Here is a 72,089-nt window from a genome sequence, read left to right as displayed (position 1 = left end):
TATTAAATACACTTTCTTAGAACTAAATTATCAAACTCATTGATATTTAAAAATACTTTAAACAATACTAGGCAGCTATGCCCCCTGCTCACTGTAGTCACCAACCCCCCCATCACTGGCCACTTTTGTGGCCAGAGACCCTGTTAATATTGCACTACGCACAGCTGCGCTCTCCATGGCCCAAAGTCACTCCTCTACCGCCCACCATAACCTTAGATGGGCCCCCTCTATCTGAACACTCTTGGCCCATCCTGCCCACTTGTGCTCTTCAATCACCAGCCATCCCCCCTTCCCACTAATGGTCCACCCACCAATAAAATAGCTTGTTCATGTGCAGAATTCACTGCCTCTCCTGGCAGCTAGCATGTGGCTACGGAGAAGTAACCTATCAGGAAGGGCTATGTTCTGCAGGCTTGTGGGCCTCACATGTAAACGAAAACCAAACTAGTGATATAATTGACTAGTCCCTCACTGTTCCCCCTATCAGAGGCAGCAAGGGAGGGGGGAGCAGGAGCTGGTGCTGGGGGGAGCCAGCTTGAAAGCTGGTTCCCCCAGCACCATCTCTGTAGGGGCAGGGGAATAACAGGGACCAGGCACGAGCCAGAAACCAGCTAATTCCCGGCTTACCCCCAGTCCCAGATGTTGCACCTCTGCTTTTTAAATATATCAAGAGCCTGCCAGTGCAAGCCGAGACAGCCCTAGCTGTGCTCCAGCCTTTTTACATTTAAGGCTATTGTGCAGTACAAGACCCAGTGTGGGCTGGGAATCAACTGCCCCAGGTTGTGCTGAATCCCCCCTGCTGTTCTTCAGCCTTTTAAATGTATTAAGAGGTGTGGCTCCCCCATTTATTAATCGACTAGTGGATGGAAATTTGATTATACTAAACTAGTCAACATAAATTTAACATCCCTAAACCACATGCAATCAGTAAAATGCAGCCCAACTCTAAATTAAGCCCCTTCATTCCAGGTGCTTCTGGGCATCTGGCTTGCTAGTGAGGAGTAGGAGCTGGATTATGTGCGAGCAGCCAGGTACAGAGAATTCCCTGCTCTGTGCCCAGTTACAGCCCATCTTTGCAGGGTGCCAATGCTCCAGATATGCCCTTCCAGCTGACAAGTGAGCTCCTGCTGTGGATGTGGGACATGCTCCATGCAGACAGGGTACAATGGAGACACATGAAACCATAAAGCAGCTTCCCGCTTTACGCGCCCATGCCCTACTGAGAACCAGATTTGGGTCACATGGGAAGAGAGCCCAGTGGGGTAATCTGGGCCACTAATCCTTATCTCAGAGCTCCATAACTTCACTGTCCACCCTGCTCCTGACATCCCCAGCCCCACCTCCCTCCTCCAGTCTTACACCCCCACCTCCATCCTTCACTTCTACATCTACCCATCCTCCTTAACCCCTCCCGCTACTTCTACTTCCGCCTCCTTCCTCCATCGTGCCTTAACTCCTTCCCTTCTGCCCCCCACACTGCTCATCCTCCTGCCTCCATTCCTATATCCTCTTCACCCACACCATCACCCCTACCACACCACCCATACACCCTTATCCCCTTTCCTCCCTCCCTATGCACACTCTGCCCCCTCCCATGAACAGGCAACCTAACCAGCAAAAAGAAACAGTACCAGGCCCATATGCAGGAATTTCTGGGGGAGGAGGGTTACAGCAGGTGTTGACACAACAGGATCTGGCAGTTGCCTGGAGAGAAAGGGCAGAAAAAGTGGCATTGCTGGGTTGCTGTGAAGCATAAAAGGGGGATGTCTATGGGCAGAGGAAATGGAAAGGAGGCGGAGGAGGCTGGAGGGAGGGACAGAGAGTGGGGACGCTTGGAAGGTGGAATTTTCCCAGGCTGGGCTGCCTGGTGGTTTTGCATCACACTTACAAAGTAGCAAAGTCAAAAAGTTGTAGTTTAGCAAATCTCTTACATTTGGACAACTTGAAAGGAATATTTATATAATAAAATGTGCTTGGACTAGGGATGTAATAGTGTAATTGATTAACCAAAAAACAAAAGCTTATAGGTTAATTTTATAGAGTACACACATCTCTCCTCCCCCCCCCCCCCCCCCATTGCCAGTAATTTTTTTAGTAGGCTGGCCAGCCTGGCTCAGTCCTGGTTCACACTGAGTTCAGGACCTACCCCCACTGAGGCTCTACATTTAAAGTGTATTAGGAGTATATGGGCAAGCTCAGACCCAGCTTGCGGTGGGTCCAGGAGCTCAGCCCTTACTCCATCTGCCTACTGGACAGGGGTTGTTGCCACCCTGCACTGCTGCCTTTGTATCAGAGGCAGCAGCACAGGGCAACAGGCAGCTGGTAAGCTAACTGACTGATGTTAAAAAAACAACAAATGGTCTGGTAGCACTTTAAAGACTAACAAAACATGTAGCTGGTATCATGAGCTTTCATGGGCACAGCCCACTTCTTCAGATAACTAATAAATAATTCATGAGGTTAATATTCTATTAATTGATATTTAACATCTCTAGCTTGGACTGCAATATTCATTGTCAAGTTCTGCTGGCTTATAGTGGAAAAGTTCTCAGACGGTTTGCACTATGGGTGACATCTTCATAGGGGAATTCTGTGTTTGGATTGTCACCCATTTGTAAACATATAATGACCAGTGCACAACAATTTGTTAAGTAGAAAATTAGAGAAGATTTTTGGTTTTTTCTAATAGATACCTTTGAATGTGATTTAGCACATTCCTGCCAGTTCTCAAAGGACCATTAATTACTTTTACAGATGATGCAATTTGTAATCACACTCCATGTGGTGTTCTGTCCATAGTTATACATGTGCAAGCACACTAATTTTTACAAAACTGTTCTGAGGTTTCACTTCGTCTAAGATGTAATGTTATGTTTTGCTCAGATCTGGTTCAGACTATCAGGTTAATGGGAATTATTCTCACCGTACTGTGAGCATGAGAGGAGCTCAAGTTGGGAAGGCCACTAGCAAGAGGGCACAACTATTCATGCATTCCCTCCACATCATCAGAGGAGTGAGCGAGATAAACAAGTGTCTTCTGGAGAAGTTTAATCGGTCATCCAAAACTGTCGCTGATATTTATTTAGAATCATAGCTGGCCCAAACTATGGTGTGACTGGGCAGTTGCCCAGGATGCCCGACTGTAAGGGGCGCCGCGCGGTGCTGCCGGGTGGAGCAGGGATAGGGGAATTTATGCGCCACGCACCCAGGGCGCTAGAATGAGTCGTGCACCCAGGGGCAGGTCTGTGCACTCAGGGCACAAGAATGGCTGGGGCCAGCTCTGTTTAGAATGCATCAATCCCAATAGTATATAAGCACAAATCTTATTTAAACAAACTGTCATTCATGCTAAAATTCGACACTCTACATCTGAGTTTAAACAAAGGATCTAGTTATCTTACCCATTACAAAGATAGCTTCCCCAATTATCACCTCTAATATCATTAGCCCACAGACATTCACCTCCCCCCCCTCATCCGCTTCTGTTCTGAAATGTGATTTGTCCTTTTCATATGTGTTCATTTTTTTAAATTGTATCCTTTGGTATATATTGCTGTGACTATTTTCTTCCACTATTTGATCTGAGGAAGTGGGTCTGGCCCACGAAAGCTCATCATCTAATAAACCATCTAGTTAGTCCTGTATTTTGCTAGTAGACACTCATTCACATTATTGCCACCTATCCCCAGCTCATGTCATACCGCCAGCATTAGCAACTATTGCTGTTTGCTGCCCACTCTGCACCGGGCTAAAGCTTCAGAATTCTTAGATACTTCAACTATCTAGTCTCTCATCTGAGCTGCTTCTCAGCACCTCTCAAGCAGAGTCTGTGCTAAGCATCAGCAGACTAAGCACCTCAATGGACCCTATTTTTTTTCTTTTTAGTGTGTGTAGTTGAGCATATTCCTGCTTAGGGCTCCCAATCGGCTAGCACCGTCTCTGCTCCCAAGTTTGCATCTACAGTGAGTAAGCTGGTGTTGAGGGTACAACTGAATGACTACATTGGTGGGGTCCTTAGAAAGTCTGAGACACCCCTGAACTCTCCCTGCAACACAGCATAATGCCTGTAGGGACTGGATTGCTATAATTTTAAATGCAACAACATAAATAGATATCTTTGTAAAGCTTTTGGCCCTCAACCGAAGACCTGAGAAAATTAAATGAACTTAAGAAAAGGCGGGAGCAACAGGTGATTCAAAAGTCATCATGGAAAGATACATTTGGACATGTATACTTTTCATTCCTTCCACCTTCACGTTTACTCAAGTATCAGGGGAGACCTACCATCACAATAAACAAGCTGAGCTTCGTCATTCTTTTTAACATTACACTCCATAAATAACTATCTATTATAAGAAAACAGATTTTATAACATTATTTTTATGTTTTGTTGTTAAACATTTTCATGTCAACAAATAAACAGCTGTAAATGCAACTGTTGTGATTCACCATCTGCTAAATGGACCCATGAATTAGACTGTTCCTGGTACACTGCCATATAAAGGAATTGGCACATCTTTGTTTAAATGCTCTGTTGTACTGGTTACACATTCCATATTGTTGTGTGTGTTGCTTTCAACTGGGTGTTGGTAACACAAAGAGATAATTTACAGTGATATTCAGAAAGGCTGATCTCCTTCACTAGTTTAATAAGGGCAATGAATTTATCTTCCAATGTGCTTTAAGTAAACGGCATATTTAGTCGTGTTCTGAGGACAAGAGTTCTACAAGGAACCAACTTTGATGAAATAAAGAATGTTATACTAAATAATTAGCAAAGCTCTCAGAGACATTGGCATGACAGGTAAAAATCAGTGTCTTGCCGAAAGTGTAAAACATATATCATATAAGATCAAATGAAATACAGGAGACACATTTAACAGAGCTGAAGCATATAGTTGATTTGTTCATCGCAAAAAGGAAAAACAAACAAAAAAAATACAGCATCAGTGTAGATGCCACTGAAGAGAGCAAACAGGACAATTAAAATCTATTGAAGTTAGCTATTATATTGAGGCGGGGACCGTTGACCCACAGAAAAAAAATCAGTGAGGGGTCACACACAAGTGAGGAAAAAAAACATCCAAACTGAGTGGCTCCTGACTGAGGAGAATGCACCCCACATTCCCCGAACACACCAGAGCCCTGAGGGGCTCAGCCTAGTTAATTGTGTGTGCTCCAGCCCACTGTGGGACAGAAGCGAGGCTGAAGTGCCACCATGGGCTCTCCAATTCTGGGGAAAGGGACATGAGCCTTGGGGGCCGGATCCAGGCAAGCTGAAAGCCGCATCTGGCCCTTGGGCCTGAGGTACCTCACCCCAGAATTAGGCTTCTTATTCAGTTCTTGCTATCTATGTTTGTATAACAATAAAAGCTTTTGGCTATGATACACTTTAAAAAACAAAAGAAAAGCAAACCAAACAAATTTGTTCACAGGCAGAATCCCATCCAGTGTTGTTTTTTCTCCATCCTCTACGGCACTCTCCTTTTCTCTTCCATCTCTGTTTTTGATGGTTTATTTGGCTGCGGGAAAGGTAAGTCAAACAAGAGATTTTGTTCTTTCCTCTGGTCATTCTAATCTCCTCTGCTTTGAATTCCAAACCTAGGACTGATTTAAGAGAAAACAGTCTCCTGAGCTGCCCCTTAAGTTGATAGATTCACAATTTCTCAGAAACACAGTAGTCTAGGAAAGTAATAATTATGAAAAAAAAACACTCCATGGAAGTGATCTAAAATCCCTCATAGGAGAAGCTGCAGATACTAAAATTCACAGTACCAAAGTACAAATTCATCACCATAATGAAACAAACTCCTAGTTCAACTTTTTATCTTTCAAATCATATTCCTGAGTCCCCTAGCTAATCCAATTTTATTTTAACCCATAAATATGGAGTCTGGTATTTTGTTCTCCTTTTGTGGCTAGACCTTATAAATAATTTCATAAGTCTGTTAAACAGCTAAAAGCATGTGCCTACACCTAGGGCTATCAGATATGGTCATTTGGCTCAAGCAATAAGAACAGACCTTAGATCCACAGACAAAACACACACAGGGGTCCAACACACAAATTGACCACTTGTGCTAATAGTAAACTATCTACTAATTAGCCAAAAGATCCTTAGCTTCCTATGTAAACTAATTACTAAGATAAAGAGCCACACTGATACTGAACCTCAATCCACGTAATCCTCAGGTATCGGGAAAAGAATTAAGCTTTCCACAAGATGGGTAAAAAGCATTAGCAATATTGCTCTGGAAGTACTTACTCTTAAACTTATAACTGACAGTGTGTGATCCAGTATTGCTAAGAATTATTCAAGTATTATAATACAAATACAAATATAGTATATACAAATATAGCATTTATTTCAAAACACTAACCTGAATGATGATTATCACTGCACCATCTTTAATAAAAGATAGCAAAGGAAAGTAACTAGATAAGAAGAAACTAAGGAAAGTTAAATTGTAGTTATTTGCGGGAGTACTGGCAGATTAATAATTAGCTATATTGGTTAACAGAAGTTATCTCACACAAGTAATTTCAAATTTTTTTCAGACCTCTATTTACAATTCCCCCACTAATTATAAAATCTCTATACACCGGCATTTATACTGCCTTTTTGCACTCTTGTCCCACTTTTAATTAACACACTATACTCAAAAAGCTTTTTCCTGGAAAACCATTCACAAATCTATCCCCTCGATTGTCTCTATTCTATTCCATTTGGTGTCTCTTTTTTGCATTAGTGGAAACAGATATGCTAAAATTTCTGTCTACTTTTGCTGCCCTATTTCACAGGAGCAGAGAAAATAAGTGAAACAATCTATAACTGGATCAATTAGATTTTTTGACTTTTCCAATGGAAAAAAAAATCAAGCAGACATTTTTTGCAGCATTTTTTTTTCTGGAGGGAGAATATACAGCTCTGCTAAAGATGAAAAAGGTATGCAAGGCCTTTGAAAGTTTCCTTGCATACTATGTGGAAGTGCTGTACCATACTTTAAATAAATAGCTTGAAGTTTTCTGTAAGATCCTTCAAACGGTATGGATTAAATTTTCAGGGCACAATATATTTTCTGCTCAAAGTAGACTGGGAAGAATACGTATAGAAACAATGTGAACTGTGGATATTTTACCTACATTACTGATAGATGTGTAAAATCCTACCGCACTCTGTGGAATGGTTTGCTTCGATAGCCGACATGAAATGAAAACTAATAGAGAAGTGAGGCAGGACTTGGTACTCTCTCACACCTTATATTGAATGCTTTTTATAGACAGAAAACAATACAGAGCAAGCCCATTGCATTCCCCTGGATACTTATGAGAGATTTCAGAAATTCTTTCCCCTAAATAATCAAGTTCCTGAAAATTATGTACCAGGTCTTATGCAGCCTTATGGGAAAAGATGCACAACATTCATCTCTACAGGTATAAAAATAATTGTCTTATTCTTCTAGCATCAACTGAATGATAGGTACTTTACAGCCAAAAATAAAAGTAGCTCCTTTCCTCAAGAAAGCAATATTCTAAATCTATAAGAATATTTAACACTAAATGCTTATACAGAATATTCCAAGTGCTTAAGAACCCCCTGCAGTCGTTATGTAACTCAGCCAGATATGTGCCTTTAAGGCATAGCTACCCATTGAGGAAAACATGGATGTGCTCCAACTACCAGGAGTTCATGAATGTGGTGTGCCTCAGAAAAGCACAATGTCTTCACTAGCTCCATGAGAGCAAGGCCATCCTCTTTGCCACACCTGAAGATGCCACAAGTACTTCCCCTGCAGGCTGATACACAGCCATTTGAGTCCATGGCTCTATGCCTCTTTGGATGGTGCCAACTAAGGCCATTACCCAGGAACACCTACTACAAACAAAGACTGAACTGTGCACGCTGCCTAGAAAATACATGGAATCTTTGGGCACTCATGCAGGGACCAAACACAGTTTGCTCAATACTGTTTAAATGCCCCATAGTGGAGTGCAGGTGGAGTATAGTATCTAGAACTGTAGCAGAGACACTTGTCTGTCTGTGTATACACATAGGAGGATGTTTATCTCCAACATGACCACTGAGAGGAAGTTCCTCACTAATAGGAAGGCTTGGGTGAGGGAATCTATTGCTCCACTGGACATCAGGGAATGGGTTGACCTGCTTCCTATGAGCTTGTATGGAAGGATCAGATTAGGATTGCCAGGTGTCCGGTTTTTTTTACCAGGCAGTCCGGTTTTTGGGCCCTCTGTCCTGTAAAAAAAATCCAAAAAGTACCAGACATGTGCAATGTCTGGGATTTCCTGGTTTTCTGGCTGGGCGCCGGACAGAAGCCTGACAGGGGAGGAGGGAGTGACTGGGAGGCAAGGCGCGATCGGCACTGGGAGCCCTGGCTGCATGTGAAGAGGAAGGGCAGACGGGTACATGCTCCTGAGCGCTGGTCAAGCGCGTGTTGGAGCTGCAGGTGAACTGACTGGTGCGGGACAGGAGTGCCCTAGGATCTGCACAGCCCGGGTCAGTCCTGCTCCCTGCCAGTTGATTCGCTCCCCTGTCCCCTCCGCCAGGTCTGCATCCCTGTAGGGTAAACTGAGGCAGCCCTAAATGTGCTAGTAGGCCTCTAAACAGCATGACTCCATTCTAGGATTAAGGCCTGGGAACACCACAGTTAGGATAAGAGCTGCAGGCAGTGAAATGACCCTGGGCACCATAGCAACCACATTCTAAGACACTCGGACAGGACTCCAGTTAGTAACGGAACACGTTACACTGTCTTGCTTCACTCCTAGATAATGAGCCTGAGAACCAAGCACTGCACCAACTCAAGGCCATACCCGCCTGCTATAGAAACATCATCATCAATGCAGACTAAAATGTTATTGCTGTTTTGCTGACATGTTTTGGCATTTGAATAACCACCTGTATATTAATTAATGAGTTAATATCTCCGCCCATTGCAAAGTAACATGTAATCTTTAGTAGTTCTATTGGCTTACGTGCTCATTTCGTCTCGCTGCTAGACCTATCAAATCATTTTTCCTCCGTCCACCTGCTGACTATATAACCTATTGTGTTGTGTTAATTAACCAGTGTTCACTAGGGTAACTCCTGCGTGTCACTCCATCAGCTGGTGTATAATGAATCCTCTGCTTGTTTTCACATGCATCCAGAGTGTCCTGGATTATTTCCAACAGTCCCACTGTCTGCTTCCTGCTCCGGATCTTCCCCAGCCAGTCCCTCCCGCCCGCTCACCGCCACCAGCTCTGTGTCCCGCTGCCCGGTTCCTGCTCCAGATCTTCCCCAGCCAGTCACTCTCCCTCACCCCCCACCTGTCAGCTCTGCATTCTGCTGGCTGGTTCCTGCTCCACATCTTCCCCGGCCAGTCCCTCTTCCCTGACCCCCAACCACCAGCTCTGCATCCTGCTGGCCAGTTCCTGCTCCAGATCTTCCTCAGCCAGCCCCGCTGCACTCCCCACCAGCCCTGCTTCTGGCCGCCAGTTTTCCCCTCCTCCTGGCTGCCTCCCCCCCCCATCGATATCCCATGACCAGCCTCATTCCACCCAACCCCGCCCCCCCCCGACCAGCCCTGCTTCCCGTCGGCCCCCCCATCTCCCAAGCCAGCCCCATTGCCCCCATTAGCTCTGTTTTTTGCCCCCCCCTTCCCAGCCAGCACCTCTCCCCTCCTGGCTGGTCCTTCCCCCCCCCCCCCCCATCCTCCCATGAAGTGTGTCCAGTATTTTTTTTAATGACTACCTGGTAACCTTAGCAGTGATCCTATCCCTGTGATTATCACAGAGATTTAAACTGAGAAGCAACTTGTCTCACCCCCGCCTCCAAAGGCCCCCCTTGGCTCCCAACTCCAGACCCCATGCTTACCTGGTTCTGCAAGGCTGCCAGCACAAAATGGTCTTGGAGTCTTTTTTTGCTCAACAACTTTGGTCCCCCCCCCCTTTTTTCCTTCAACAGAATTTTTTCTCGGTGTGGTTTTTTTGGGGGGGAGGCGGGGGGGTTCAGTATTTTTGTTTCAATCACCCTAGCTCAGATAGCTGTTGAATGTCAAAATATTCCCATTAGATCAAGGAGACAGTCATTAAATATGGCATGCTGGTGTGAAGGAGTGAGGGTGAAGAGCCAGCCAGCACCTCACTGAAGAACCTGGAAGGGATGAGACGTCTATAGGCTTTCCAGTGAAAAGGAAAGTTTAGAAGGGCTGGGCCTCAGTTTGAGGGCTTCATTGTGAATAATTTCTATTTGCAAAAGACAGGAACGATCCCAACTAGACATAAATCACAGAAGATCTGATCTAGACTAGAATTCCCTCTAAGCTTCTTCCCGGGTGATTAATCAGCCCTACCCCATCAGTGAGCCCCATGCAGGGACCCCAGAGCCTCTGACTAAGCAGGATTGATTAATCGCCTGGGCAGCTGTGCTGCCACGCAGTTTAGAGGGAACACTGATCAAGACCCTATGTTCTGGATCTAAATATCCACAAAATCAGAGTTATTCAGACCTTGACTTTCAAATTTAGTGTTTCATATTCAGCCCATGGTTCTGCTTTATGATGTTTCAAGAAAGACAAAAAGAGACTGCTATTTTTTCATAGCATTACATCACACTTGATTAAGATGAAAGCTCCATCAGGGAGGTGATGCTCCCAGTTTGAAAATTGTGTGATCTATTTATTGTGTGATTTTATGCTGTTGAGTACAACTATTAGGCTGTTTCTAGACTGCAGGGTTTTTTTGAAAAAACGTCACCTGCATCTAGACTACAGCCGCGTTCTTTCAAAATTAAATCGAAAGAACGTGGCTTTTCTTTCGACGGCGGTACCCCTCATTTCACAAGGAAGAATGCCTTTTTTCGAAAGTGCTCTTTCGAAAAAAGGCATTCTTGAATGCAAACAGGGCTTTTTCGAAAGAGAGCATCCAGACTGCCTGGGTGCGCTCTTTCGAAAAAGCAGCTTGCTTTTTTGAAAATACTGGTTGCAGTCTAGACGCTCTTTCAAAAGAGGCTTTTTCAAAAGATACTTTCAAAAAAGCCTCTTTCGAAAGAGGCTTGCAGTCTAGACGTAGCCTTATTTGAAACTGGAAGACATCTTGTACTCTCGTGATGTGTGTTAAATGCAGTACAAAACAGCTATTGTACATATCTTGCTTCAAAGGACAACAAAATTCAGGGAAAAACAGAAACACAAAAATCTGGGTGTCTGGTATAAAAGTAAATTCTAGAAAACTCCTAAACATCAAAGGGCATGAGACCTGAAAAACACATTAAAGATGGGAGTGGATAGAAAGAAAGAACTCAGATGCAGATGGGAGAAAATGTCTCAGACATATTGACAGTTCATGACAATGTGAGAGGGACAATGTTGGTGATGTAATATCTTTTACTGGAACAACTTCTATGGTGAGAGAGACAAGCTTCCTAGCTTATACAGAACTCTTCTTGAGGTTAAGAATGGATTGATTTCAAGTGATGAAATATTTGATTTTTGTCGCTATAATTAAGTTTAGAGCAGGACTACTCAACTTTGAAAGCCCCGGGGGCCACGATACTCTCAGCACATACTGACTGCTGAAACTTAAGTGTGGTTGCATATACATTCAAATATATGCAAATAGCTTCTTTCACACAATGCCCCAGCACTCCCGGCACCTCCTCTCTGAGGGCTAGAAATGCTGACACACTGTATCTGTCTGTTCCAGCTAGCCCATCGGCTTGCATCTTTCAATGCTCACCCTGCCTGGGAGATGTCTTTCTGTTGTGGAGCATGTTCCCAGTGGAGGCCATGGTCAAAGGATCCCACCTGCAGGCCGCGTGTTGAGCCCCATGTAAACCCAAACCGCACTGTGGGCTGCAAACAAATCAGGCCACAGGCCATATGTTGAGTAGCCCTGGTTTAGAGTGTCTTCTTTCGTTTAACTAATGAACACTTACAAAATTTTGCAAATCAAATGGTTTTTGCTACCAATTTCTCTCTTTACTTTTACTAAATATTAATTTTAAAATAAGTATGTGAACTGTGCAATAATTTTATGCAGACTGCCCCCAAAACAGCAAGTCCCCTCATCCCTCAGAAGGGCTAGTGAAGGATCACAAGGTCTGGAGCCTTAATCACCACTGAAGCTCTCACTCTTAAAACAAGAGGAAAACCCGAAATGCCAAGGAGGAGGAAGACGTGTTGGAATGGGTAAAATATAGTTAAGTTTCAACAAGGGAAGCGGAATGGTTTGCAGCAATGTGTGTCAAAGTTTTGCATCTTCTTGAAAGGAATATACTACAGTTACATAGCCATGGATTCTCTCAAATAAAATAACATCAATAAACATTTTCCATCCAAATATTCCATGCATTTGCAAATCTAAATTCAGGTTGTAATTTTTCTTATCTATGGTGTTCCAAAACAGTTAAATAAAAGGAAGAAAATTGTACTTTCTTCAGATTATACTTTGGCTATTTGATGAATCAATATATTATCCATACTACAATACCAATAAAGAAAACACAGTATAAGGACTGGTTTATTGTGGACACAAGTCTTCCAGTCTATTAGAATGTGACACAAATCCTAGTGCAGTTCTAGTCCTATATCTTTCATTTTCATCTCTAAATTAAAGCTACATAAAATCACATTTTTAATTATTTCACATATTTGGAAGCTCATCTATTATATTTATTAAAAATGCACATGGAATAATTTAGTTATATTAAGTGGTCGTTGAAACAAGACTAACGTCAAGCTTTTCCATAGTTGGTCATTTCTAAAGACTCATTATGAGATGTTCATTTCCCCCAGTTTTGTTCTTAGCTGACTTTGCTCAGATGTTTCTTAAGCCATTAAACGAATTTAAGTTTCCACAAAGAAGTTGGCAGTGTTTTAACTGTGCATAAACCAAACCTCATATTGTATCTGTGACTAAATGTAGGCACTATTCTAAGTCCACAGTGTTACCTGCAATAGCAACTATTACCTAGAGACTTTCTCCAGCATTGACATTTTAATGATGTTAGCAGAGCCCAAATATTAGACAGACATCTCATAAATTTATTGAATAATAAATCATCATATTGAATTGTGCCAGATCATAACATGTTTTTTAAGTAAACAAATATCCAATTAGGGATTAAATTGTGGCTGCTAAAGTCCATTTTTGAAAATAAACAATTGAAACATGCTAATCAGCTAGAGTCTAACAAAAATATGTTTAAAAGATGAGTCCTTTAACCACAGGAAAAAATAATTACTGTACATAATGTTCTTTTTCTTACTCTGTGCTCAGAGTTCCACTAATTAAACAATTCATAGCTTGGTACTTTGAATATTTGGTTCTGTTGGCTTATAAACAGCATTAAGACCGCTTGCATTCTTGGGGGTTTTTTGAGATGGGAAGGAGTGCGTCTCAGAGATCATGAAAGAGCAACACTTTATATTTCAGATTCCAAGCCAGAGGCAGGTGCAATTAGTGCTAGGCAAGCTCTGCATCTACTTCAGAAACAAAACAATTGAAATGTATCCTGGAAAAAAAAAATCTAAAAATACAAAAAGGATTTTTTCAGAAAATCCAAGTCAACAAATCCATAGTCCAAAACTTGTCTCTCCTCCCAAAAAGGACGATGGAAGAAATCTAGTGAAAAACAAAGCAAACTCTTCTCTACTCGCCCCAAACAAAAAAATCAAAACCGAAATGAAAGCTGACCCCCCAAAACAAAGAAAGGAAAAAAAATAAGTGATTATGTTAAACATGTGCACCATTTTGTGACACAAAATCACTAAGGGCCCAAACAGAAAAACACATCAGTTCATGTTTAACTTTGGTGGGAACTTAAATGGAAGATGACGTCAGTGGGAATTATGCATGCATTTAAATATTTTGTTGAACTGGGGTCTGAATAAGAATACCAAAGAATGCCCTATTCTTTGAATGACCCAAATGACCGTACAAATTATATTTAAATAAGCAGGGCTCGACAAATAATGCAATCTACTTGCCTGTGACGAGTAGATTGCAACCCGGAAGAGCTGGGTTTGGGCGATCTGTGCATGCGCAGAACTATCTGTGCATGCGCAGATCGCTGGACAGCGCAGCTGGTGAGCGGGTCTTACTGAGGTTCAGCGAGCCCTGTAAATAAGTATATACAAGTCTGGATGTTTCATAGGAACCTGAGTACATTTATGCACAGAAGGACATGTGTGTGACTAGGAGGCACAATGCTATTCTGAAGGGACCAGCTCAGTGGTATTCCTCATAAAAAATCCAATTCTGTAATCTTTATTCACATCTAAGAGGTATTTCTGCCCCTTGGAGTTATTTGCGGAAGAATTGTGTACATGCCAAGTACAGGGATGGTGTGGCATGCATTCCCCCCTTCTCCTCTATCTGATGAGCCAAAAGCAAGCCGCTAGGAACATGCACCATTTAAGATAAACAATGGTGTCAGTGTAGCAAAAACAAGTTATAGATAGCATAAAAATCTTGTTTACCCAGATGTACTGATCATGTAAACAAGGTCAAAGGACAAGCAGTACCAAATAGATAGTTAACAGCTAAGCCATACATCAGCAAGTAATGAGTAACCCCTGGAAATTTCCAAATTGCAAAATAATGTAGAGACATTGTATTTAAAGCTGCACCACAGCATAGCAATTTAGACCTCACTGATGGACTCTGGTACCAGTGCCTCGGAAGCCTAGACAACCTTTCGCTCATCCGCAGCTGAGATGGGGTTCCCAGCTTGCAGAGGGATGCAAGACGCCGCTTTTCCTATCATGTTGTTCTTCTAGTTAAGGGGCACAATTGAAAACTGTCAGAAAATAAACTGCTTGTGTTTGATAGATACTTATGCGGCATGTTTTGTACTTAGAGAACCCAGTGTCGGACCTGAGACTTGCCGGCAACACCCCTATAGAAGTCAATGGGAGTTCTGCCAGAAAAAAAGAACTCAATTTTGTGGCAAGAGTTGAGTACCAGAAAATACAATCAAACATCAGGGCTGGAATATCAGATGAGAGATTTTGTTATTTATACTTAAGAAAGCACAAAACCTGGATTTAGGTGTCAAACCTGCAGGGTGCTGAGCAACTCCTGGATGTGCAGAGCACATTCAGCTACAAACTGAGGGCTTTCACTGAAGGCAGACAGTACTCAGCAAATCAAGTCCTTCATGAGCCCACATCAGGTAAAATTTGTGATATATGCTCCAATGCTACAAACAGAAGCACTTGCTTAATTCCAACCAACTATAAAAGTGTCCATCCTGTGCTTAAGATTAAGCTCCTCTGTAAGTGTTAAGGCTTGTAGTGCTAGGAATGTACGGGATATTAAAAGTAAGACTTCCCTTATCAATAGCTAATTTTGTGGATACAATCACATGTGTTGCAAAATGTACCTGTATGTTTCCTAGGCATAGGGTGAAAACAAAAGGAGCTAAAGGACAGAATTTGGGTCATGAAAGTAGAGGTGTTTATACATTGTGTTTTGGTCTCAGTCATCCACTACTCATATCTTTAGTACTTTTGGCCTTATTTGTTTAAAAGAGTGCTATTTGCACGAAGCAGAGGAAAATAGTTCCCTACAGACTTAGGTTTTCCCTTCTACATTTGCATCAGATCAACATTTCCTTCAGGCAAAACATTTTCTTGAATTTCCACACAAGCCTAAGAGAACACTAATTAAAAATAGTATGCCATAATATTTTACATCTTGTTCTTAAACAAATACAGACTTGTCCATGGTAGATGGAGTAATAAAAATGTGGTAATGGTATTACAGAATATATTCAAAGTGACAATTCAGACTAAGAATTGGCTAGAAGAGGCCAAATAGTTATTTATGAATTCTTGTTCTCTAATACAGAACCTAGATTTTATAGAGAAATTAAGAAATTAAGTGGATAACTAATGTACAAATATTGCTGGTGCATATCCACCTCACCACTAGTTATGAATGGAAGCACTTACTGTTCAAATTCGTTTTTACTGTTTACTAAGGAGCACTTTTGAAAAAAAGTTGTCTACAAAGGTATTAGAAAAACTTTTAAATAGGAATTTTAATATCCATTCCTGTATATAAAGTGTAGTAAAGTTATTAGCATCTTAAAAAAAATCAAGGGTGGTTAGCAGAGGATGGGGAAAAAAAAGAGATACTGCATGACAATAGAGGAAGACTTCATAGCTCAGTGATTGTTAAATTATAGAGTATTTCCCTTTTAGGACACTGTTCAAATCCTTCCCAAGTCGGTAATAAGCATTTGTGTTGTTCTTTATAGTGGATTATATGAAAGGAGACTGTTCATTCTGATCCAATTTTAGTGGGCAAGTATCCACATGCTTAAAACTAACACTATCACAGATGTCCCAGCTGTAAAGGGGTGGCACTCACCTCCCTTGAGCAGCCCTGTCTGGTCAAGTGGGTGTACCCGCACTCGCTCTGTTCTTCAGACTATCCAGACAAGTCACATAGCCTGGTGTGAGTCACTCAAAACCTCTTCTGAGGCACCCATTTACCAGGGCCCATCTTGGTGCCCTCTCTATGGGGTATCTGTCTATTTCCTGCTCCAATGGAGAGTGGTGTCTCCAGAGCTCTGTCTCCTGGAGACAGTGTCCTTGTCCTTACCTCAGGACTCTATCAGAGTCATAGATTTCACAATAGCTCCCCATGTGGAGCTCTCTTTGTTGCTGCCACTTAGCCAGCCAATCACCCATGGGTTTCTCTCCTTGACATCTCCAGCAGCACTGAGCTGACTGGTCCTGCAGCTCCTTTTATTGACCTTGCCAGCCCCTCATTGGCTGGTTCCTCCATAGCTGCTCTAGGCTCATTGTAGGACTTCTCGAAGAAATTCTCTGGCCTCAAGGCCTGGTCTGCCCCATCACACCAACCTTTGCAGCATACTTCATTGAGAGCCATGGAGGCTAACCTACCCTTGCTCACTTTTTTAGGGTATTATAAAAAGTTTACGCTGAGGATTTGTGTTAGAGTTAGCTAGTGTTTTTGTTACTTTTGAGTTTGTAATCTACTTTGTTCTGCCTGTTCTCACCTATTATCACTTAAATCCTACCGTAATAAAATCACTTTTTTAAAAAATCAAAACCAGTGTAAATAATTGTTACTTGGAGGGGCAACCAATGTGTACATTCTCCTTTCATTGTTAAAGGGAGCTTACCCAGGTAATTCATTCAGGATGGGGGGGTTCTTCCCATTTGGGGAGTAGTATCCCAGGAAGCTGGGCCCAAAACTGTACTATTCTTGGACCTGAAGAGGCTTAGTGTCCATACTGCTTCTCAGGGGGCAGGGATCTCAGCTTGGAGCTTCGGCTGCGGGAGACCAGCAGAGCTGGCCCATCAGGAGTGGCCGGTGAGAAGCCCCAGAGAGTGGGAAGGCAAGTGGCAGGGACCATGTCAGTTTTGCCAGTGATCTCTCTGTATTAATGTTGACAGCAAGTGTTGCCTTTTCTTCATATGGTGGATCTACTTGTCGACTGGCTGCTACAAATGCTTCAATTTTTAGATATAATTGTATCTCTAAGGTACCTTGCATTGATGCAATGTGAAGGGAGTAGCCTGCTGATACACCACTATGCAGACCTACAGACCTAAAGCATTCAAACACACCCACCCCATAGGTGCATAAGGAGGAGTAGCACCAACTTGAAAACATGGGTGTGACGAGGTGCCACAAACATGCTCAGAAGTTTTTTCTTTTGTTTTTTAAACAGTCTCAATTAAAAATGTCCCTCTAAGCTGTGCAGCAGCTTCACAAGTGATTCATCAGCCCCACCCATTCAGAGGTTCAGGGCTCCATGCATGGAGCTGACTGACTAGGTGGGGCTGATGAATCACCTGTGAAGCTGGGCTGCCATGCAGCTTAGAAGGAACACTGTTGGCTAATGTCAAATTTTTAAAAATTCCAGCCATCCCTAGCAACAATGGAAAGGAGTCCCACATACCCATGGTTTGAGGATAGAAATGCCTACCTGTAGATCAGGGAATACAGGGTAGGCGACAGAAAACATTTCCCCGTTACCATCAGAGCTCCGGATAGAGTTGTCACAAAGACTTAGTGAGAGGCTAAGTTATCCAGGAAGTCCAGACTGAAGTAGCATTAGCAATAGCCACCCACGATTCCCTGATTAGCTTGAAGTTTCCATATAAATCAGGACATCATTTCTGGGAATTGTCTGGGCAAAGCAGTCCACCAATGTACTTCTGCCATCAGACCCCATTCTGCATTTTGCTGTTACCAGGCAGGAACCCAGACTGTCAGCCTTAGCTTTGCTCCTGACCCCTGATCAGGGTTCATTATTTTAGGCTTTGGAGCATTGTTGAACCTCCACACAAGATGTTGGCTTAACCTGAATCTGATCCTTGGAACACTGACTCTGGTTTTGACATGGCCTGGCACTGGACTGGTCTTTGACTCTACATTCCTAGAGCAAGGAGCTAACCACAAGGTGCCCACCAGTCACCCTGACACTACCCACCAAACATTCATATTTCACAAAGCATGTTTACTCAGGATTTACACAAGGAAAGGGACAATATTTATCCCAAAGGAAAGGTACAGCAATTGATGGTAACTCAAGAGAGAAAACTATATATAATTATTAAAAGAACACATTTAGTTTGGAAAAACCATTAAAATGTATCTATAAATACTCAGTTCTCCTTACCTAATCCTCTAAAATAAATATATATTGCAGAAATTAAAACAGTCTTGCTGATAACCTAAGCTAGCTTCCTTTTGGACTTGGATGAATGGATCAGCTCCCATTAATCACCTGTCTTTCTATCAAATCATGTTGGGGAAGAGCTGTGCACCAGTTTCTATCAAAAAGCCTGATTTACTTTTGTATTGTAAATTAAGGCTTCATGTCCTTGTCTGGTACATAGATCATGACAAGTTTTGTGTGTGTTTAAAACTTTATACATTGCGAAAGAGAGAAAATCATCTCTCTTTCTGTGTATGGAAACACAAGCAACGTCTGATTTATAGTGAAAGTCTTAAACAAAAAACCAGGTAGCTGGAAAAGTTTCATGCTCCTTAGTACATTCTTTAATAAAGTTGTACTTTATTTACGTAATTAGCATTAAATCTACTGTTACATTCATGCATTTTATTAGATTCTTTTCTCCCCTCCCTGAAAGTGTAATTCACATTTCCTTGAGGAAATACCACGAAACACAAAATTCAATTAACATGTCATTACTTCTGCAGGCCCAAACTTCTGAAGGTGGGAACTTCTTAAGACAATGTGCATCTTCCTAAAAGAAAAAAAAAATCTATCCCTTATCTTCTGCTGGAAAACACTTTTGAATCCCATTTTCACTTCAGATGACAGGAATCATTGTCTTTACCACTTGAGTTTGTTCTATTATTTCTGTCAAATTCAATAGTGAATGTAAAAAACTGGTGCTGAATTTGAATCGTGTTTAACCTTTGTTTCATGAGACTGTTAATTAGTGACTCAAGGCCCATGTGGAAGATTTATCACTGGCAATATTGGTAAAGGCTACTTTACAAAACATGGCTTGGATAGTTAATTTGAATAGTCACAACACTATATCACAATATCTAACCATCTCGTGCTACACTTATGTGTTAAAATTGTATAGTAGACAAATAAGATTGTGGCAACACTGCAAAACTAAATATACACACATAGCAAGGGAGTGATTTCTCAAATAATGTATAATCTATATAAAAGCAGGCAAAAAAGTTATCTATATTTTTCTCATGAGAAACACACACAGAGACATTAAATGCATTACTTAAGTTTCATAGGAAATCTGGAACTAAGCCAGGAATTACACTGTAGTCCGCCCAGGCCTTTTACCATGAACTTCATACATGTATTTGTAATCTCTGTTTATTTGCCTTGCTTTTATAAATATCTAACATTTATATAGAATCCTAGAGCTGGAAGAGATCTCTAAAGATGTTGAACAAAATCCTAGAACTGATCCTTGGAGCACTCCACTTGAAACCGCCATTGATCACTACCCATTGAGCCCAACAATCTAACCAGCTTTGCAGCCACCTTAAAGTCCATTTATACAATCCATACATCCTTAACTTGCTGGCAAGAATATTGTGGGAGACCGTATCAAAAGCTTTGCTAAAGTCAAGGTTTATCACATTCACCAATTTCCCCATGTCCAAGAGCCAGTTACCGTATCATAAAAGCGAAACAGGTTGGTCAGGCATGACTTGTCCTTGATGAATCCATGTTGACTTTTCTTGATCACTTTCCCCTCTTCCGAGTGGATATATGGATATTCCTCATAATTTTTTCTTATTATTTTTGTTTTAATGTCCCCTTCCTTCATCTTTCCTACTGGAAAAAAACCGTGACTAAATTTAAAGAAAAAAGGAGTGCTTCAAAATTTTTAATCAAACATTAAAATGTTATTGTACAAGTTTTGAACAGGAAAAAATATTTTCCCAAATATTGTTAATGGGAAAAGACCAGCGTAGGCTGTGGTGCTAGTGGCCTTGGAATATATGAGAGATTAGACTATAAGATCTATTTTTCCCTTCTGGTTTTGTGCTCTATGACACTAAATTTGTGAGACAGTTTGGATTCATCCATTCATACACACGCACGAAATGACAAGAGCACACACCTTGCACCTCTACAAAAATGGTTTTCACAATCCTCTTTGGAAAAACAGAATATGCTCCATGAAAACCCATCTTTGAGTCCATACTGAAAGCAGGGAAAGGGTGTAGAGGAAGCAGGCAGAGTACAGAAGGTAATGCATGCAGCTTTTATCAGGTGGTGCCTCCTAGACAGAATTATGGTAGCATCAGTTAAGTCATAACTTCTCCAAATAGGTCCCTCTATATCTCCAAACTCTTTCTAAGAGGAGTCATGGCACAAAAATCACAGTATAGCCTTTTGTGGCTCTTCAGTATGCATGGCTATCTTCTGTGCCATTAGGACCCTGTACTATACAAGACATGGTACCTCTCTTGGCTATTTATCTTTTAGCAGTGATGCCTTATCTCTGAATAAACTTTCTTGTATTCATCATGTCCTTTCTCTGGGCTCAGCCATTGCTCTCTTTTGGCTTTCTGTTTTGCTCGATGGCAGGGAGATCTGCAATATATTTTTTTCTGATCTGAATGCCTTCCATTAAATTACTGTTGCATCCAAAGCCTGGATAAAGTGAGCTAAGGAATACTTTTTTTAAATGCCTACAGAGTTGAATTTGTTAAGTTCTAATGTGTAGCAAATATTACACTGCTACTCTAATGATCTGCATAACGGAATGCATGAAAATGAGTAATGTGTAGAACAACCCAGTTTTAAATTAGTTTATAAATCAGGGAATAAAATCACATTACTTTTTAAATATGCATAATCACCTTTCCTTTTAGATCTTCCCAGTTGTACAGAAGGTAAGTCCAAAGAAACAACTACAAATCCATATTCATAGGGGTTATCTGCAGGGTTCCTGTGACTTGCTCCCCCAACATGAAAGAGATACCCATTTTCTTCTTCCTCCAAAAATAAACCTGAAAAAGCCACAAGGCATTATGAAATATAATGAAAGCCTTCTGTTGCTTTATTAAATGAAAATATGATTTACTTCATAAACATGTATTCTTCAAAAATAAAAGTACACATTGTCTAGAAGCAAAAGCTTACAATTTTTGTAAACACCACACAGGAACAATAACTGATATCCACCAGTCTATTAACAAGTAAGGTCCATAACTATTTTGCTATACATTGTTATCAACTTCTTTCCTCTTCTGGCACATTGAATTCTGAGTGTTAAATAAATCAGTCCTACTGGGCTTGAACACACTGTATTCACACTAAACTGGATGCACAAAAAGGGAGGGTCCCCTCCCTTTTATTGTTTTTAAATGAAAATATTCTGGATAAAACTTTTGAACCCCATGATTTTATTTCCTATGATTTGTCCTCCACATTTCCCCATCATGTTGTAATGAAGTGAGTAACACAAACAACTTTTCTAATTATGCATTTGGGGGACAAATCTAGTTTTGATTTCAAATTCTAGAAGAGAAGGAATGAAACAGATTTTATATTCAAGAACAGTTGCTTTGCCTAAGTAAAAAGGTGCTTATAGAAACACTTATATGGCATGGTGGGATGTTAATATACCTTGTAATAGAAGTTCCCTATTGTGCTTTAATTTACATGCATTTCAAGGCAGGCTAAATCAAAATGTATTCATGAAATTTTAGTGTTTGAAAACAGAGTCCACACATATTAGCATGTGGCAGGCTAGCGCAAGGAGAATTTACACAAGAGCATTGGGCAAACCAAGTGTTCATATAGACAAGCATACAGGGAAAGGTTCTGTATATTTTTAAATCTTGTTTTTATTTTCTCTTTGTGTCACTCTCCTTAAATACATAAAGCCAGATTTCCTCAGAGACTGTGGCAGCAGTGTCACTATCCTGAGGTCAAGTTCTTTGGAAACTCCTTCCATCACTTTATTTTAAAAATAAACATCCCAGCATTTTCTTCTAACCCATTGTTTTCACAGTCCTACTTACTTTCTCCTCTTGTTTGATATCTTTACTTGATATTTGAGGTGTTGGGTGCATTGAAGCATGTTTCAACATAGCAGATGTATCTCATGGCACTTTGTTCCCAATACCTCCATTTGCCTTTCAGAGATATTTCATATAAAACAAGAAAACTTCCATTCTAAAGATTATTTTGCCTTTGACCCTGACTTCACATCCACGCACTTCTGATAATGGGATAGGCTCTGAGACCTTGTCAAGATTGCCTCTACCTCACTAGATATCTACCTAGGTACTCTACTCCAATAGCTTCTACCTGTAATAGGACAACTTCACCTACTAGAGAAGTAACAACTGTATCAATACCTTCTGCCTCTTTCCTTCTCGGAAAGAGATGATTTTCATGAGATCTTTGTTTATTCATGTCACCTCATCCTTCTATTATAACAACAAAACATTCAGTATCGTCACCCAGACCTGACTTGCCCATATAGTAGATTCTCCACAGAAATCAGACAGTCTCACACAATATCATTCATTTCAGGGATGAAGAGACAGATGCCTTAGGAAGCGCTGGAAACTGCATTTCCAGAAGATTTGCTTCCTTATTTGTCACATGCATTTAGCCAGCTATTTTATTTCTTTAAGCCAGCATCATCGCTTCTTCCTCCTTCTCCAGTACTGCAGAGAACGGCAGCAAGTAAATGAAGTTTTACCAGAGATTAATTTCAGCCTATATATCAGATAATTGAACTTTCCTACAATTCTGCCTATTTGGTTAAAAATATTATCCCTTTATTTGCCAACAGAAATAAATGCACAACCATTTTGTTTTATACAATCATATGGTACAATTCTAAAGTGTGTAATGCATCACAATGAAACAAGTGATTAACAATCTAACAGTGAAAACATATGATAAAGAGCGAGCATACCTCTTTAGAAAATAGGGGGGAAGAAGGAGAGTAAAGGAACAACCTAAACTGAAAAGCTGTTTTAAGAATGCACAGATGTCCTACAGCCTGCACATCTTTAACTGAAATTACACTTCTTTAAGCTATTATCCTGTAAGCTCAGCCCTCAAAAGTGTTTAAATGAATTTCATCATAAAAAAATGACATTTTCTGACTTGAGAAATACTTCTTGTGCTGATAAACTCACTGTTAAGAAATATCAACCATCATAAAAATACCCCTTAGGGTATTAACACATCAAAGTTAATTTGAAATAACAACCATTATTTCAAATTAACTTTAATAGTATCTACACAGGCAAACTGCTATTTTGAAATAAAATCAAAATAGCGGGGCACTTACTTCAAATTTGGTAAACCTCATTCTATGAGGAACACCACCAAATTTAAAATAGTTAAATCGAAATAAGCACTGTGTAGATGCTTATTTTGAAATAGGGGGCCTCCAGCCTCTCTCAGGGTACCCTGGTGGCCATTCTGGGCCAAACCAGGAAAACTCTTCTCTTCCCCCCAGCCCCGGAGCCCTTAAAAGGGAAGAGCCTGTTTGGCCACAGGCCCTGTGCCAGGTCCAGGTCTGCCAGCCTAGAACCCACAGGCTCTGCTCCTGACCCAGTTGCCAGCATGAGTTAGCCAGCCAGTGCCTGCCAGCCCTCCACCGCTCCCCAGGAGCAGTCTGGCAGCTCCCAGGAGCCTACCAGGGGCCAGAAAAGGCAAGTGCCTTCCTGGTCCAGTGTGGAGATCACAGACCTCATTGAGGTTTGGGGAGAATACTCCATCATTCATGATCTCCACACTAGATGCAGGAATGCGGCCATCTACAGACGGATGGCTGACAGCCTGGCCACCAAAGGCCATATGCGCACCCTAGAGAAGGTGCGCATGAAGATAAGAGAGCCTATGTCAGGGCCACAGGGGGCAGCTCCCAAACAGGGGCAGATCCAGATCCCTTGCCCTACTTTGAGGCCCTGGACTGCATCCAAGGGGGATGGACAGTCTGTGTCCCCCAGGTGGTCATTGACCCTGGGGCAGAGAGCTCTGACAAGGGCATGGAGCAGGAGGAGTAGGAGGAGAAGAGTCGCAAGAGCCTGGAGGGAGTGTGGTGCTCACTCTGGACCCCCGAGGCATACCAGCAGCAATTTCACTGCTGTCTTCCAAGGCCGGGGAGACCTCTACATGTGAGTGCCATCACTCTACCCTTATTCAGGGTTGAGGAGGAGGGGGAGAGGGAGCTCGGGGACCATGTGTGTGGGCCTTGCTGAGCATCGATCATGTAGCAACCTGTGCCTGTGCCGTGCCACACAGGGGCCTGGCTCGTTACCCACACACGTGTATGTATGAAGGCACATGACATGCTCTGTACCCCGGGGAGGGACACCGCACAATGCCCTCTCTCCACAAGCCCCTCTATACAAAGGCAGGCCACATCCTCCCCCCTAAACACACACACTATATATAGTACAGGGGCATGGATACAGTCCCAGGCCAGCTCACAGTCCTGGGGATAGCAGGACATGATGATTCGGAGACCTGCTGTCCTCACCTTGCAGAGGGGGGCCGGGCTTCACCCATTGTGTCCCCAGGGAGAACTGACCACTTCTCTGGTTTCTCCACAGCTGCACCAGCTGCGAGTGCAGGGTGCACTACCCCACCTGGGACATCCTCCCGCCCCCCGGGCCAGCAGGCGCACCTGGAACCAGGAGGGATATCAGCAGCAGCACCTGGGGTAAATGCAAAGGCAGGTGCACAGCCAGGAGCACTGGGTGCAGGAAGACCTTCAGCTGTGGTGGGAGAGCTTGCAGGAGCTGCGTGACCAGGGCCATGCCATCCACGGCCACCTGCAGACCATGGTGCAGAGATAGTTGCCTGCTGCTGCTCCAGCTATCACTCCTCCTCCCACTCCTGTTCCCCCTCCAGCTCCTTTCTCCCCCCCTCATCCCGCTCCATACCCTCTCGCCCCCCCGGATGCCAAGGCCCCCATAACCTCAGTGCTGGGAGACAGGTGGGCCGGCAAAACCCCCAACCCTGAGCTTCTCCTCCCCCTTCCTCCCCCTACCAGCTCCCTGCTCCCAGGTTTCCCCCTCCCCTTTCCCACCCTCATTTCCCCCTCCCCCCAGTTATGGTCAATAAGTAGAGGTTTTTTTGGCAACACATGTTTTTATTTGAAGGGGGGTTAGGGAAGGGAAAGTGGAAGGATGTGAGGGTCGACTAAGGCACAAGGCCCCAGTGGGGCATGCCAGGGAAACTTCACTCCTCCTCTGTTTGATAGTTCTCCCGCAGGTCCTCCTGGATACTGGTAGCCCCCCGATGACCCTCCCAGCTGGCAGCTAAGTGGGGCTGCATGTACAGGCCAGCCAATTGGTTGGCCTGTGCCATCCAGCCTGGCAGGAAAGCCTCCCCCTTCCGCTCACACAAATTGTGCAGCACACAGCACGCCGCCACCACATGCAGAATATTCCTCTTGGAGAGGTCAAAGCAGGAGAGGAGGCATCGAAATCGGGCCTTCAGCCAGCCAAAGGCCCCTCCACCACAATGAAGGCCCTGCTGAGCCTGGCACTAAAGGCCTGCTGGGAGGGGCTGAGGTGTCCCGTGTAGCTCTTCATGATCCAGGGTTGTAGTGGGTAGGCCACATTCCCCACCAGGCACACAGGCACATCCACATCCCCGACCCTGATGTGGCGGTTGGGGAAGAAGGTCTCGACATGCAGCCTCTGGCACATGAAGAAGTTGCAGTACACCTGCACATTTTTGTGCTTTGCCGGACCAGCCCGTGTTCATGTCCAGGAAGCAGTCCCGGTGGTCAGACAGTCTTCAGGACTACCGAGAAGTACCCCTTCCGGTTAATGTAGAGGGAGGCCTACTGTTACGGGGCACAGATAGGATGTTCAGCCTGTTGATTATTCCCCTCCCTCCCCACAGTTGGGGAATCCCAGGGTGCCATCGCCTCGATGACCGCATCCAAATCCGTGAGGCAGACAACTCTGCGGAGTTGCACTCTGTTGATAGCCTTGACCACCTGCAAAGGGACACACAAAACCACCAAGTCACTGGGGTGCCAGAGTGGCCAAGAGTGCTCCTTTCCCACCACTCCCCACTCCCCAGGAGTAACCCACCCCCCACTCCCAATCCTGGCCACCATGAGCAGTCCGAAGTGTGGCTGGGACAGAACAAACCCTCCCATGGATGGCACTTGCACCCTCTCCCTCCTTTTCTGAGGCAGACCATCCACTCCTTGCCCCCTCCTCCCCTGGCACAATGGCCGGGGACTGCCACACCTGCATGAGCACTGCTCCTAAGGTGGATTTCCCCGTGCCAAACTGGTTGCTGACAGATTGGTAGCTATCCGGTATAGAAAGCTTCCATAGGGAGATGGCCACATGCTTGTGGAGGGGAATGGGGGGCCTCACGTGTGTGTCCTGTTGCCACAGAGCAGGGTTGAGCCACTCACAGAGCTCAAGGAAGGTGTCCTCCTTCATCCTGATGTTCTGGGTCCACTGTTGGTCCCCCCAGTGCTTCAGGACAATGCAGTCCCACCAGTTGCTGCTGGTGTCCAGGAGGGGCACACTGGCATCCAGGCACTGCTCCTCCACGGCCCCCAGGGGGGTCTGGAAGAGGACCTGGGGGTTGGGCTACCGCAAATGGTGCCAGGCAGTCTCCAGCACTTGCTTCCAGGCTTGCAGCAAAAGATCCAACAGTAGCACCAGAGTGCCCAGAGTGCTCTGGCTCCATGGTGCCGAGTGCTGTGGTGTCCCTAGTGAGGGCAACCAAGCAGGCAGAGAGAAAAATGCTTTGCTGTTCCTCAGCGAGGTAGGCAAGGAAGAGGGAAAGCTGAGAACCAGCTGTCCAGGGGGGTCCCTTTAAACACAAGCCTCAGATAGCCTCAGACAGCAGCCACACAAAGCAGCTACTTTCCTGATGCCCTGCCGGAACCAGTTTCAGCTGGCCTTAAATGCAATTCAGCGTCCGATCAGTGTAAACATGCTGTTTTGAAATAGCAAAACACTATTTTGAAATGCATTTAATATGTAGACGCGTTATTTTGAAATAACTTATTTCGGATTAACTATTTCAAAATAATATCTTTTGAACTAACGCTGTAGTGTAGACATACCCTTAATGATCCTGAAAGGTCAACTATCTTGCTTTTTTACCCAACAATTCTTCTATGGTATTCCTACTTCACCATTTTTTAAAAATATATCTGTCAAGTTTTCTAGTTTAAGCATTTACTTTGACTCTCTTCAGGTGATCCTCCCAAGAGCTTATGGTAAAGCCAGTATCAGAAGAAGCAGTTGAAATATCTTTCATAAAGCAAGCCAAAAAAGACCAATCTTGTTAGGGTTTTTTTCCAGGCTTCTGAGTGGGAGTTATTTGTTTTTTGTCTACATGGCTCATGCTGTCTGCTTTCTTCTACTGCAATCAGATCTAGGGCAGTGCTCCATTGTATGTTCTAAACACTGGGCTTGATCCAAAGCTCAAAGGCTGTGGGAATTTTTATGGTCTTCTGTTGTTGGTTTTGCTTCATTCCCAAACAAATCTTCCATAGGGTTCAATAAATTCTCTGGCAAGATATTCTGTGCAGGACATGCAAGAAGCTACATATAATTTGGATTCACAGTACAAACGTGTTAACTGTGGTAACAATATTTTATTTAACTTTATGTTGCTACTTATGTTTTTATTTATTTCTGCAGTGCAGAAATGCCTCATTTCCGTATTTTAGAGGCCAGATTAAAATACGTTAGGTCATGACATCCGTTCTGTAGTCTTTCCCAACAGAAAGCACATATTACTTTCAGATTCTTCTCAATAAAAACTTAGCATAGCGTAACACATTGCAGAGAGTTAGGATAAGGAGATGTAAGTCTCCAGTGTTGCTTGTACTTGGAACCAGCCACGGAATAAGCCCAGACAAAGGGTGAACTAGAGAAGCACTGAGGTTTTTTTATTAGTACAGATACTTAATGGTACAGCAATACTCACACACACACACACACACACACACACACACACACACACACACACACACACACACACACTACATTCATGCTGGCAGTTTGGAAGCAGTCTGCAGATGCGATGTAGATTACTTTTAATTTCACGGGCAGCTGAGGCTGACCAGGCTATACGTGGCAATTGGCCACAAGGTGATGAGAGTCCCCCGAGTCCCTTCAGATATATGGGAGGGCTCAACTACTTCCAGTCTGGTCCTGAGCTTGGTGTGCTGAAAGAGCAAATGTTGGGGGGGTTAGATCTGGCTACATCCAGAATTCTCCCTGGACAGTACAAAAGCCCTTTCTTCAGGGGAATTCTTAAAGTGTAGTGGCACAAGAGTATCATCATATAGGAGCAATCCAATACCTGTGGATTTCTCAAGGTAGAAGGAATCTCCCACTTGCTGTGTATGGTAGCTTTTACTATCTTTGTACTATCAAAGCAAAACAGATCAGACCATAGGGGAGAGATCATCATTGATTTCCAAAGCCTTGTTTGCATTGCATTAGACCCAGAAGCAGCACTCTGGTCCAGAACACTGGCTGACCTGACCACAAAGGAAACAGATAGCTGACCCAACCCAGAAAAGCTTCTCGCCAATCAGGATTACTCTGAGGATCAATGGGTACACCTAGCGGGGGAGTGTGAGAGCAGCCCAGAGATAGTATTCTGACTTGCTTCCTTTGTATATAGGCAGACAGAGACAAATGATGTTGATACACTATATTATTTCACGGGAGAGACAAATTCAATAAGAGATTCAGCTATGATTCTTTTTCCAAGTAGAGAGAGAAAAAATGGTGGAAAAAATGTTGCATATTTCATTAAAACACCTCATCCTTCCCCAACTTTTACTCTTCATAGGATCCTAGGATATTGCAGCCAATTAGTTGTTTGCTCCTAAAGCAAATCTTTTTCCCCCAAAGAAACAAAAAATATGAAGATTTGGGTTGATGGAAAATTCACAGGTTCTGGTCTATTTTGACCAAGTGTTCCAGTCAACTTTCTTTTTTTAATATCTAAGTCAAACATTTCAACTTCTCATTTCAAAAAGGCATTTTGTTTTCAATTTTTACTGTTTTATACAGGTTAGACCTCCCTGGTCCAGCACCCTGGGGACCTGACTGATCCCAGATGAGGGATTTTGCCCCCCTCCACCACTGGTCCCTCCCAGCCCTAGCTTTGCTACTGGCTGGAGGGCTGCTCCCCTTCCTAACCCCCCTGCTGCTGTGCTGCAGGCTTCCTGCCTCTGCAGGACTCCTGGCCACAAACCCTCCACTGGGACTCTCTGGTCCTGCTACAGCTCAGTTAATAGAGGTTCAACCTGTATGAAACAGTGTAAAACCCCCTGAAAATCATAACATTTATTTCAGTTCAACCAAAAAACATTTTTCCTCCTTTTTGCTTCACCAAAATATTTCTTTTTTGATTAAAAAAACAAAAACAAAAGCTTTTCAGGTCAAATTAGGAAACTGACTGGAAAAATCAGTTATTTGCTCAGCTCTAAACCACACAGTTATGGGAGATGTAGATAAACAAATTCTTTGATATTCATGAAAATGTTCATTTTTATTTAATTTAGCTTTGTAGCCAATTCTTTGGAGGTTACAGTGAATGAAATCTACTCGCAGGGTCTCTACCCCGGTACATCAGTATTAAGTTACATAGTTGTTGGGTTTTGCTACATGTCTGTCTTTAACTTTCAACTCTGCCCATATAGGAAGAAAAGAATGGTATTAATATGGTACTTGGTTAGCACATTGCATAAAGAATTTTATATGGTTAATGACTTTTGAATGTCCAAAGATTTTTTTCCCCCAAGATGTCAAGTTGCTGTTAGAATACTTAGGGGGAAAACAAGAACTGGATTTTTTACTTTTATATACCCTTGATCTGACAATGAACTTCAAAATTGGAAAGCTTACTTTGAAGATGACATTCACTTTGTTTCTATGCAAGCTAGTTACATCAGCTACATGCCCATTTGTAATCAGACAGGAAAGAGTATAGGACTAATTATAAAAGACAAAACTAGACAACATCAAATAAAAGTGAAATGAAAAAAATCATGGGAAGAAACAACTAGAAGGGGAACTAAATTAGAAGAAGAAAGCTGAGGTACACAGTAAAGGGTTTTGCATTTTTTTCTAGAAGAAAAGATTCCCAAACAGCGCTCTAAGCTGGAAGTCAAGCACCATGTTAATCCTTTTTTAAGTCGGTGAAAATAGAAAGGCAGTTCAAGGGAAAGTGGTATTATTTTCAACTAGCATTTTAGAACTACAATAAAATCTTAGTTTCTTTCCGAAGTCACCCTTTCACCAATAGTCCATTTTCCCCAATTTTCTACTTTCTTAACTTTCAAAGCAACTGTGACTAATGTGCTAGAAAAAAAAGCCTGAATTCACAACAAGTCACTAAAATGATACTTTTCCTTATTTTGCCTATTATGTTGTCAGTCCAGTTCACATTAAGGTATGAGTAGAAAAACAGAAGAATGCAGCATCCAAGGGGGCGAAATAACCATTATTTTAAGGGCAAGTAAAGTTGGCTTGGAAAAAGGGATTCTAAAAAAAGGGCCAATTCTTTCCATCAACTTCTGGTAAAAAGGGGCTATTGGGAAGGAAGTGGGGGAGGAGCAATGATGCTTCACTCACAGTGTTTCTCTCATATCCTTCTGTTATGTCTTAGATGAAAAGCAGAAGGTCCTGTCGCCAAACCAAGCAGAAGTCATGGAATCCAGCAATGACCCATGTTACCCTTGACAGGGTTCTCAGGGGATACCCATGAAGGGAGGTTTCACTGGGTAGGCAAGGAGAATATATCAATAAAGACTGTGTCTCTAAACAGGAAGGTGGACCACCTGAAAAATGAGCCTAGACATGGCAAAGGTACCTTTACCATTTGAGGTATGTTGAAAGTGCCTGCCATCCTTCATTTAGGAGACATGGGGAGATTTGAACACATAGGCAGTCATCATCCATGTACCGATCTAGAGGAAATAATCCCTCCCAAAGTAATTACAGGTTATAACATGACAGAATTCTCAAAAAATCATCCATTCTGATATACAGGAGAATAATCTATCAACCCAGGGATTTCATATATTTAAAATTAATTTAACTCTAAAAAACACGGAATAATTTAATTTCTTGTTAAACTTTTCCCACCACCAGATACTCTTGACTTATATTCCTCCTTCCCTTACGTACAAAAAGCCTTGCTGCTCCACTTCATTAGTGCTGTGTACTATTTTGTTCCCTCCAAGTTATTTACTTTTTACTAAATGTCAGACATTAAAGGCCACTAATGTCTATCAACAGTTTAAGCAGGGCAGCAGAGACCATGGGGCACCAGAGCCTGCAGCCAGTGGGGTGATCAGGTAAGCCAGCAGTGCCAGTGTGCTGGAGTTTGCAGAGCCATGGAGCTGACAGGGCTGCCAGAGCTCGCATGGTTGCAAGGCTGCCAGAGCTCATGGGGGCTGCAAAGTTGGCAGTGTGTGGGAGCCTGCTGGGCTGCAGAACCCACAGGATTGCCACAGCCAAGCTACCCTCCTCCCCAGACCCTTCCTGGCCTAACAAACTCCCTTGTCTGGGATTGGTCAGGGAGGTCCAACCTGTATTAATTTTTTAAAAAAATCTACGGGGTGGGATACTGTCCCCATTTTACAAATGGAAAAAAGTCACTCTTCAGTTTCAAGGTTTTACGCTATATACCTAGGTGTTGTTGATTACCTAGAGAGGTCCAGTTATACCACTTCAAACTCTCATGAGACCATATGATGAAGCTTAGCTGGATTAATCCTTAGTTGGTTAAGACTTCAGGGAAGTGATTCTCCACCTTTTTCATGTTGAGACCACTGTTATTTTAGAAGTCCTCCCATCTTTTTCCCAAGCCTCCAAAGGCAACTTGCCTCTGGAAAGTAACACAACTGTTTCATCAAATAGAAAAAATAAAACAGTATTCAGAAGAGGAAGTGCAATTAATTTGTCCCAGTTGCATTCATGCAGCGCACTACTTAGAGCTGCCACTATTTAATCTCTTCTGAATTCCTGGAAGTTATGCTCTGTCTTGCATATTTCTACCGTTCCAGTTTAGTGTCCAAAAATGCAATACAATTAAATGTGTGTCAGACACTTGCAAAGAAGAATCTGTGCAGAATCTATGTAGACTATACAGAAGAGAGATTGAGTCTTAGTTCATTTTCGTCCAACCTCTAAACCCCGCAAGAGTTCTAGACTGGGCTAGCGGGAATCATCATTGATTGTTGACTGCTGATAATCATTGTGACAAAAGCTGTTGTGCAAAAGAGAGGATGAACATCTGACTACTAGATAGACTCACGGTCTCCATGGAGAAAATATTTTTGGACTTGTTTCTATAATCCCCAGCATAAACAGATGCATTTTGGAAGTGTATTTCACTGAAAATGGTGCAGTTGAAAATGATCACAACTGCAAAATAGTCACTATATCTTAGAAAAAATATTTTAAAAAGCTCTCTTTACATACATTCATATAGTCTTAAACTGATCATTCCTATTATTTGTAAAGAATAGTCTGGACAGGTTATTTATTTATATATATAAACTGGCCAGACTATTCTTTACAAACAATAGGAATGATCAGTTTAAGCCTTGGTCTCAGAAAGTGATAGACCCTCACAGAGTCCTACTGAAGTCAGGCTTCAGTATTGACAGGGATGGATCCCTTTTCAGAACTGGAGTTTTAGACCAATTTTTGTTTAGCAAATCCTTCGCAAATTAACCCTAACTTTTTTCAGCTTACAATTTGCTATTTGCTACCCATGTTTTGTGATCATTCCCAAAAGGCATAAAAGATTTATTTCTGCCCTTCGACTGGATAATTGTGACCTTTTAAAAAACAAGAACAGCAAGGAACACATTGTCTTTTCAAACCAATATTCATTCATGCCAAAATGTGTGAACATATTTGGAATTCAAGAAGGGCTTTACAAATACATAGCAGTTTTCCAAATATGCATGAATAATGTAACACGAGTCAGCAATACAAATGTGATTCTTTTATCCTTGTAAATATTTGCAATTTTGTTTTCCTCACTTTGCTGATTTACCAGATTTACAAATAAAACAAAACCAGAAAACAACTTATTCCTAATAAGCTTTTGTCCCTGAATACAAGATCTGACCAAAAGACAAGAAAAACTTCTTCTGAAACTTGAGGAAGTATTGCTGTCTTACAGAAAATGGAGGAAAAGAGTAAAAGGAAACGAGATGTATAGGTCTTTTAGGGAAGAGTGGATAGATTGATTTGTAGAGCTAGAACCCTAAAACAGTAACTTTTAGCAGAAAAGTCAGTTGAAAAGTTCATTACAATTGAAGGCAGAAAAGATAAAAAATTAAATTATTATAAAGTAAGCAAAGTTTGATGTCAAACAGTCTAAAAAAAAGCATAGATGACCATTTACAGTAGACTTCCGATAATCCGGAACCTCTGGGACCTAGGTGGTGCCGGATTATCAGATATGCTGGAGTATCAGGAGGTACTATAAACTGTTTATGTATATACTTTATACAGAATATACTATATATAAAGTGTTCTTAACCCTTTTTATTGTACATACTGTATACAGTATACTGTAATGTTTTAGTTTTTTAAACCTTTTTTTACCCTTTTCATTCAGTTCAGCTGCTGCTGCTGCTACCTTGTGACTCATTTTTTGCCGGAGCTCACTCACTAGGCTCTTGCCATTTTGATGCCAGACTATCAGGAGTGCCGGACTATTGGATGCTGGACTATTGGAGTTTTACTGTGCTATCTTAGTGCCAGAGACAACGTCCTTTCTTTTCATGACTTTTCAGGAAAACAGCGGATTTCGACTAATGGAGTTGAGTGTTTGTTCATCCTTGCTAGGAAGCTGCATAGATACCTTGGGACTGATAGCCAGAATTAAAAATGTTATCTACACAAATCCTAGGATTTTCATCCAGCAATTCGTAGTATACACTATGAGCCTGACAGGGCCTCTCTCAGCGTGTACAAAAAGTTGCAATTAAAGTACAAAAAGCATTTCCTTGTGCTCACCGCAGCACCAAGCCACAGTGACTATCCTATGGTCCCCTGAACACAGGGACTTTCCCTATCCAGGAGCTGTAAAGCATCCTGAAAGAGGACACAAAGAGGCTGGTGGGGGAGGAGGCGAGAAGGAGGAGGATGACAACTCTTGATCTGGGCAAATGCAGAGAGGGGAGTATACTATACCACACTAATGAATTCCACAGCAGGCATGATCTCTGAGCGTGCTGTGAACTCTGGAGTGAAGAGTCATACGAAAGACTGTGCAGATTAGCAGCTAAAATCATCAGGTGTGTGCACAGAGTGCTTAACACTCATGGCCAATATTGAAGTAGGAAATTAATAGCTTAAAAGGGGAAGTGAAACTGAATTTCATTACTTGTATTTTCCTGTTGGTCTAATTAGGGTGTGCAAACTACTGAACTGAAAAATAACTTTACCAGTATTTCACTACTGGAGTTGTGGCCACATTATCTGCCACACTAGTTAAGGTCTGAATAGGTGACAATGCAAATTTCAGTGTTCAGTTATGTCCATATACAGCACAAACTTATGTCACTATAATGTACAATGAATTATAAATATTGAATTGAAATTAAAATGAGGTCAATGCCAATGTTCCACTATTAAATTCTACTGTAACAGAATTTTCTTTGATATTTAAAATGTAATTCCACATGTAATACTATCATTACCACGTTTATCCCGAATGTGTGCATTCCTGTGCCATAAGTAGCACAGTACTATTGGAAAAATAGTGATACAAATTTAAATTGAAAAAGACCTCGAAAGATGATAATTTGTAAGTGATAAAACGCAATGTACTCAGGAGGGAAAAGGAGAATGATTTATGATTCATAATTAACAAATTTCACTGCCTCTTCCCACCACCTCGCCCAACTTTATAAATATCAGCCATTACAATCAAATATGGTTTGCTTGTTAGGATGATCTTTACTGATGCTGACTAAGCTGATGATAATGAGTTGTACATGCTGAAGTTTGTTGATTAGCTCACAGCGTTAGGTCCCATTATTCTTGCTGGTAGACTAGCACATCGTGGGTGAATTTTTCATATTCTTTTCTCTGTTATAGTAATAACACAGTTGCAGCAAGCTAATCTCTAGAGAGATGAGTACCTCCTTTCAGGTTCTCAGAGAAATCCCAGGTATCACCAAGTGTGAAAACAGGCTGCAGAGGTCTAAGTAAAAACGGAAATATACATGATTTCTCTCAGTGTCATAATACAATTTTGGACTAAAAAAATCCAGTGTAAATAAAATGTTCCTAACCACTGAATAACTATATTATATGGACACCCAAATGCTCAGCAAGGTTGTGTTGATAAACAATTACATGATAGGATGCTCATCTAATGCTTATTAAAACCTCTGAACACATGATATGCTGGTGCATTCCCTTTTGTAGCCAATCTATGCAAACCTTACAGTTCTGCCCTTTGTAGTGAAGCCTAGAAACTCTCTTTCATCCATGCCAGAGGTTCTCAACCTTCATTTCACCACAAGCCCCTTCTGACAGCAAAAATGACTTCACAACCATGGGGGAGGGGGGCAAAAGGGACAGAGACTGAGCCCTACTGCCCTAGGTGGGGCAAGGGGGAGCAAAGCTCCCCCTGAAGTTGAAGGCCTCACTACTCTTGAGTTGGGGGGCAAAGCTGAAGCACAATGGCTTTATCTCCAAGTAGGGGATCTTCAACTTCAGACCCACTGTTCAAAGCTATAGTTCTTGTGCTTTGTCTTCTGCCATGTGTAGGGGGCTTGAGCTCCAGTCTTGGGTCTCAGCATGTCTAACTTAGCCCTGGCAATCCCACTGAAAGGGGGTCACAGTCAACTTTGGAGTCCAGACCCAACGTTTGAGAATCTCTGTTCTAAGCTATTTCTCAATAGCCTCCACACCCTCCTTTCCTCCCAATGTTCCTACTCACTATATACCTGCAGACTAAACTCTCCAGGGCTCCCAGCTAATGATAAGATGTGTGCACGTTGGCTCAGTTTTAGGACTATTTAAGATTCTATATTTATGTTTGTAAAGTGTTTTGGTTAGGTTTGGCTTTAACTTCCAAACAACCCTACATGGTAGCTAAGTCAATGTCCACTTTTTATAGGACTTATAAGACACCTACATAAAATATTCAGTGTCTTCACTGCTTCCATTTACTTGCCTCAAGTTGTCAACCATCTACATGAATCATGCTGGCTGCTCAGACTTAATCTTGCACCATAGAACTCAAGAGGAGTTTAGCCCTAAATGTGCTGGTGGAGCCCCAAACAATGAGCTTGCAGTGATCCATTAAAAAAAAAAAATTAGTAGTGGCCTGCATGACACTGCTTCCTACAGCTGTGGAATGATTTCGGGGGGTTCCAAAAGTCAGAAAACAAATTGCTATATGTTTTTTCCAGACTGGAAGAATTTGAAGGGGCTGTAAATAACCAATGATCTTTAGAGCTGAAAGAATGTCATTGGTATTGGTGGTGATGGGGAGGAAGGATTTTCCGAGTCATCTGTTTGCATTAATTCACATTTTTGAGAAAAACAACATAAAAAAGGGCCAGCCACAGTCTCAATGCTTCTATTCTCTTAAGTGCAGATATTGACCCTACTAGCATCAAAAGGTGTGGGAAGTTGAAGGCATGAATAGCACCCAAAGAGACAAAGGAACACTCCCTTAAGATTCTCCTCTCAGTTAACTCAGTGTAAATCTAGAGTAACTCCCCTGATATCAATGGAGTTACACTGGTATAATCATAAAGCATAGGAAAAGAGAATTTTACTGATCATACTGAAAAGGCACAGTCTCCTCCCCTCCCTCTGCAATGCCTGGTGGACAAATGAAATATGGACCACCTGATAAAAGAAATATACTACAGTAAAACTCCATTGGTCCGGCATCCAATGCTCCGGCACCTCATGATGGTCCAGCACCATCGGGAACCTGGAAGTGCGGGCATCCGGACAATTGGAGCTGCTCTGCGCCCGGCTTCCCCAATTCAGCTGCTGCTGAAACTTCCCAGCAGCTGAATCAGGGAAGCCGAAGGCAGAGAAGCTGGGGTGCTGCCTGTTTGGTACTGTAGAGCTGCTCCTCAGCACTGCGGGACCAAACCTGCAGCACCCCAGCTGCTCTGCCCCAGGTGTCTCCAAGTCAGAAGCTGCTGAAACTGATCAGTCACTGGTCAGTTTCAGCACCGGCTGAGTCAGGGACGCCTGGGGCAGAGCAGCTGGGGTGTTGCTGGTTTGGTCCCGTAGCACCGCCCCTCAGCGCTGCAGGACCAATCCGGCAGCACCCCAGCTGCTCTGTCCCAGGCGTCCCCGATTCAGCCGCTGCTGAAACTGACCAGCAGTGGCTGAATCAGGGATGCCTGGGGCAGAACTGGACTATTGGAAGGGGGGGCTACCCCACCCCACCCCAGAGCCCTCATAGCCCCCCCTTCTGATAGTCCAGAATTTCTGATAATCCGGCACCCCCTGGGTCCTAAAGGTGCCAAATTATCGGAAGTTTACTGTATAAGACCTGGTCGTTCCACGAGACAAGTTTATGGAAGGAAAACTTACTGTAATGCCATTAACTGATATTTAACTACACAGATGTAAATTGGTACAATAAAGGGAAGTTATAAATCAAGCCATTCCCAGATTTAGGAGAAGATGCTGATTTGGGAAAATAGAAAAAGTGTTAACACACTATCAACTTAGTGTCTCAAGGCACTAGAAACTACTAGCAATGGGAAACTGCTGGGGCATTATTTATTTAAATTAGAAATGAAAAAGAGAAAATAGAGTATTAAAGGAGAAAAATTAATTAATTACGGAAATGTGACTAGCTTTTGGAAACTGGTATGAATGTGCAGTAGATTCTGGGTTTGTATATCATTGAACAATAGCACAGGAATGGGGGAGGAAGGTAGAATACCAGCATAGATGAAAAAGACCTGCATAATGTGATAAAGGATAAGAAAGTAGCACTTCTATGACATAATATGAAATAGAATTAGGAATGAGAACTGAAAAGGTAACAGGGTGATATTAAGTCAAAATAAAACCAAATATGGGGAATGAAAATAAATTGTCCTGTAGGTTGAGATAATTAAGACTTTGCCCTCCCCCCAGTACAAGAAGCAAGACATTAGTGAGGGACACAGTTCATCCCTGGAGAGTTGGCAAAAAATAGCTTGCTCCAATAGCGGCACTAACAATATAATAAATAAACTCATTATCTCAGTATTCAAAAGGGCAAGTAGGGAGAAATTGTCAACAAACAAGCAAATGTATTCTTGTGAGGAGAGAGAAAAATATTTAAAATAGATGGGCATTATACTACAGTATCATAGAAGCCTTGCATATGAAAAAGAAGTCTATAAGGTAGCCAGATGAGAATTCAAAAACATTAAGATGGTAACGAATTTTGACACTATACAGAGGCTTATTCCTCAATTAGATGCTTATGACAACTAGAAATAGCTTTGGAAATCCAATCTTCAGTTTGAGTGTAAATCAAGTGTAAACATGTAGGTCTTATTTTAGCTAACGTTTTGCTAAAAATGTGTCTTGAAAGCTCAATGGCAGAACTTGAGAAAATGATACAAAATACACAGCAATGAAAGCTCTTATTAGGAACATCTGGAGTGTAAAAATATGCACATAGAAAATGGACAGTGCCTAGTTTCACTTGTTATGCACAATCAATCTATATGTAAAGGTATTCAAACAGCATCTTTTCCCAAAGGAACCCCTGTGGTCAAACCCATCATAATATCAAGAGCATGGCCTTGTGCAAAACAGACCAAAGAATCTCATAATGTAATCTGTGTCAGGACCACAACTTCCGTCCGAGTGACAGCATATCCCTGAGAAAAAATATGCAGGCTTGATTTAAAAGACTTGAAGTTATGGAGAATTCACCAGATACCTATCTACAAAGTTCCAGCTTCATTGTTAAAAATCTGCATTTATTTCCCATCTGAATTTGAATAGTTTTAATTCCCAATCTCTAGATTTTATGTCTTTCTGCTAGATTGAAGGGCTGTCTGCTATAAGAAATTTCAATGGTAGTAGCAGATTGATCAAGTCACTTCTTAACTAAGTTGATAGAGCTTCAGAAGTCTCTTACTCCAATGCAGTTCTTTGCAGATCTTAATTCATTCTTGTAGTTCTTATGAGCATTCTTTCTAGTTTCCTTTTTTAATTGAGACACCCTGAACTGGACACAATATTATAGCATTGGTCTCATTGATGAGATATATTCCTATTCCTACTCAATATACAGTACCCTCATTTGTATATCCAAGGAATAGGTTGACCCTTTTAGCTGAGAGTTCATGTTCAGTTGATTATCCCCATAGTCCCTTATTATCATGCAATTCCAGGATGTAGTCTCCCATCTTGGAAGTGATGAAGCTATAAAGACTGTAAAACACATATTTGTTCAAATTAACTCATCTGGTTGACTAATCCTGGTCATCTGCACCAACCTGTATTCATCATTATTTACCCTACCACATACCAATTTTTGTAGTAGCTCCAAAATTTAGTAAATATTTTATATTTTCTTCCAGATAATTGAAAAAAAGATATTGAACACAATTGAGCCAAGAACCAATCCCTGTGGAGCCCTATTAAACATACCTCCATTGGATAATAATCCCCCAGATACAGCTAATTTGAGAACTATTTATTAACCAGTTATTAATCAATTTTAAATTAGCCACATGGATTTTACATTGATTTTGTACAGTGTATTTTTTTGTCATGTAAGAGTCTAATGTCTAAATTTTGCATGCTGCTCAATTACTTCTAAGCAGTACAAGTTCAAGGTGAAGTAGTGGAAATCGATACAATTTTGACCACAGAGTGCTAAACATGACTTGTGCATAGGTTCTAGCGATTTTATTTCACAAGGGAGAAAGAGATTCAGCTTTCCTCTATTATTGAGTAAAAAGCTTTCTGATTTTTACTAGAATAGCTAAGTGATGACTGAACATTCTTCTCATCCTTACAGGAGGTCTCTCTGAAACAGACATATTATTGGGGTAATGTTCAAAAGAGGGAGGATTGCACTGACACTGCTTAGGCTGAATCTGTTACGTAGTTAAGTAAGACATTTCAGTGTTCAGGAATGACAATTTCAGCATCTTTCAGAAACTCTAACCTCACTTGAATAAAAGTTTAAAAAATCAGAAAACGGACTAATGAATTGCAAATGCAATCACAAGCACCAGTTTGTAACCTTTATGTTTTCAAGGTGAAATTCACGCATCCCTAGACTAAGCTGAAAACTAAGTATAGGGCACTAAATGGTCATAGTGGGAATGGAATCTAACCTCCCAAACCACAGCACAGCCTCTCTACATCAACTAATTCAACTGGTACAGAAGTGCTAGTCTCCCTTACAACTTTGCTAATGTGATCTATGGAATCAGTAGCCTCTTCCCCCAGCCTGCCTCCCCACTCCACACAGGTGTTTAGAACAATGTGGGTTTTAAACCCCATTGTGAATTTTAAATCAAATGAAGAGCTTCATGTCAATGCACCAGGAATGAATGTCCCCTCACAAAATGACATGTCTTCCAATATAAAAAGTTTAGTTCTTCAATCATTCCAAGAAGTAAAATGAAATAGCAAAGAGTCATTTGTTTCAAACAACACACACATTTCTTTATTTTTCCTATCTCCTCTTTCACTCACTGTATTTCCTTGAGTAATTCAAATGGACTGTATTCAGCTAAGCATCAAACACTTGAAGCTATACTTCCAAGCATGAGGCATTAGACATGCTTATTAATATTTTCCAGATAATTTCCTTCTTTGCTGCTAAGAAGTTCTCTTTAAAGCTTTCTTTGGGGGAGGGGGAGAATCCATATACAATACACTAGCAAGTAACAACTATCAAATATTTGATGGTAATTGTATGCCAACATGCCCATGAGAATCAAGTATTTGCAAACAGTCTATACTCAAAAAGTATAATACTGTGCCTTCAGCAGCCACCATTCAGTGCATGCTTGGTGATCTATGTATTAAATAAGGTGATGGTCTCATTCTAGTTTCTAGCAGACACTGTCCATACCATAATAAACAGCCCAATGCAAGAGATTTAGGACTTGAACTGCCCTCCTGGAAGTGTTCCTTCCAAGACTGAGTTATAAGACAGGGACAGTCTGTACCTTTATTTTCACCTTTTTTGAATGACTGTTACATTTTGTACTAAGCAATCCTTATGAGGTATCACTTGAAAAATAATAATTTACTTATTATTGTCCTGGTAAAATGTGTGTGGAAATATTGTATGTAAAGTTATAAAATTCTACTCCATGATGTTGTTGAGACATGGTTCAGGTTTAGAAAAGCAGACAAAATAGTTCCTTGAAGACAAAGGGCAAACTGATACCTCAGCCAGATGTCAATGAAATCAAATGGTCCACCATCCCATCAATAGGCCATATTTTAGCAGGAAAATAGGATGTGATCAAGAAATTTACATCTGGACAATGAACAAAAAATGAGGTTTACAGGATCTTTCAAAAAAAGGCTTTTCTTTTCTAAAGAAACACGTTTAGACCGCAGTTTCACATTCATAGTAGTGTTTTTTGAAAAAACGTTGTGACGTGATTAGGCAAATGATATGCAGGAAATTCAAATCCCAGCTTCATTTGCAATTTCAATATGTCTAATTGACATCCTTCTTTCAAAAGAGGGATGTCATCTAGACATAACCTGAGTGACTTTTATGGCTCCCTACTTGTAATCACTCAATCTGTCCTTCTGTAATTAATATTGTTTTATCTAAACCAGTCTGTGTTTCAGTTGAAGTGTTTGGGGAACTCCATTTGAGAACAAGGGTTGTGCAAATTTTCTATTCATGAAAGGACGGACTTTGTGTAAGTTTTTATTGTCCAAGAGGATGCTACACAAGCTACAGATTTCTACAGGATGTTGGGGACAGGGCATTTGCTATAAATTGACTATAATTCATGAATGACTGGCTTCAGCATTCAGACAGCATGGTTGAGACTCTGGAGTGATTTACATACTGGAAGCTGTGTGTGAGCAGACAAAGTGCTTGCTTTCACTTCAACACTGTATATGATGCTTCCAAAGCTAGTAATTTGAGGGAATATAGCTGTCCATCAGTTCAGATTGTATCCTAAGGAATGTCAGAGACATTGGCACATTGTGTAAGTATTGCAGTTAAGCATACGTTGTTTCTGGTTTGTTTCAGTCTCTAGGGGTATGTCTACACTACAAAGTTAGTTCGAACTAACGGACGTTAGTTCGAACTAACTTTAATAGGTGCTACACTAGCGCTCCGCTAGTTCGAATTTGAATCGAACTAGCGGAGCGCTTAGTTCGAACTAGGTAAACCTCATTTTACGAGGACTAACGCCTAGTTCGAACTAGCTAGTTCGAACTAAGGGCTGTGTAGCCCTTTAGTTCGAACTAGTGGGAGGCTAGCCCTCCCCAGGTTTCCCTGGTGGCCACTCTGGCCAACACCAGGGAAACTCTATGCCCCCCTCCCGGCCCCGGACCCCTTAAAGGGGCACGGGCTGGCTACGGTGCCCGTGCCAGGTGCAAGCCTGCCAGCACCCAGCTAGCAGACCCTGCACCTGGCACGGCACAGAGCCACCCACCCGATGCCCCCCAGTCCACCCCCTCTTGCCGGGACCAGGCTGGCGGCTCCTGGGAGTTTGCCCTGGACCGCAAGAGGCGGGCATCTTCCTGGGCTAGTGTGGACATCGTGGACCTCGTCCACGATCTCCGCACTAGGCACAGGAAAGTGGCCGTCTAGGGCAGGAGAGCTGCCAGCCTGGCCACCCAGGAGTAGCTGTGCATGAAAATCAAGGGGGTCCACTGAGACCCCCGACACTGAGCCCTGAGCTTACAATGGCCGTACTGGGTCAGACCAAAGGTCCATCTAGCCCAGTAGCCTGTCTGCCAACAGCGGCCAACCCTAGGGACCCTGGAGGGGATGGACCGAAGACAATGACCAAGCCATTTGTCTCGTGCCATCCCTCTCCAGCCTTCCACAAACTTTGGGCAGGGACACCACTCCTACCCTCTGGCTAATAGGACTCCATGGACCCAACCTCCATGACTTGATCTCACTTCCCTTTAAACTCTGTTCTAGTTGTAGCCTTCACAGCCTCCTGCAGCAAGGAGTTCCACAGGTTAACTATTTGCTTTGGGAAGAACATCAACTTTCTCTTACTAGTTTGAAGCCTGCTACCCATTCCTTTCCTTTGGTGTCCTCTAGTCTTTCTTTATGGGAACTCAGGAAGAACTTTTCTGAATGCACCCTCTCCACCCAACCCCTGCTCTTAGAGACCTCTATCCTGTCCCCCCTCCGTCTCCTCTTTTCTAAGCTGAACAGTCCCAGTCTCTGTAGCCTCTCTTCATCTGGGACCTGTTCCCAACCCCTGATCATCTTAGTTGCCCTCCCCTCTCCCAGCCTTTCTCTTCCCCTCTCCCACCTCCTTTTCCCAGTCTCCCCCAGTTTTTTTTCAATAAAGACAGAGTCAATGTTGGAAGAAACGTTATCTTTATTTTGTACATCAATAAGAAGGGGGGCTAAGGAAGGGTAAGTGGAAGGAGGTGAGGGAGGAATGGGGTACGAGCCCCCAATGGGGAGGACTGGGCTGGCTCTGCGGGCTTCTGGGGGTGGAAGCTCTCCTGCAGCCCCCCAATTACTCCCTCTCCCCAGATGGCAGCCTGCGGAAAGTGCAGCTGGGCTGATGGCCGAGTGGTGTGATGTGCCCAGTGTGGGCACTCAGGGCACTCCAAGCCAGAACTTCTTTGCAAGCGGGGCACCCCTTAGAACTGTGTGTCCGGGGTGGGGGTCGGGACCCTTTAAGCGCAGCCCTCGGCTAGCCTGAGACAGCATCTCCATGCTCTAAGTCCTCCTTTTATGCCCTGCCGGCACTGCTTCCGGCCATCCTTAAGCCCTGTTCAGAGTCCACTCAATGTGGACTTGCTAGTTCGAACTAGCAAAACGCTAATTCGAACTAGTTTTTAGTTCTAGACGCGTTAGTTCGAACTAGCTTAGTTCGAATTAACTAATTCGAACTAAGTTAGTTCGAACTAGCGCTGTAGTGTAGACGTACCCTAGCTGTGTAATGCTGTTCCCTCCATGTTGTGCCATGGACAACTACAAGCCTCTTTGTTAATTTTTTTTCAAAGTTTAAACACACTAAAACACATAATAAAGTTGTCCCTTACCCATGTTTGATTGTTTTGATACAACTATCTAAGGAGATAGATTTGCAGACCCTTTCCCTCCCAGTTTTTAAACCACTCTGCCTTCTCAACCATGTTACAGTACTCTTGCCTAGATTTTTTTATACTGTTATGAATGAGACATCTGAGCCTTCTAGAAGGAAGCCAGAAAAGTTATTTTCAGCAAGGAATAGTTGCATTCTTTAAGCCCTCTTAACAAAACAATCAGATCCTTTCAGACTTTTCATTCAAGGTTTGTGCAGAGAAAAGTCCCTGTCTCCTAAATCTCTCTCTCTACAATAAATATAGGAACTGGCCTTCACCTCAGAGTCCCTCTAAGCAATAATGGTCTCCCAACACTATTAGCTCTTGTCCATTTGTTTTTCCTATGATAGTTTCTTTTCTGCAGAAGCTCCACAGTATCCATCCCTTGGGAGAACTACAGCTAGCCCCTCAGCTAATCAAGTTTCATCTCTTTTGTGCTGCAGCTGAGGATAATCAGACAACCAAGTCTTTGACCTCAGAGGACTGGTGTCCTGTTTGCCCTTACAAGGATTAAAAAAAAAACCCAAAACCCTGAATAAGTAAATATTTAAAAATAAGTCAATTTCTGCTCGCTCGCTCTCTTTTACTTTACTATACAATCTATCATCAGAAGTGGTAGAAAGATGAACCTCAAGGCCACTGAGGCAGTACCAAGAAGGGCACGTTGATGTGGTGTAAAAGTAGAAAGGGCATCTTACTGCTATGCTGAATTGTGCTTATGTTTCACATGTATTCATTTAGAAAGCTCATTCCAACAATCCTCAGTGTGTATGAGGATTAGTAGCCCTTTATCGGAATGTAACCCAATTGCTGCATTCAGCTCTTGAACTGAACATTTAGAAGCAGAAATCATTTATATAAAAAAATTAATTTAATTTAATATTTAAGAAAAGTAAACAAATAAAACCACAACAAACATAATAAGCAATAACTGGGCATCTATTGCATATCTATTGCCATTGTTTGTGCAGGTGCTAAAATGATATGGGGCCTTTAAATATTAACTTCTTGTTGAAAACTGAAGGTGACACATAGTTTCAGTAAGAAAAGCTGCTGTCAGTTCTCGTAATGGCTTTTCTTATCTGAACTAGTACAGCAGACCAGCATTATAGAGAAGAATGAATAACCATTTGAATTAAAGTAGCAAGGAATAACCAGCTTATTAATCATAATAAATTATTAATAAGAATTGCTTTTAAATGAAAGATTGTGCAACATGTTGTGATAAGTTTTTAGAGAGTCAAGTGTAAATAACTCTACGTCCTCCAATTTATAAGTGCTTTGTAAAAGGAGCAGTTGCATCAAATATGATAGGCAGCGTTTCAAAATCATGTCTAACAACATTTAGGACATGCTTATTTCAAAAAGGCCATTTCTATTAATAATTTAGTCATAGATATTAAAACAGACTTTCATGGTTAATTGCTGCTGAAGAATATGTGGGCATACAAAGTCTGAGGTGGTGCCACGACTGAACATTTTGCAAGTGGGACAACCTTTTTATGTGGGATACTAACATTTATTATTAACATCAGAAAGATGGCAGGGAGAGAGGAAGTTGGAAAGTTTTGTAAACAATTAGGAGAAAACCACACAAAATTGAATCTAAACACTATAAATTCAACTTCAGTCAACCTCAGAGTAGACACTGTTACTACACTGTTGTAGCAATTATTGTGACTATCAGATAGTAAAATTAACAGGAGTAGCTGAACTGCAGAATGAACACAAAGTGTTTAAGTGTGTCATTTAGCCATAGCTCTGCCGTGGATGTGGGCAGAAATGTACCATCCCTATGGGGAGCACTGAGAAAATTTCCCTAGCAGTGCTTGATGGGAGCATGCCTACAACTACATCTTTCTTATTCTTAATATTATTAATTATTTTTACTGTGGTAGAACCTAGAGGTCTCAACTAAGCTGTGCCACATCATTTCAGGTGCTGTACAAACACAAAAAATGACAAAGCTTACAGTGTGAAAGGAAGCCATAAATGGTAGAATGGTAGATGAGACAAATAAGGAGGGCAAGGGTAAATGTGGTGGAAAACGGAGAAATAAAAATAATCTGATGTGCACCACATTTAGCCAGTCAGATGCAGAATTCATAGCTTGCCACCCCACACCCCATTATCAGATTGCAGTTTACTACTTGCATCACAAAAAAGGTGCGTTTTGAGAAGGAATTTGAAGGATAAGGTAGCTTTTTTGCATATTGCTTGTCTCATAAGAACGGCCGTTCTGGGTCAGACCAAAGGTCCATCTAGCCCAGTAGCCTGTCTGCTGACAGTGGCCAACACCAGGTGCCCCAGAGAGGGTGGACCGAAGACAATGATCAAGCGATTTGTCTCCTACCATCCTTCTCCAGCCTCTGACAAACAGAGGCCAGGGACACCATTTCTATCCCCTGGCTAATAGCCTTTTATGGACCTAACCACAATGAAATTATCTAGCTTCCCCTTAAACTGTTATAGTCCTAGCCTTCACAGCCTTCTCTGGCACGGAGTTCCACAGGTTGACTCTGCATCGTGTGAAGAACTTTCTTTTATTAGTTTTAAACCTGCTACCCATTAATTTCATTTGGCGTCCTCTTGTTCTCATATTATGGGAACAAGTAAATAATTTTTCTTTATTCACCTTCTCCACACCACTCATGATTTTATATACCTCTATCATTTCCCCCCTTAGTCTCCTCTTTTCTAAACTGAAAAGTCCCAGTCGCTTTAGCCTCTCCTCATATGGGACTCATTCCAAACCCCCAATCATTTTAGTTGTCCTTTTCTGAACCTTTTCTAATGCCAAAATATCTTTTTTTGAGGTGAGGAGACCACATCTATATGCAGTATTCAAGAGGTGGGCATACCATAGTTTTATATAGGGGCAGTAACGTATTCTTCGTCTTATTTTCTATCCCTTTTTTAATAATTCCTAGCATCCTATTTGCTTTTTTGACTGCCGCTGCACACTGTGTGGATGTTTTCAGAGAACTATCCGTGATAACATCAAGATCTCTTTCCTGATTAGTTGTAGCTAAATTAGCCCCCATCACATTGTATGTATAGTTGGGGTTATTTTTCCCAATGTGCATTACTTTACACTTATCCACATTACATTTCATTTTCCATTTTGTTGCCCAATCACTCAGTTTGGTGATATCTTTTTGAAGTCCCTCACAATCTGCTTTCATCTTAACTATCTTGAACAGTTTAGTATCGCCCGCAAACTTTGCCACCTCACTGCTTACCCCTTTCTCTAGCTCATTTATGAATACATTGAACAGGATTGGTCCCAGGACGGACGCTTGGGGAGTACCATTTGTTACTCCTCTCCATTCTGAAAATTTACCATTTATTCCTACCCTTTATTTCCTGTCTTTTAACCAGTTTTCAATCCATGAAAGGATCTTCTCTCTTATCCCATGACAACCTAATTTACACAAGAGCCTTTGGTGAGGGACCTTGTCAAAGGCTTTCTGAAAATCTAAGTATACTATATCCACTGGATCCTCCTTGTTCACATGTTTGTTAACTCCTTCAAAGAACTCTAATAGATTAGTAAGACATGATTTCCCTTTACAGAAACCATGTTGACTTTTGCCCAACAAATTATGTTCTTCTACGTATCTGACAATTTTATTCTTTACTACGTTTTCAACTAATTTGCCCGGTACTGACATTAGACTTACCGATTGGTCCTTGTTAAGTGGTTTCAACTAAGTCTAAAATTTTTATATTACAGGCAGTCCCCGACTTACGCGGATCCGACCTATGTCGGATCCACACTTACGAACGGGGCTTTTCTCACCCCAGAGCTCAGGGCAGCGGATCACCACCTGTGTCCTCCGGGGCAAGAAAAGCTTCTCCCGGTCTCCCTGGTCTGCTGGGGGGGGGGTCCAGCAAAACCGCTGGACCCCCCCAGCAGACCAGGGACACCCGAGCAAAGCCGCCCAGGCGGCGGGACTCCCCCCGCATGGGCGGCTTTGCTCCTGTCCCTCTGGTCTGCTGGGGGGGGGGGTCCAGAAAAGACGCTGGACCCCCCCAGCAGACCAGGGACACCCGAGCAAAGCCGGGTTTGCTCGTTTGCCTGGGAGCAAAGCCGCCCAGGCAGCGGCTTTGCTTGGGTGTCCCTGGTCTGCTGGGGGGGGGGGTCCAGCGGCTTTGCTGGACCCCCCCAGAAGGCCAGGGGGACAGGAGCAAAGCCGCTGAGCATGCCCACAGCGGGACAGCCCAGGCGCGCTTGGGCTGTCCCGCTGCGGGCATGCTCCGTGGCTTTGCTCCTGACCCCCTGGTCTGCTGGGGAGGGGTGCAGCTAGTGCCCCCCCCCCCCCCCCAGCAGACCAGGCTTTTCTTGCCTACCCCTGGGGTAGAGCAGCTGGGGGCTGCTGGGTTGGTCCCGCAGCGCCGCTCCGGACCAACCCGGCAGCACCCCAGCTGCTCTGCCTAGGGCTTCCTGTAGTCAGCCGCTGGTCAGTTTCAGCAGCGGCTGAATCAGGACGCCTGGGGCAGAGCAGCTGGTGTGCTGCTGGGTTGCTCCAGTAGAGCCGAGGAGCCGCGCTACTGGAGCAACCCAGGAGCACCCCAGCTGCTCTGCCCCAGGCGTCCCCAAGTCAGCCGCTGCTGAAACTGACCAGCGGCTGACTACAGGAAGCCCCAGGCAGAGTTGCTCTGCCCCAGGCTTCCTGGAATCAGCCGCTGATCAGTTTCAGCAGCAGCTGACTTGGGGACGCCTGGGTTTCTTAAGTTGAATCTGTATGTAAGTCAGAACTGGCATCCAGATTCAGCTGCGGTTGAAACTGATCAGTTTCAGCAGCGGTTGATGCCAGTTCTGACTTACATACAGATTCAACTTAAGAACAAACCTACAGTCCCTATCTTGTACGTAACCCGGGGACTGCCTGTATTCTAATTTTGCTTTGGGAAGCTTTGTGACTTTGGCATTTCTTTGCTATAAGTTATGCCTACCCTGCACACCACAGGCGGTAGTATATAGGGCATGTGTACAGAGAAAGCAGAGTGTAGCTATACTAAAATGTGCAGCTGCTGGTGTCTTTGCTACCAGCCAGATCTTTTCCCTGAATGGGAAAAAAATGTCCACAGCAAGGAGGCATTGAGACACTAAACTGCTAAAAAAGAGCAGTGTAAATGGGGGAAGGCACTGCCTGTGCACATAGAGATCCGTATATGCTACATATGCTAAGTATTCAAGGCATGTCTTTTCTCTATCCACCTAAGCAGTGCCTCACTGTCTACACTGCTATTTATACCTGCTAGGGAATTGTACTGTATAAGTTGCTATAAAGAGTGTACAGTGTAGACATACTCATACTATATTGATACTAATAGAGAAAGATTTTAATTAAAAATCAGACTGAGTATTTTGTGGCCTTCTTGTTGATTTCATTTTACTGATAAAAAAATCATAGAATGCAAGATAAATTACTCTTTTGCAGATAGTAAGCCCTTACCCTGACTTGATGAGAAGTTATTCAAACAAGTATTCTTCCTGATTCCATAGGACTAGACATTTGGTAAAGACTTTCCCTTTCCCCTTTGAAATTCTTCTGAAACCGACTTACCCCAAAAGCAGTTTGTTCTTTATATTGCACTTAGAAGTCCTCTAATTGCAAGCTAGAGTAGATCAAAATTCAGTTTCCATTCTACAGGAAAGTCAAGGTTTTAATATTTTAATCTAATTTATATGATGTTCCCAGCTATTATTTGGTATATTTTAGTTCTCAATAAGAATGAAAATTTTAAATTTTCTATAACATGAATGTTATGATCTTTTTTGTTTTAGATTAATTCAAACATTACAATTTAATTTTGACTTTATATATTTTAAATTGTATAGTTAGTTTTATATTACTTTACTATTTTTAAATTATAATATTAACATAATTTATTACTTGGCATATTAACTTGTCATTGGTATTGCAATAGCTATTCTAACAGGTCTTTGGTAACTAGTATTTTATCTGCTTATTATCTGGGAGGAAAGATTTTATGTAAAGGATGTGAATGATCATTTGGAATAATTTTAAAACACTATACTAATTGCCCCAAAAGGTACAATTTAGCAATTAAATAAGGTAACTGGGCTTGTTAAAAAAATAAAACAATTTGAATTAGAGGGGATGTGAGGAAAGCCATGAAAATAAACATAGAAAATAATATGTAACATATGGAAGAAATGGAAACTTGATAATACCGAATATAAATCAGCAATTGTAAAAATGTATAAGGGTAGGGTGGTAAAGGGACATAAAGAGAGATCTATGGTCAGCAGAGTTAAGGACAATAAGGGGGCAGGGAAGAGCCCTGACAATGATATTGGTCCATTAAAAGTGGAAATAGTGGAATTTTGAATAATAATGTAGAAGAGGTACAACTGTTCAATAATTATTTCTGTTCTGTACTGCGGAAAAGCAAGTAAAGCCATCACATTATTCATAGAAGACAACACATTCTCCATTCCAATAGCATTTCTGGAGGCTGTTAAGGAGAATCTACTACATTTAGACATTTTCAAACCAGAAGGTCCAGATTAGTTGCATCTAAGGGTTTATGTAAAATAGATGCTGTCAAGTAACTAGGTTTTTTTTAAATGAGAATACAAGTGTGGTTGATAATGGTAATAGAACTGATGCAATGTACTCAAATTTCAGTAACACATTTGACTTGTACCTCACATTTTGACTAAAAAAAGTAGAAACAAAGTTAGCATGGCATACATTAAATGAATTAAAAATTGGCTAAGTGATAGGTCTTAAGTAGTAACTGGTGAATGGTTTACAAATGGGCATGTTTCTAATGGAGGCTGGCAAGGATTGGTTGTTGGACATATACTACTAAACATCTTTGTGAGGTTAAGGAAAACCTAACATCATCACTGATAGTTTGCAGATGGCAGGAAAATGGAAGGAGTGGTAAATAATTATTCTGTTACTGATATTACTGGCACTGGCAATTTCATCTAAGGTTCAAAGGGAATGTGAGTTGCTGTATAATAATCCCTAATATTATTTAGTCTATCAAAACTCCCATTCACTTCCATAAGTAAGAAAAGACTGTGTAAGACTATAATTGAGGAAGTTTGGTCCTGTTTTGGACAGGAGGTTGGACTCAGTGTTCTCCTGATTCTATGATTTCATATGTATGAAGAAACTGTTTTACGTATTATGTTATGGTGTTTGCTAAACACGTCTGAAGTGTACATTGTAGACTGCAAAGCAATGGTTTTGGTTGAATAAGAATTTCGGGATTGGATTTCTTGTGATCTCAATCCATCAAAAAACTTTCACTGTCAGAAACAGGCATTCTCTGTGTTAGACCAAGTGCATTTTATGGCCTACTGACCTTAAAAAAAAAAACATTAGCTTTTCTGAATGTTCAACGAAGTATCAAAATATACAGACCAGCAATACCTTTGACTAAGAACACTCAAAAATGTTTCATTATGACACGCTGATAAAAACAAACAAACAAAAATTAGGTGTGCTCTGACGATTAAAAAAATTATTTTAATGTAAAAGGCCATGCTATTTTGTTTGCTAATTGCACTTTAATGCGATCTTCAGAAGTATTTATAAAAAAAACGCACTATATAGTTTTAAACCAATTCTTCATGCTTATGAAAATCTGCTTTATTTATTGTCTTTGAAGTGAACCCTGTGGGAATATTCTCATATGCACCCTTAATGTTGATTATTTTATCAGCCACAGGAGTAAAAAAGCTCTTTATCACAAAGACAGCAATTAATACAAAAACAAAAAGCCCTTCACTTTTATGTAGGATGTTGAAAGAAACTTAGTTACAAAATAATGAATGGAAAATGTAGCTTCTGTAAAACACATTGTGAAAATACACTCCCTGATGTTTTGTAAAGATGTGCTCTATTAAGATTACAAAGAAAATATGCATTTTGGGGTTTTTTTCCTAAGGATTGTATGCATATTGTTATGTTTTTCCATACAATCCACAGCTGCACAATGACATTTGAGGAACTACATGGAAACTGTGGTTTTACAATGATAATAGTTCAAATACTGCTGTCCTGATGCAAGCAGTGATTTTTCTTATGGCTGTTTTAGCACTGTGTATGTTGTCCAAGGTCCTTTCCCAGAGATTATATTATATAAATACTAATTTTAAATTTGGGCAACACCTTTATTAGAGGATTTTCCGTTTGCTTAAATTAAAAGTTTGAGAGGTAAATGCATTTTTACGTAGTGTGGCCAAGATTTTCAAAAATAAGTACCTAAAGTTGGGCTACTAAAACTCATAATTAGGTAAATTTAAATAAATGATTTTCAAAAGTGCTGTACACAGAATAATCCTGACTAGAATCAACATCAGCTGAAGGTTGTTTAGCACTTTTGAAAAATGAGAAAACAAGCAAAAAAATCAGACATTATTTGAACATAATTGAACTATTTCAAACCGTACCAATACTTCAGTGGAGTATTTTGTCATTTCAGTTGGGCAGTCTTCAAAGAAAAGGGAAACAGGTATATCCAGTCTTTAGTAGTTTGGTCCCAAAGGCATTTGAAGGACTGACCAAGATCATTCTCAGTCCTGATTCCTGAAACAGTTCCCACTTTAAATGTTAGGAGTGAAAGCTCACCTGGTTTATGAATAATGGCGCTGGTAGTTGTGCTAGTAGCTCTTTTTTCGCATCATAATGTGGTTATTAAACATTTATATTGTGGCATTATTTAGAGACCAACCAGGTTGGAATCAATTGTGCTAGATACTCACACACATAGTATATATTGAAGACCCAATAGCAAAGAGCGTATAGTTCACAACTTTGTATCATGGTCGCCCATATTTATAATTCTGTTTTGCTGTGACTAGTGCAGTCAGCCTTGCTGGGACTGCCAGAACAGTAAAACATTTTAAAATCTTGCATTCCAGAAATCAACATACTAATGGATCATGTGACCTACTGACATGGACTAGATGAAGCCAGCCCGACATACAGCCACTTCACTTCCTAGCAAGCACAGAGAGGACCCCATTGTGCTCCTCAATGGTAACAATTTCCTTCCTTCTCTTGATTCTCTTTTTTCTCTATGGGTATGTCTACACTTGCACCCTCTTTCGAGAGAGGGATGCAAATGAAGACATTCAGGATTTAAATATCCGACACTTCAATTGCATAATCATGTTATGGCACTATTTCATAATAGAGCTATTTCAAAATAACAGACGCTGTTCAGACGTGGTTATTTTGAGAGAAAACCCTTCTCCCGAAATAACTGGTAAACCTCAAAAACTGGACCAATTTAGAAAAAGATTCTTTATTTCATTGAAGTAAACAATGAAATCCAAAGAACGGTGGTGCTGAGAATACCTCTACAGTATTTACTTTCTGCTCAATATTGATTGCTCATGAATACTGCTTAAATTCCATTTCTGCTCAAACTCATTTGCCTAACTTCTCCATCTTCAGCAATTCTGAATCTGGCCATTGCAAAGCTGATCTGTTTTGCTATCACATGTAGGCTGACATTTCTCCCTGAGTGCTCTGGGATGCTTTGAAGCATAAGCCTCCCTGGCCTGATTTCCTTAGTGTGCTTGGAAAGTCACCTATACATATACTCTCTACCTCTCTCTCCTTTTTTTCCTCCTTTCCCACATTAAATTTAAAATTCAAATTTTAAATAGAGAGCACTCACTACTAATCTACTCATATTCAAGCTGAGTAAATCCTGCTCTCCAAACCAGTGTGCTTTTTGCTGATTTACAAATACACTTGTAAAGCTGGTGAAGTTAATTAAATTTAATGAAGAAAGTGAAAAGGAAAAAAATAGGGCAGTAAGAAAAATTAATTAAAAAAATAGTCTATCAGCTAAAAGCAGTAGAAGTAGCTGCGTTCTCACCCGGGGAAACAAATAACTGCCATTTTATACTATAACTTCTTTCAGACAGTACAGAACAACAGGCTCATCAGCTGTGCCTGTGTAATATCTGCATACTGACTGAGTTTGTTACCAACTAGGGATTTCCACATTCATAACCCTCAACATATCTACTGAGGCTCAAAACCCTGTATGTGTTTTCCCCTCTCCTCTCATGTTCTGCAATCTACCGGACAGGAAGAATAAATACAGCATTGGGAGTCAGCAATTCTCAGTCCTCTTCCTACCTTTGCTACATACTTCATCTGTGATCTTGAGCAAATCATCAGTCCTCTCTCTACTTTATTTACCCATCTATATAATTTAGGTATCTTCCATACAGAGAACTGACAAATAATACATTTGTATGTTTAAAATACTTTGTGATCTCTAGAAGTAAGCTACACACATTTAAAGTCTTATCATCATTATGCCCTTGCAGTTTGCATTTACATTTCTGTATCAGCACAAAGAATCATTCTGCGTCTAATGTAAACATAGAAAATAATTGCACAAAACTGATGATGAATTTGCAGAAGTTTGCTTGCCTTGTGTGCAATTTATAACTGTATGTTAAGTATCTGGTAACTTATGCAAATACTTAAATGAGATATTAAAGTGAAGTACAGGTTGAACCTCTATAATCCGGACTTCTCTCATCTGGCTACATCCATGGCCCAGCATCCTCATGGGTGCTCTTGGGATAGAACATTCACAGGAAAAGCCAGACATCCCATTCTCAGCAACGCCTCCCCTGCCCTCCCACAGCTTCTGGAGTGTGTCATTTGTAGTATCAAGCTCAGGGAGGGAGGGTGGTGAAAGAGTGGGGATGAGGGGAGTGCTCAGGGGAAGAAGCTGGAGAGCCCCATGACCAGGGGCCAGAAGCAACAGCTAGCAGCCTCCCTTGGTCTGGCAAATTCCCTTGTATGGGACTGGTCAGGTCTCAAGGGTGCTGGACCAGGGAGGTTCAAGCTGTTTAGGACTGGGAATTGGGATATCTGGGATTTATCAACAGTTATACCATCAATTTTCTCTAATCCTTGGACAAATCATTTCATTGTGCCTCAGTTCAACCATCTGTCAAAGAGAAGCGATAAGTGATATGAGGCCACATTCATTAACATGCTTTGAAAGCATGTCCAAGCTACTCTTATACTATAACCATAGGGTTGCGCCATCTTGCTTTCAACACTATTGTGGATCTTTATCTGTAATTAACTGACTTTGGATGGAACCATCAACAGCTAAGCATCTCTGAAAACAGACATCTATTAAAGAGCTTAATATGGATTTGCATAATGGGGATTTAGAAACCTCATCCTAGGCACCCAGTTTAAAAAAAGCAATCAATTTTTTTTAAAATAGTCTCTATTTCATTAAAGTAAACAATGACATATAAGAAACTCTGATGCTGACAAAGCCCCTACTTACTTTCTGCACAATATTGATTGCTTGTGAATACTGCTTAAATTGCTTTGCAGCTCAAACTTTACAGATTTTCTATTTTTCTCTATTATTAGTGAGGATAGCACTTGAGAAACTTATGTCAAAAAGTTTCAGAAAGAAGCTAACTTTTATAAAGTACAATTTGTGGCCATCCCTTGCAGAGTCTCAAAGAAAGATTGAAGACTACCTTGACATCCCCCCTGAAGATTTATTCTCCCTGGGCCCAAATCGTCTTTAGTGTAAATCAGGGCTGAACTTGACTTCGTTGCTCCACCATGTCAAGATAAGAGGAACAATGAAACTGCTTTTGCTGACACAAGAAAGAGGTATCTTTTCCTCTCAAATTCTCAACCTGTTTGCCTCCTGATTCTCTCTTCTGTCTTTCCCTACAATCTTCTGAATGAACACCGCATCTATGAAAATTCATGCACAGATGTGGCTTGAGATTACATAGTACATCAGTGAGCCAGGCATCATTATAAGGTAGGAACTTTTTTATATCAATCTTTTGCTGCCAGCTCATCACCATGTTGAATTATATTTATAATTAACATTTATAATAGTTTTAGAATAGAAGTTCATTTTCCGTCATTTTAACCACTGTAATTTTTTGTGGATTTCACTATGTCGTCTTCTGCAAGCACTGTCCAAGTGAATGAGTTTAGATGTAAGGATGGTCTAAATTAATGCTTCCATTTTCAGCCAGCTGTAATGGGAAAATAATTCTGGGTGTGGCTATGTTCACTGAGTTTGCCTAGACCTAATAGGTATTCAATAGTTATGTAAATACAGTGCATGCTGGAATGGGAAAGAAATCCTGGGCATGGTTAAGTAAATGCTCGTCACCCAGGTTGCTTAGACCTGTTTGCTATTCAACTGTTAGAAGGTGGTTTTGCCCATTGTAACCAAATTTGGCTGTTGTGGGGGTCACAAACTATGTTAAACAACAAATGCAGGAATTGTAAGATATGGCCACCAATGCTTGGGAATGCACAATGCAGAAAAGTCAGACAGTTTTTAACTCAGTTAAAAGAGAAAACCCGTCAATGTAAATACTCTTGGATGGACACAGGCTGCTCTTCCAGAGCCCTGTAGATTAAGCTTAGGAAGGAAGTGAGTCAGCAGATTGCATGTCCTGGATGCATGAGCTGTAAGACTGATTCATCCTGTTTCTCCCCACTGTTTCAATGATAGAGTTAAAGAAAGGCTCCATAAGGAGTCTCCTTTGTATGTAAATTTACTCCAGTGGGTGCTGGAATCTCTTGTGGCTAAACTGTGCTTTGGGCTAAGAGCTGAAATCACTAGGTTTGGCTGAGAGCCATATCCACCACAAAGCAGCAGCAGATGTGATAAGCAACCAGCAAGTTGACAACGGAAAGATGTGAGAAGTGGCCAGCAGAGTGGCAGCAGTGAGGGATGGTGTGAGGAGCAGCCAGAAGAGCAACATCAGTGAGGGTGATAAATGGCCTGAAGAGCAGCACAAGAGACTAGAGAGCGGGTGGATAGTGAATGACCAGCAGAATGGGTGAGATGCCTCCTATCCCTCACCCCCTCTTCCCACAGGATGGGAGGTTAACTATAGATCACCTCTGAACTCTAATCTGCCCTGACCAAGGGCAACAATTGTGGGTGGGGTGCAGAAAAGGGTTGGGCATATGAAGGGGACATTTACATTGATGGACTTGAGAGTTTGAGAGGAAAAGAACATTGCCCAATCTACTTGAGCTGGGACATTTACTTGTGGTTTTGCTTACAAACTCTGTGGTATTTTTCTATGAACTCTGTTTGTGGCATTTTCCAATATTAATGCCATGTTACTTCTCTCCCCTTTCAATAAAATATTCTTTTCTACACTTAGACTCTGTGCTTGCTCATGGGAAAGCATTGCCTCTCAGAGGTGTCCAGAGTGTTCTGGGAATTTCCCAGGTTACTGTGTGGGGGCCCAAGCCAGTTCTGTGATGCAAGGATGGAGAGGAACCCCTAGATATTGAACCCAGCCCTGGCTGCTGCTAGCTGGAAGAAGGGTTACATATGTAAGTAGATCACTAACTATGAGAAATTTCTGCAATATTTGCCCTGCTTCAACGAAACAAAAATCTTCAATACTGAACTGATATTTTAAGGACCTACTATTTAGAGAACAGAATCTCATATTCACAACACTGAAAAAAAATCACGTCAATAAATCACATTGACTTCCTATGAAAAATAATGCCAGGCAAATGCTTGATGAATACTAGGAAGAGTGTGATTTCAGGTCACTTATTTTTCAATTTCTGTTTGCAATGTCAATGTGCATCAATCACACAGGTCTCTGGGCACATGGATATAATTTGCTGAAAATAAATACACAACATTTAGTTGATAAACATCACACAAAAAGATTCAAGTCTGTTTCATATGTCAGCACAAATATACCCTATCTTTTGCCTTTTCAGGCAAAATTCACAGATGGCCTATGTACCATGATCTGGGAGTAAACAAAATTAAACAAATAGGAATAATTTCCAGAACTGAAAATTCTATGTGGAAAACATGCTGTAATGGAATCACCCAAATGCTATCCTATTCTTCTTTGCCAGTGTGCTCTGTCAGGCAAATAAAAACTTATGGTCAACTTTACCAAAATTTGTACTTTGTCCATCACTAGAAGTTGAGCTTTGTTTTCTCTTGTGATGCCAATGTTTTATGTAGTAGTTTTTTCTCTCAAACTAGGAACAATCTTTATTTAAAGGCAAAAGTTGATTTTTTCCCCTAGGCAACTGGTATATCAGAAATGCAAGTTTTCCCTTCAAAGAGCAACCTTTCAGCAGCATGAAGTATCTCAAGTGAGAACACCTGATGTGGATTAGGACTATCCAGTTTTATTTAAAGAGAAAAAGACTTAAAAGCCTTAGAATTAAGGCTCAACTCAGGTACAAAAACTACGGACAGTGATCTGGAGGTCTGTCAGCCATAATAACTTTAGTTAGGGAATACTCTGAGGGACTTTAGCAAGATCTAAGGAACAAGTTTTCTGCAAACAGGGCTGTCAATGTTATAGGAACTACAGGAGGACATATTTATCAGGCCATTCCTGGCATAACAATGGAAAAAATATTATCCTTCGTATAATGCAGGGGTGGGGAACCTTTTTGGGTCAGGGACCACTGAAGCACAAAAATCAGTCCGGGATGCACACAAGAGAAAAGTGCAAAAACCCTACTCCCCTCACTGAAATGACTCCTGACAGAGGAGAGATGATCCCCACATTCCATTGTACCCCAGAGCCTGAGGGGGGAAAGCAGTTGATTTTGTGCACTCCAGCCACATGGTGGGGCAACAGGTGGGCTGGAGCACCAGTACAAGCTCCCCAATTTTGATGGGAAGCCCAGAGTCTCAGGGGCAAGCCAGAGATGGCCTTATCTCCTCTCCCTCACCCCCCGTTATAATGAAATGACAGCACTGAAAGCAAACTAAATGTAATAGGTTCCTGTATGTATCTCTGGTGATACCAAACAAGTCACATTTACCATGTCTCCTGCCCCCATTTTCCATCTCCATATTCTCAGCATCCAAGAAAGACTATTTTCTCTAACAAAACTCATGCTAGAGTGTCATTGTTTTCAAACTTCATTTTCCCACCTTTATCCCTCATCATCTTCAACCCAATATCTATCATTCCACTCTTTAAATCTTGTCCCTGCTATGCTGAAACTGAAATAGTTGTGCACTATGAAGCACGGTTTTGTTTTGTTTCTTCAGATATTGTGAGGATGACTTCCTTAACACATATAACCTCTGCTATCCTGAAAACTTAGATATGTAGTTCAAAAAATAAAGTTGAAGCATTCACACAGCAGTGTGGTATGCTACCTGAAGGCTGGCTAAGTTGCTGCTTCTACTCTTCTTTTTATACTTATTTACCCATTGCCATTTTCCCAATTATTTTCTTCTCAACATAGACAATGTGCTAGGTGATCCAGTCTCAACTACTTCCTGATGTCTACGTTTTTTCCCTGTGGAAAGAACCAATCCTGTCCGATTGGTAAGGCACTATTTCAGTCACGATCACTTTCATCCATCTTTCTTTGTATTATCTGTTTTATGATTTTTTTTTCTGTTGATCTGAACATGAAATATAATTCTCCACACTAAAAACCACTTGGTCCTTTCTCTAAACCAGATAAAGCAATATGTCTATTTTACATTTTTCATAGTTTGTGATAAATAAAAATACCATTATTTATCACTGCAGAACAATGACATGCAAAAGTTTAAGCACCGTTAGTTAGAAAGAGGTATCAACATTTGTACAGAAAATGAAAAAAAAATGTACGGAGAATGGCATATATCAGCCAACACTAGATTTGAGATCCCAATGATAAGTCCCAAGGAAGGACACTATTATAGAGAGGTTGATATGTTTAATTTCATCATAATAGAATAGGACATACACAGATTATCACTGAGAAATGAATTTTTTCAGGTATCTACAGAAGCACTTCATCTGCCATTAAGAATTAGACATTTTTAAGTCCTAGTACTCTATTTTAGCTAGTAAAGTTGCAGTATATTCATCAGAGTGACAAAGCGTTATGGAGTAAATTAAATTACCTCCATGTCAGTTGTGGTTAGGTAGTCATTCCAGTATTATTGTTATTTAATACAATAATTATTTTACAAAATTCAATATTGGAGATTAGTTCAAATATATTATATTTATTCAAAATGGAAAAATCACCAGAAAGATCAGTTAACTCGATTTTTAATCTATACTGCTAAAGGAAGACTAAAGTATTGTGATTTTTTTTAAATTTATGAACTTACTGTAGTGATAGTGCTTTGATTCCAGTTGAGCTGCCCTTAGAGTTTCAGGTTTGACACAATCTACAACTCCATTGTAGAATTCACAAGGGGACTTAATTACCTCATTGCCAAGTTTAGGCAACTAAATAAAAACATAGATTATCAAAGTCCCTACTCAGTTATCACATAAACCTGAAAATGTCTGCATTTCTACAGGAAAATTTTAGATGGTGCCAAAATTCAGGCATGTGCACAGCTGCACCAGTCATTACCTCACCAATCAGCATGGTGTTTAACTCGCATCTAAATCCTCTCCCCTGAAGGACCCAGTCCTGTATATACGCACAGAAGATGCTTAGAGCACATCCCCATGCAAAACAAGGAGGTGATGATGTTGTTAATGGTTTCTTCCACAACCAAGAACACAGTGGTCACAGTATTAGGGTGTTGGCATCCTGGTTTGAAAGGTTCACTTTGTCATGGAGACGCCAAGAACTTGATCCTACATTACAGAATCTCTCTCTGATCCAGAAGGAAAGACAGAAAGATACCCCATTGTCCAGTAATTAAGCCATTCACCCATGAGGCAGCAGGCCTGAGTTGGAATATGAATCAAGGTTTTCCTACACTGGGTGAGTGATCTAATAAGAGGAGAAAAGGGAACCACAATCATTTTTTTCCCTAGGAAAAAAGTTTCATTTGGCTTACTTGCCTAACTCAAGGGTTCCTGACTGTGAATCCTGACTGGAAAGAGGCATCTCCCTCCAGCCTGTAGATATAATTTAACTAAGTTGAGGATCACAGTCCTCCCTTCAGCATTTCCTAATGGCTAACCAAGGCAAATCCTCTCTCAGTCCACCTGCTTCTATGAAAACTTCCTTTTGGCCCCTAATTCTTACCATTTATTGTATAGGGAAACCTATGTTGTGTGGGGAAGAGGGAAATCCATGGCTTCCATCATTCAAATCTTCTGATATTCTTAGGAAGTCTTTCAGATTTGCAAACTGCTTTAAAGAGGTTTGGTCTCTAAGATGAGGTCAGCTTTTGTATCATAATTCACAGAAGACAAGTTTCATCTAGGCTCCAGATTCAGTACAAATATCTGTTATGGTCCTCAGGGAACAGCATGCGATTTTCTCATTTAAAAGAAGAATTGATACAAAAAAGATATGAATGAAATAAAAAAAAACATGATGGGCATGTAATTCATACCTGTCACCTTACTGATTTAAATGTGTACCTATTAGATGCACTGTAAAAACACAAGACTATATAAATACCAAGATATTCAGACTCAGATCTTCATACACATTGAAATAAAGATGTTCAATCAGGAACACCAATTTTAATAAATGCCTACTTTCCTTTGATTAGCAGAAAAGGCATTGTTGGCATATATAACGTGTTTCTTTTTTTCAGATAAATTACCATTAATTTGAAAACTAAGATTTAAATTGCATAAAAGAGGCTATAGGTCAAAATTATATATGTATTAGCCTATTTCTGTTGTTTCTATTTTACTCAAATGTTTCATGTGTGTGTGTATTTAAAATTAATCTTGGCAAAAGAAGTAATAAAATAATTAAAATGAAAAGAGAGCACAGATGTAACATAAATGAGTCTGTTTCAATTTCCTTTTTGATTGCCATAAACTAAAATAAGGATGAGGTCTGATTGATTAATACTGGCATGATAATTCCAAGGTTAAATTTTATCAGGATGTCTTAATGTTCTTTCCATCAAGGTGACGTGAATCTTTTCTTTGCTCTTAAATTATATTAAATGTAAATTTTTGTAATTAGTCTAGCCCCTGTTTTCAATAAAATCAGATGTTAAAATTTGAATCATTTCACTTTCTTAATAAGCGAACATATGTTTTATAGCCAATTTCCCATAAAAAATGCATGTAAATAAAACAAAGATTATTTAAGGGATGGAATGTTCTAAATGACAAGTTATATCATTTCTAAAAAATGTCAGTTAATAGCATTCACATCTTCCAATCAATCTATCTAATGTATTCCCAGGGATCTTATGAATTGGGTATTTCACTTCTGGAATATAATGTAAAAATGTGAAAGTGTCAGCTAACTGAGTCAAGTCAAGTTTTAACATGAATTTTCAGCACTTGCTTACGTGTAGTGTGCATAAAAAAGACTGTAAATTTACATATAGAAGAAAATATATCTGTGATAAAAGGAGGAATGTGATGACAGGCTATTAAAAACTATTCAGATGCTTTGGAAAGAATGTATTTTCATAGAACTCAATTCTAATGGTTTTAACTGGAAATCTTTAATGGCACAATATCTCTGTAATAAGCCCCTTTAAAGCCTACTTGAAGTCCTTCCAATGCCTTCAGTGAGCTTTGGCTCAGCCAAGCAAAGGCAACACAACAAGAACATACCATATTCTGCTCCAGTCATGTTTGCATACTATAGCTGTAGCTTCCATCAGTTTCCATATTTGTGTCTATGTCACCTGTGTTCGGTATCTAGGCCAGGTGTACTGTCTAAGTCTATACAGGCTTGTATTACAGCTGCCTAGACCTTGCAAGATTCAGTGTATGTGATCTGCACACACTATATACGGGAAGGTCTGTACCAATGAGCTTTTTGCTTTCTTGTGCACAGAACTGTGTCCACTATTCCTTCCCAGATAGGTAATAGTAATGGGAGACAATATAAGAACCCATACAGATAAACTGTTCAATTAATACCAAACTTGGTAAGAGTATGGATACATAGATACTAGGCTTTATGAACAATCTAATCAAACAAAAAGCATTTTTAAAAATCAATAGATAGAGTGAAAGACTGGACTGCAAAGCATTGAAATATTGTTGTTGTTTTACATATGGGGAAATAAGGTTTACTATAGTTTAAGAGACTATCCCGCACAAAAAGTTTAAAGCTGAGCCATTAATTGAACCCATCTTAGTTCAAGTCCAGTGTTACAACCCCCTGACCACCCATATCTTGTGAAGTAAAGGGAATTAGGGTGCAAGTATTTTAACAGAAAGCCAGTAATTGCATGCTTTCCCTCCTCTCCCAAAAAATGGGTGTGGATGACAAAGACTTATGTTTCATTCAGCACAGTTGCAGAAATTCATATTAAATAATCCCCACCTTTTATAAGGAAAAAATAGAGAAAGGAAATATTTAACATCTTTGGATTTTTCCAGTGTTTTATTACATGGACTGTAGCAAATAGGGTAACTCTCTGCAATATCCTTGAAAAACATTACTGAATTACATTTAAGTATGTTTATAGTACACTATATTAAAATGACTATCTTCAACAATGGACAAGAAAAGAATGGATTTGTGTACAATGTGAAGTGGTTTAAATAGGAAACATCTAGGGGCAGGCAAATGCAAATATACACCTCCTGACATCAAGAAGTGCACCATGAAGAAGGGATGGTTGTCTGCCGATTACCTATTCCTCAAATCTGGAGATTAAAGCCCCAAGTTATATATTTATGTTCTGCATTATAGCTATTATGAAATAGTAACCACAGGAAAAAAAACCTAGTTGGGGTTTGAAGGACTAACTCCTACCATAGCCCCTGCTGGAGTCGGGGTGTGTGATCTCTAATAAGCTCATTAGCAGGTCTATAAGTTCTCTTTCAGTACATTTAGACTATAAGCCCCTTTAGAAAGGGATCGTCTAGACAGCCACATGACTTTCTAAAAAGCGATCCACTTTTTTGAAAGAGCACCCAGGCAACCTGGACGCTCTCTTTCGAAAAAGCCCTGTTTGCTTCAAGAGCACCTTTTCTCAAAAGAGCTCTTTTGAAAAAAAGGCCTTTCTTCGTAAAATGAGTCTTACTGCTATTGAAAAAACTGCCATGTTCTTTTGATTTAATTTCAAAAGAATGTGACGGCGGTCAAGACGCAGGTGAAGTTTTTTTTTTTTTTTAAACCCTGTAGTCTAGACATACCCTTTGTGTTTTAAACATTTTCTGTGATGCTTACACTTTATTAATAAATATACTTGCTTGCAAAGAGTTGTATGGTAACTCTTAATAGCTAGCAATTCATCATCAATGGTGCTCCCTAAAGTTGAGGATGATTGCCTTTCATGGAGTGTCCATTTAAAGTTACCTGTGGGCCAACTGATGAGGCCAATTCTAGTGCTACATACTCTGCCACATTGCAGACATGTATTTCTGAACAGCGTAGGTAAAGCTGAGATAATGGTATGAGCCATGGAACATGTTTTTTCTGTTGCTCCCATTTTTCTGTTAAATCAGGTTCCAAGTATTTCCTGCATCTGGCAAGTCCTCCACTATTGTTGGCTCTACACTGTCCTTTCCCACGAGCTGATGTCAATGTTTCATTTCCTTATATTGGCATTAAGGACATTAACTTTTTTTGCCCTTCTTTAACATGTTGGCTGAGCTGAGAATAGAAAACGTGTTTTGGCAGTCTGGAATCAGGCATTTGAACAACATGACCTGCCCCAGGGATGTTGATGAAATCATTGTCTTCCATGCTCAACAATATCATCCTGCAAGATGACCCTGATGTTATTGTATTTCAGTCCATTTAATTTGAAGAATCTTACACATGCTGCATTGATGATAATTTTCCAGTGTCTTTAAAAGATTGGCTTTAATTCTGCTGTCACTGGGTTCAAACATCCTTTTTCCTCAGTTGACCAAAAGCTCAGCTAGCACATCTGAGCTGGTAATGGATTTCTTTGTCAATGCCAGCTATCTATGAGAGGTGGCTTTCATGATCTAGATAAACATGGTTATAAACATTTATGTGGTAACTTGTAACTGCTTACAATTATGCAGTTCATTGCCTTTGAAGAGTAAGCAAAGACTGGCCTGTTTCGGCAGTCTGGGTGGTTGGCAATAACACAATATAGGCAGAGCATCATGAAGCCTGGAATAAACAGTCAGGAAGCAGAAATATGCAGGTCTCTGCTTAAGAGAGATAGTGAGCGGGAGTCAGAAGCGCAAACATAGGTGCCCTGCTGGATCATGGAAGAGGTTTAGTTGCCCCAAACTGTGATGTCTTCATTTGTGGAAAAGTCACAGATCTGTATGAAATAATTCTTTAGTTTGCCTTTTTGTTTAATGTCATTTTCTGTGAAAGACTGTAAGACTGGAAGACAGAAGTAATTTCCATAAATATACGCTCAGTTCTATGGTAAACAAAGAAAGCAATATTTTTTGTTCCTAGTTAGATAATTTTCTCACTGGCTTTCTAATTTAATTTATGTGAATATTCCTGTAAGTTCTTCTCTTCATGTAATAATAAAATGGAAAATCTATTGTTTTTGCTACAGGACCTCTTTTAAAAGATCTTATTGCTATGTTAAATCATTTGGCATTAAGCCAAATTTGTGTAAATGGATTTTCTCTCTCAAATGCCTGTCCTCTCTCTTTCTCTGTTACAGCTCACTGATTAACTTCATGATGAGAAAAGTAAACTGAAGAATGCATTCTTGTCCATTCCATGTCCCAAGGGTTCTTTCAGATTACGCACAATCACTATGCATAAATAGATCAAGGAACATGCAGTTGATACTCATAAATCTTTTCTAGTTCAAGGTCATCAGATGACTACTTCAAAGATGCGTTGAACAACAATTGTTCCTGCTACAGTGAGATGTCTCACAGAAAAGATCAGATGATTTATAGGATTGATGGGGAAACAATTGTGGAGTATTTTAGCTCTGTAAGTAACAAAAATGCAATAAATGTTGGCTAAGCCTCCACTTTTAGCTATTCCGTTTTCTCTGTACGTACTATGCTCAGACAGTTTCGGCTGCCAACTGTAAACAGACGACTTACAAGTCTGCCTCTCCACATGCATCTCTCAAACTGGTTCTGGCCAGTGTTTCTTGTAAGCTGGGTGCTTGTACGGCCACTCAGGAGAAATTCCAGTGCCACCCCGCTGATTAGTAGAGTGGCCACGACTAGGTTTTTTGTTTCTATTGGTGGTACACATGAACATTCATTAGGGCATATAAAATTATTCTGCACATAGATGGAAAAAGATTAGAAGGAACATTGATCCTGGCATCCTCGGTATGTGTCAGTTAACTTAAATTTAAAAGGTTCAAAGTTGAAGTTGTGGGTCTGATTATCTGGACTGTGTGATCATCACTTGATATGAATCCAGAGAGAGCTATAAGACCTCTCTGAAATTGAACATTTTTAGGGACTGGTTTAAAATCAGAGAAACTTTAAATCTGAGCCAATCTATGCTGGCTGCCACCATGGCATACAGGAGCACTCCAGACATGCTTCCTGCATTTATGATCAGAAGTGGGGATATTATAGGAGTTGCTCTGGATATCAATATTCATCTGATGACTAGATTTCCTAGAAACACTCTAAAAATGTGAGACTTGGATCTTTCTTGAAAAACACTGCTGACCATTAGTCTGTAACTGTTTGTGATACCACCATCATAGCCAGTGTTTTTTTTTTGTAATGGTACTGCCCAGTACTCAGTAACGGCACCACCAGATGCAGTACCAGCCCCTCCAGTCAGAGCTCAACAACTTCTCCCCTGGAGTACTGGAACTTTTTTTAAAAAAATAAAAAAAAAGCACTGATCATAGCTATCAAACAGGTTCATCTCCAAGCCTTTCATGTCTCTCACTGGGCACATGCAAGATTACTCCATATGTTCCGTTTCTTTCTCCATAATACTTTATTTTCTTTCTGTCGAGGAAATTAAAACTCTGTCCAGGCCTTCCTCATCTTAAAGCTCCCCTTCTCTGACCTCCCAGACACCTACATTAGCTCTACTAACTTTGTAGCAATTAAAAGTTTTGAAAATTTCAATCATTTTGAAATATTAGCACAAAAATGTATAAAAGATTATTGCAAGCATTGTGCATGAGTATCAAAGGGAAGATATTGAAACTGCCAGCTGAAATGACTGATTTTCCCTCTTCAATAGTTTCCTTTAAAAAAATAAAAAAAAGGAAGATTGTGTTGTTTGAAATGTATAGCTCATTGGCATACGGCTGTCTATTATCTCACTCATTACTTGTGCACCTTCACCTTACTCTCATTATTTACATCCTCTCCAAAACCAGCTGTTACAGGTTTGCTGCTAATTTCCTTCCAACTTTTCACACAGTTTTCGAGACTCAAGTTGCTTAGAAAATGTTAATTTGGCAAGAAATATACGTTGGGGTTATAATTTGAGACAAATTCTTCAGTTCTGCTGTAAAATCTTGTAGATAGTTCTCTGATTTTCTCTCCATATCAAACAAGATAATGCAATCACACTGCTAATCTAAACTGACAAAATCATTAGTGAAATTTCAGCCTGGTATATCAGCAGATAAAAGGTGGAACCTGTGGCAGCAGCTGTTTCAGAACCCCATGAGTCCTTTTGTCATCCTTTTTTATGCAAGCATTGACATTTCTATTTTGCTGACATAAAACACTGAAGTATTTTAAGGATTTGAGATTGTTTCTCAAAAACTAAGATAGCAGTCATTTACCTAAAGAAGAAGAATCATCCAAAGTAAAGGAGCTATTCATTTAGACAAAGATATTGCACAGAACAAAATATACGAATTAGGAATGCTTTCATGCATTTAAATGTATACACGTTTAAATAACTGAATGGGGCATGTACAGAGTTCCTTTGGCCCTAGACCAATGGTGAAGGCAGAAATCTCCTGTGGATATGGCAGGAGAGCAATTTCCTTTGGCCATGGGACCTCTAAAACCTGGGAGTCTGTGGTCTGGCATTTCTGGACCAGAAAGCCCTGCCAGCCCAATTTCAGAAGTGCGGCCCGAGTTGGGCTGGTGGTGAGGAGCAAATCCTCAGTGGGGCTGGCATGGTTGGAAGCACAGCCCTGGCCAGGGTTGACAGCAAAGAGCGTAGCCCAAGCTGAGGCTAGAAGCAGTGGGGCCAGCAGCCTTGTGTGCATCCCCACTGAAGCTGCTGAGGTGGGGAGCACAGCTCTGGCTGGGGCTGGCGCAATGCAAAACACAGCCTTGGTCAGAGCTGGTATAGTGGGGGAGCACAGCCCCAGCCAGGGCTGGAGGCAGCAGGACCGGCAGTCCGGAGCACAGCCCTGGCTGTGGTTGGCGACAGAGAATGTAGCCCCAGCCAGGGCTGGCAGAGTGGGGAGTTGAAGGCAGTGGTAGGCGACAGGGAACATAGCCCTAGCCAGGAGCAGAGCCCTACACCTGGGTAGGGAGCCTTGACCTCCCCTTGTCTGGCAAACTCAAAGGTGCTGGGCAAGGGAGGTTTGATCTGTAGCTGGCTTAATCAGGGCTTGAATCATTACATTTTAATGATTTTCTGAACTCTATACTGATCTTAGGATATTCGTAGGTATACAACACAACAATTCTATTCATTAGATTTTTCAAAATATAGTACAGTAAAACTCCGATGGTCCGGCATCTGACGGTCCGGCACTCCTGATGGTCTGGCACCATCAGGAACCCGGAAGTGCTACGGGCAGCTGGACCATTGGAGCTGCTCTGCCCCCAGCTTCCCCGATTCAGCTGCTGCTAAAACTGACCAGCGCTGAATCCGGGAAGCAAGGGGCAGAACAGCTGGAGTGCTGCCGGGTAGGTCCAGTAGCGCTGCCCCTCAGGGCTGCGGGACCAACCCAGCAGCACCCCAGCTGTCCCGGATTCAGCCGCTGCTGAAATTGACCAGCGGCTGACTCCAGGAAGCCCGAAACAGAGCTGCTCTGCCCCAGCTTCCTGGAATCAGCCGCTGGTCAGTTTCAGAAGCAGCTGACTTGGGTACACCAGGGATAGAGCAGTTGGGGTGCTGCTAGGTTGGTCCATGCAGCGCCGAGGTTTGGCGCTACCAGACCAACCCAGCAGCGCCCCAGCTGCTCTATCCCAGGCATCCAGATTCAGCCGCTGCTGAAACTGACCAGGGCTGACTCCAGGAAGCCCAGGGCAGAGCAGCTCTGCCTCTGGCTTTCTGGATTCAGCCACTGATAAGTTTCAGCAGCAGCTGACTTGGGGACACCTGGGGTGCTGCTGGGTTGGTCCAGTAGCACCGAGGAGCGGCGCTGCGGGACCAACCCGTCAGCACCACAGCTGCTCTGCCCCAGGTGTCCCCAAGAGCAGCTGGGGTGCTGCTGGGTTGGTCCAGTAGCACCGAGGAGCGGCGCTGCGGGACCAACCCAGCAGCACCCCAGCTGCTCTGCTGCAGGTGCCCCCGATTCAGCCACTGCTGAAACTGACCAGCAGTGGCTGAATCAGGGACTCCTGGGGCAGAGCCGGACTATCGGGAGGGCTATGAGGGGGCCTGGGGTAGCATCCCCCCACCCTACCCCAGACCCTTCATAGCCCCCCCTTCTGATAGTCCGGCATATCTGATAATCCAGTACCTCCTGGGTCCTAAAGGTGCCGTATTATCGGAAGTTTACTGTAATTCAGAAAAATGACCCATATGTGTTACTAATGTGATTAATGTAATTTTTGTCATTTATTCTGAAAGGAGCAGTTCTCGGATTTTGACACCAAATTTCTAGAAAATAATCTATACAGAGCTGATTTGAAATCTATTGAAATCAATGGGCCCTACATTAACTTTGCCACCATCATATTATATACTAAATATTTTCCTATGAAATATTATTAATCGAAGAAAATGTTGAGTGATCTAATATTTTAATATAACAACAAAAATACTTTTATGCTTTCAGAGAGAATGTTAGTAACATGGAATTAAAAAGATGAGATATACTTTGTGGTATGAGGGGTTGTATTAATTACGTACATAAGAATGGCCATACTGGCTCAGACCAAATGTCCATCTAGCCCAGTATCCTGTCTGCTGACTGTGGCCAATGCCAGATGTCCCAGAGGGACTGACCAGAACCGGTAATCACCAAGTGATCCCACTCCTACCACCCATTTGCAGCCTCTGACAAACAAAGGTTAGGGACACCATTCCTACCCATTCTGGTTAATAAGCAGGGCTCGACAAGCATTGTAATATACTCTGGAAGAGTTGGCGCAGAGCGCAGAACCGCACAGTGGGCGAACGGTGGCAATCCCTGCTAATAAGTATTGATGAACCTGACCTTGAATTTTTGTAGTTCTTTTTTGAACCCAGTTGAAGTCCTGGTCTTCATAATATCTTCATAACATCCTCTGTCAAGGAGTTCCACAGGCTGACTGTGCACTGTGTGAAGAAAAGTGTCCTTGTTTGTTTTAAACCTGTTACCTATTAATTTCATTTGGTGACCCCAAATTCTTAGGATATTGGAACAAGGAAATAACTTTTTCTTATTCACTTTCTCCATACCTGTCATGATTTTATACGCCTCTATCATATCCCCATTAGTCTCATCTTTTCTAAGATGAAAAGTCCAAGTCTTTTTAATCTCCCTTAATATGGGACCTGTTCTAAACCCCTAATCGTTTTTGTTGCACTTTTCTGAACATTTTCCAATGCTGATATGTCTTTTTTGAGATAAGGTGACCACATCTGTACACAGTACTCAAAATGTGAGCGGACAATGGTTTTATACAGAGGAAAGAAGATATCCTCTGTCTTGTCTCTCTTTAAATGATTACTAACATTCTGCATACTTTTTTGACTGCCGCTGCACACTGAGTGGATGTTTTCAGAGAACTATTCACAATGACTCCAAGATCTCACTTTTCAGTGTAATTCATCTAATCTGTCCAATACAGTATTGAAATAGCTTAAGTTACAAGTGTTATTAATACTATATTCCATAATAAAGAGACCTAATTAAAATAATTGAAAGCATAACTCTTGAGCAGATAGCAGTGAAGGAGAAAATTTATATAACAGTTTAATAGAAATAATATGATATAGTTGATGAATATAGATCTCTAAGTAGCAAAGAACCCCAGGATAATTTATATTTATAGCTAATTAAACTCTGTACAGGGCTCTAAATATTTATGATTGCTCCAGGAATGATACTGCCATTAATAACTCACAAACTCATATAGAGTTACTGAAGGATGTTCTTTAATGCAATATGCTTATTAAGCTATCTTAGAAATTCAAATAATGAGGCTTGCCAAATTAAGTTTTATTTTTTATGAATTTTATGAACTGATTCTTAAACAAAAGTAGCCATGTTTGTGCAGTGAAGAAACAGTGTGATTTCTTACTTTCTTCACTTTTTGCCTTTTTCTATGCCCATATTAGATTTATCTG

The sequence above is a fragment of the Pelodiscus sinensis genome, chromosome 4, assembly GCF_052426305.1.
Source record: "Pelodiscus sinensis isolate ZL-2025 chromosome 4, ASM5242630v1, whole genome shotgun sequence".
Classification (NCBI taxonomy): domain Eukaryota; kingdom Metazoa; phylum Chordata; order Testudines; family Trionychidae; genus Pelodiscus; species Pelodiscus sinensis.
The sequence above is the reverse complement of the archived record's forward strand: the minus strand, read 5'-3'. Positions refer to the sequence as shown.